The sequence below is a fragment of the Pituophis catenifer genome, unplaced genomic scaffold, assembly GCF_029215685.1.
Source record: "Pituophis catenifer annectens isolate HBS135680 unplaced genomic scaffold, rPitCat1.0.hap2 SCAF_8, whole genome shotgun sequence".
Lineage (NCBI taxonomy): Eukaryota > Metazoa > Chordata > Lepidosauria > Squamata > Colubridae > Pituophis > Pituophis catenifer.
The window spans coordinates 60,837,303-60,909,391 of NW_027256888.1; the positions used below are offsets into that span (position 1 = coordinate 60,837,303).

General features: G+C 37.0%; 1 protein-coding gene across 1 annotated transcript in view; it reads left to right on the forward strand.

Moving 5' to 3' along the window:
* Positions 1-70,971: 70,971 nt before the first annotated feature.
* GIMD1 (GIMAP family P-loop NTPase domain containing 1) overlaps positions 70,972-72,089 on the forward strand; it is a 1,958-nt gene continuing 840 nt past the window's right edge. The window contains exon 1 of the mRNA XM_070949133.1: positions 70,972-71,364. Coding sequence (XP_070805234.1) covers positions 70,972-71,364 — 393 coding nt within the window. The remainder of the gene's footprint in view (positions 71,365-72,089) is intronic.

Genomic DNA, 72,089 nt, shown 5'->3' on the forward strand with positions numbered 1-72,089 from the left:
ATTTCTGGTGAATAAAAATTTGCAACAGAAAACTTAATCATGTTAGACATGGCTTGGGGGCTCTACCATATAGATAGCACGCATGTTTGGGCTTAATCTGTATATCCAGAAAAAGATTCAATTCTTTTTCTCAAAGTTTTTTGCTTTGCCCCTTTTGCAATATCATCCCATGATAATCAGCTTTTAGGTATTCAAGCACACCTATGAAGCCAAATGTCTTCAAGTGAAATCAGGAACAGTTTAGTTGTGGTTGCATGCATATTGTAAACTATGAACAATTCAAAAGGATGGATAAATTGGTCTTAAAACAATAAAATGAAATTCACCAGTGTTAGCAGCATTCTTTTATGCAACAAATGGAAACTCTGAATATGCAAACATATCAAATGGATCAGAAACTTTGCTGTAGTATTGCTGAAGGGGAATAGAAAGTTTTAGCAGATGTTCATCTCAATAGATTTTACTCATATGTAAGACCACATTAAATTAAATGGGTTTTATTCCCTGATGCATAGATTTATAGCCAAAATACTGAACACAGTTTCAGAGTGTACGCATATTTAATCAAAAATAAAGAATATCTTCAGCTGAAATATTTAAATCAGTTTTCAATAACCTTATATCTTTAATTCTTCTCCCCCCCAAAAATTACTTTTGCATATCAATCAATGTGCTGCATATGTAGTCTTTCATCCATTTAATACATGTTGAGTGGCATAAAATGAAAAGCTTAAGAACAAACATTAAAAGTATATGACAAAGAAACTTCAAGTTAGACTTACAATAGGAGAATGTGGTACCTGTAAAACTTTTCAAGATGCCATCATAAATGTATGAGTGTTTCAAGCATTAATTATATCACAATTCATAATATTTTAAAATATATTAATTTATTAGCTTACATTAGCTTTCCTTCTGTTAAACTAAAGTTACCTGAAGCTAAAACATGAAGAAAATGCCATGGTACCATCTCTATATGTACAGTAGTCCACAAACATCTACAGAACATCTGGTTGAGGAAATTACTACTCATTGCATATTTTAACATTATTCTCAGGTTCTGCATCCAATTCAAAAGGGCAGCCATATGCTGACCTTACTTTTTCCCATCACACTTAAGCAAAATTATGTATAACTGTTTATTCCTTAGATGGTTTCCTTTAATTTTATACAGTATAACTGAATCGTGACACCTCATTGAATAGCTGCCCATCTCTAATGCACATCTTGCTAACTACTGGCAATGGAAGAAGAAAAACAAGTTAAATTTTTTTCCAAATGATTTTGGGAAACAATAAAAAGCTTGACATGAAGTTGACAATTCAGTAGCAGTTGCCTATTAATGTTAACATCTATTTCTATCATAATATTTGTAGGCATGGGTGAATAAATTGTGCTAGTGCATGCATCAGCAATTCCTTTTATTTATTTATTTTGCAGAAAACAGATAGTTAAAAGTTTGTAAGAGCTGCAGTCTTTCACAAATTGGTTCTCATGATGTCTAAGGTAAAGGTAAAGGTTCCCCTCGCACATATGTACTAGTCGTTCTTGACTCTAGGGGGAGGTGTCGAAGAGCCAGCGCTGTCCGAAGACATCTCCGTGATCATGTGGCTGGCATGACTAAATGCCAAAGGCGCACGGAATGCTGTTACCTTCCCACCAAAGGTGGTCCCTATTTTTCTACTTGCATTTTTTTTACGTGCTTTCGAACTGCTAGGTTGGCAGAAGCTGGGACAAGTAACGGGAGCTCACCCCGTTACGCGGCACTAGGGATTTGAACCGGTAAACTGCCGACCTTTCGATCGACAAGCTCAGCATCTTATCCACTGAGCCACTGCGTCCCTTGTTCATGATGTCTAGGACTCTGGAAATTAAAATCCAAAATTTAAAGAAGACATTTTATTACTTTCCTGGACTTCTCAAAGAGTTTTAGTACTGTGTTTGAGCCTTGGGCTCCAAATGTAATACGGGCCCCATTTCCTGGCTGTATTAATATGCATAATAAGGGTTTTACTTGGAGCCATATATATGTTTATTTGGTACCATTGTAATTGTTTTAATTGTTTTTAATGTTTCATGAGATATGCCACCAAGAGGCACTTGTTGAAATGGACATCTATAGAAATTAATCCAACAAAGAAAGAGAGAAAGAAATAAGGCTGGAGATGGTTGCTTTATTCCAGACAAAGAATTGCATGTGCAAAATTACACACGCGCGCACACACACACGCATCAAAGGAATGTAAATGAAGTCTTGATAGTACAGGGGTTTAGTGCACCCTGTTATTAACACAGCTGCCTGCAATTTCTGCTGGTTTGAATCTCTCCAAGGCTCAAGGTTGACTCAGCCTTCCATCCTTTCTAAGGTAGGTGAAATGAGGACCCAGTTTGTGGGGGCAATAAGCTGACTTTGTATAAAATATACAAAAAGAATGAAGGCTATTGCTTAACGCATTGTAAGCCGCCCTGAGTCTCCGGAGAAGGGCGGCATATAAATCAAAATTAAAAAAAAAAAAAGTGCTCATCCAGATTAAAGAGGATCAGATCAATTAAACAGACTGGCACAAGTTCATCAAGCAGTTCTATTAGCACAAGCCCCGTTAAAAAAATTTTAAAAGGTTATGCTAATTTCTTGTGCTAACAGATTTTTGGCCCATGGGCAAATAGCCTGATGTTTTGTATTTTCTTGGAATGCTTGTATTGATTACTACAACTTGTTCATCCGCCCCACTTCCATTTGTTGCATTTCCCCCCCCCCCCATACCACACAAAGGAAAACTTGCTTAGATGAACTTGTGTGCTGTATTTGGATGCCTCCCCTTATGTTCTTTGTATTTACTTCTGGGTATCGGAATATCAAAGTACACATAATACTCAACAATGAGAGAATGTTCTTTTCTCTAATCCATCTTTGTCCAACCTCATGCTCTCCAGATGTATTGGACTTCAACTGCCCTAATCCAAAGCCATTCAGGAAACAAGCTGAAGAAGATTGCTCTAATCTAATGATCAGAGGCTCCAACCAGTAAAACATATTTAGTTAATTAATCTGCATTCAATCAACCTTAGTCTTTCCCTTATTTAACCTCCTCAGACTATGCAAATTATTTCAGTTTTGTTAAAGTTTATTATTTTAAAAAACAAGAATTTCTCCCAGTCCTCATTTTTAGTGAACTAATCCATTCTGTACTTCTATAATTTGGACCTAAATGGATCTACCTATATACCCTTCACAGATGTATTTCTTCAAGACAAACATTCTATGAAGTCTATCTTAATATTTTCAAAATACAAATTTTAGTGTTTGGGGAAGAGAACTGGTTTTGTATTTTGTTGGAGAAATTTGTTGTGAAAACTCTTCAGATGTGTTTTATCAATTATTCTTGTTTTCTATTTAAATGAAGACAAGGTTCATTTATTTTATGCTATTTTATGTGATTTTATGCTCATGAAATAAAGGAGGTTGCCAATATAAAATTCTATTTTGAGTACTGGGCATCATAGTTATACCAGAGGTGGGTTTCAGCAGGTTCTGACCAGTTCTGGAGAACCGGTAGCAGAAATTTTGAGTAGTTCGGAGAATGTAGTAAAAATTGTGACTGACCCCGCCCCCATCTATTCTTTGTCTCCCAAGTCCCAGCTGATCGGGAGGGAATGGAGATTTTACAGTATCCTTCCCCTGGAGTGGGGTGGGAATGGAGATTTTACAGTATTCTTCCTCTGCCATGCCCACCAAGCCACACCTACAGAACCAGTAGTAAAAAATTTGAAACCCACCACTGAGTTATACCACTTCAAAATATTATTTATAGCTGATAAATAATTTGATAGTCGTTTCTGTTCATAAATCTTCAAAAGAATAATAAGAATAGAACAGAAGAAGCACAATTGTTCTCCCTATAAAGCAAAGTGTAAGAATTCTACATTGCTTATAATCAAATCTCTCTTGGTTCCAAGTTTAGTTAGAAAGGTATTTAGCCTTCATGGTTATATAGGTAGTCTTCGACTTACAACAGTTCATTTAGTGACCATTCAAAGTTACATCACTGAAAAAGTAATTTACGACCATTTTTCACACTTATAACCATTGCAGCATCCCCATGATCATGTGATCAAAATTTAGCTACTTGGCAACTGACTCATATTTATGACATTTTCAGTGTCTTGGGATCGTGTCATCATCTTTTATGGCCTTCTGACAAGCAAAGTCTATGGCTATGAAGCCAGATTCACTTAACAACTCTGCTACTAACTTAACAATTGCAGTGATTCGCTTAACAATGGTGACAAAAAAAGATTGTAACATGGGGCAAAACTCTCTTAACTAATGTCTCACTTAGTAACATAAATTTGGGGCTTGATTGTGGTAGTAAATCGAGGATTACCTGTTCCCTTTTATTCATGAACTTTGTCCAGTTCTGTGCATACAATAAGCATCCAGTTTTATGTCCCTCCAATTGATAAACTGTATCTTCCCTCCTGATTTGTTTCTGCTTTGCATAAAAAGAAAAGCAGCTAGCAGTAACATCCATCAATAGGTAAACAATGTGACTAGAATATAACATTTTAAAAAATGGCAGCTGGTTATAAAAAATTATTTAAACTATGAACAGATATAAATAAAATCAGAAATGAGACGGTGATAAGCCTCCTGGGAAAGCCAAGGGAAATCATCAAAACCATAAAAAAGCGAGAGTTAGAATATTTTGGACATATGATGCGACACCCAGAAAAATACGGCATACTTCACTTAATCCTCCAGGGAACGATGGAAGGCAAATGAGGTCCATGCAGAAGAAGAACATAATGGCTTCAAAATCTAAGGGACTGGTTTGAACAAAACTCAGCAGCACTTTTTCGTGCGGCTGCTGATAAAAATAGGATTGCCAACAATGATTGACAATGTCTGACGACGGATATGGCACAAGAAGAAGAAGAAGAAGAAGAAGAAGAAGAAGAAGAAGAAACAGATTAAAACACAGAAATGCAAAGTAAACCAACACATATTAGTCCAGTAAACCAAGCAATCAAGTTCTGGGAAAGTGATTCTGTAAGTTAGCTAAAAGCTATCAGTAAGAAAATTTCATATAAAATACTGTAAAACAGAAAAAAATAAACTGATACATCTCTTGTTTTTATTCACATTAATCATGCAAGTGATTAATGCAAGTGTAAGCCTCTTTTTGCAATGCATTTTTTCATGTTTTTATCAATGACAATCTGCACATTTGCTTGAGTAAAACAGTGAATGCAGTCCTAAGAATTTTCAAACATTAACTCACGATTTATAAAACGTTGCAAAAAACAATGAGCAACTCAGTTGGAAGACTGAAGTGTGTGTGTGTGTGTGTGTGTGTGTGTGTGTGTGTGTGTGTGAGAGAGAGAGAGAGAGAGAGAGAGAGAGAGAGAGGGAGGGAGGGAGGGAGGGAGGGAGAGAGAGAGAGAGGGAGTTCATATTGCAGAATTAATGTTATAAATGCTTCCAGAGATGCAAATACTGAAACAGAAAAACAATGAACAATATAAAAGTTCAGTTAAAGAAATCTGTCTAAATGGAGAAAAGGCATTATCAGAAGTCTAGCATTAAATAACAATAATTTTTGGGGGGTATTCATGGTATTTGAAGGTAATATTTATTTCTGGAATTATTGGCATACATTGTCCAATGCACATTGGAGACCCAGTTTAATCTAGTGGTTAAGCACCAGGCTAAAAAAACAGGAGACTGTGAGTTCTAGTCCCATTTAGACACGAAAGCTGGCAGAGGGAGTGTAGAGTGCAGAGGTGAGTGTATTACAAAAATTGTACAGAGTTTAACATGTTTACAATATTAGTGAGAAAAAGTCCCTTCCCATTCACAAGCAGTCCCAGTTAATATTTTCAAAATGTAAAGATTTACAGTTTGGATGGTAGAGAGAAAAGCGGAATGTAAGAAAATACTCTTTAATAACCCTTCCTGATTCTTCTCTCTTGTTGTGGCAGTTTCTTCTGAACCACCACAATCCTGCCATATCAGTCACACTCACAACAGGATTTGTTCATCAAGTTTTGTATTTCTATGGGGCTTCATAGGCTGTTGTGACTTATGGAGAAAGATGAAAGGAAGGACGTATTCTTAACGCAACTAAAAAATGACAAATCATTCGACGAGCATGTGAAATGTTTAAAAAACAAAGTGAAGAATAGCTTCTGGTGGTTCAAAGAATGCAATTAAAACAGATAGAAGTGAAACTGAGAAAAACATAGTTGGCTGAAATGAAAATATTTACAATTTTGTCTCCCTCCTGAGAAGGAGATTTATTTTATACTGGAATATTTTCCCAAACAGGAAGAATGCAATATTTATTTATTGGTTCGATTTATATGCTGCCCTTCTCTGGAGACTCAGGGGGGCTTACAATGCGTTAAGCAATAGCCTTCATACTTTTGTATATACCTGCTTAGTAGGGCTTTCGCCCCCCCCCCCCCCGCCCAAAGCGCTGTTTTTTTATATACAAAGTCATCTTATTGCCCCCACAAACCAGGTCCTCATTTTACCTACCTCGAAAGGATGGAAGGCTGAGTCAACCTTGAGCCTGGTGAGATTTGAACTTGCAGTAATTGCAGGTAGCTGATGCTACTAAACAGCACTTTAGTCTGCTGCGCCACCAAGGCTCAATATTTGTAACATTTGTTCCAAAAGCAGAAACTCCAGTGTGATGGACTTGTTGTATAGCCTCTGAAAATGCCTTACTTCCCACTTATTAAAACTTGTTATAGATTTGAATGAGTGGATTTCAGACTCCAAATTGTGATTAAATAACATTGGGTTATGTTTAATGGCACTTTTGCATTGACAGAATAATGCTAACTCATCAGCAGAATAATGTAGGAGATGACCAGGTTGAGGCCGAGGGAGGGGTCAACCATGTCATCAGTTTGAAGTCTTTTCGGCCCCAGAAGAGATCTAAGTCCAGCCCTCCTTGAATTCCATTTATTCTTATCTACCACCAATTTGCCTTCACTGTTAGTAGTTCAGATTCTTGTTTATAGGTAGCATGGAATAAACTTGTACTCATTTGAAAATCCTGGTTCCTGATTTCTTGCACCTGATAATTAAATGTTTAATACATACTTTCTCTCACACATCTCAAATCTGATCCGGAAGCTTGGCTTTTAGCTTTATAAGGCAAGTATTCTTCAACATAGCATGAGTAGGCAATGACCATCTGAAACTCAAGATTTGTTGAATAAAACGAAATCCACCATGTTAGCCATAATGACTTCTATTAACATACATTAGATGATCTTAATTGTCCATGCAGCTAGTGAGGTGTAGGAATTGTAGTCCAAAATGCCTGGAAGACATCAAGTTGTAAAAACATAGCATTAAAATTAGTTAGAAATATCATATTGCAGGGGACTTCTGAGGGAGATACAGAAAACTGAGAATATCAACATTGCCAGGAATATGTCTGCTTCTACTGATACACTATGGTTAAAAGATATTAATGAAGGAATGACAGATGTGGAATAAACATATCTAACAAGACAGGAAAAAATATGAAAGTAGAATTGCAAATGGCAGGCCAAGGAAATGATTGAAAAAAGCTTTACTGAATATAAAAAAAACTGACTGAAGTTTTAAAAATTAAAAGAGATACAGTATTAAAATGATAAATCAAGAAAATGTTTTCTTTTGGATCTACAAAAGAGGCTTGTTAAAACCTTGAAAATCTGTACAGTAGGATAAAGAAAAATTGAATAGAAATTAAATCCTACAACAATATTTGATTAAATTAAAGATTAATCCTGTTAGAAATAAAACAAAGGACTATAAAGTTGGTTTATTAGATCAAAGTTAAAAATAGGACATGAATAATTTAAATTATTTTTACACATCAAATTGATTATGTGCAATGCTCAGCAAACATTCAACTATGATTTTGCAATAGGACAAATATGGTAGCTGGCAGAAAAAGAGAGAAAGGAGAAAAGATCAGAAGAGAGGAAAGAAGATCAGAGGAGAGGCCATTTGATGGTTTTTGAAAGAGCTGGAGGTAGAATGAATATTTTCAACTATAACGAACAGGACAAAAAATGGCTTTATGAAAGCACGTAAAGATGAGAATCGTGCAAGCCATGGCATGCCCTGTGACATCTATGGAAGTGAAAGCTGGATTTTGATGAAGCAGGAAAGGAAATATTGGCATCTTTGAACTTTAGTGTTGGACAACACTCCTGAAAATATTCTGGACAGCCAAGAAAACAAACTGATAGATCGTTGAACAAATGAATCTAAAGCAGTCACTTAAGGAACAAATGGTCACCACATTATATAAGACCTAGCTCTCTGGAGAAGGTTCTAATGCTCATAAAAGTAGAACAAAAGAGAAGGTGACCCTCAGCAAAGTAGGTGATTCAGGTATAGTGATAATGGAGGCACCGTTGGAAGATCTGAAAGACCAGGTTAGGAAAAGGTCATCATGGAGAAAATATCTCTCATGTACTCATTACAAATTGAAAACAATTTGACTGCATACAGTCAATCAAACAGATAGAAATGGTGCTTCTATATTATCAAAGAGTAGAACAGAGGTGGTATTCAGCAGGTTCTGACCAGTTCTGGTAGCGGAAATTTTGAGTAGTTTAGAGAACCGGTAAATACCACCTCTGACTGGCCCTGCCCCCATCTATTCTCTGCCTCCTGAGTCCAAGCTGATCGGGAGGAAATGAGGATTTTGCAGTAACCTTCCCCTGGAGTGGGGAGGGAATGGAGATTTTACAGTATCCTTCCCCTGCCATGCCCACCAAGTCTCACCCACCAAGCCACACCCACAGAACCAGTAGTAAAAAAAGTTGAATCCCACCACTGGAGTAGAACCTAAATAAGATAGGAAAACATGAATGAAGCTCTTAAGTGTTACAGGGAAAATAGTTTCCAAATTTTCCCAAGCTAACACACAGAGAAACACTTCTCACTTGTGATACCAAGAAGAACAAAGAACGGCAAATTGGTCAGTTGACTAAGTGGGCAATATGATACTTGAGCTTCCTTTTTTTTGAAAATAGCATTTCCACTGTGCCAGTGATTTTAATGAAAGCATCCATAATGCATTGTTAAAATTTCTAAATGAGGCTATCAGCTGAAAAGATTGTGGAACATTAAGGTTGTTTAGGAAGCTTTGATCTTCAAAAGTCTGCATGCATTTAGGAAAAATGCCCTCTTCACACCTAGATACCTTATTTTTGTCATAATATATTATTTCTGTTGAGGTAGGGAGAGAAAATGCTGTATAGTAAATTTTAGGGGAGGGAGAGAAATAAATGTAATAACCTTAACATTATCCATCCATTTCCACCAGAGATGGAAAACATGGTGTAGATCTAATGTGGTCCACAAAACCAATTTTGAGACACTTCTTTTTTAAACATGATAGAAGAGAAAAATATTAAATACATGGTAATTATACCAATGTATCTAATTCAATTATATTTACAGATAAATGAAACCAAAGCCTGCTCAGTTTTTGCCTCTCCCTGATACTTTTTGTTAGCGTGTTTCCAACCTGCCATTCGAAGCTCAATGTGACCTTCAGCTCTTTTTTTAAAAAACTAATACTTTTGAATCATTTATGGTCACTCTCACATGCACACATACAGAAAGACACAAACTTGTCTTGATTCTTCCACATATCTAGATGCACAGTTAATTTTATGCGCTTTCCTGCTTCCCCAAGAAACTGCATATTTACTTACCTGCCTACACACACACAGATACCTCCCTACGAAACCTACCCATCTGCACCAAATTTTCATCTCTCAACCTTTTCTTGGAATAATAATGTTTAAAAACAAAACATAGGAAGAGAAGACCAGACTTACCCTTTCCATTTGTGGTCTGAAAGAAAAGTTGACCTATGAGGCAATTTCAGCTTAAACAAAAAGTTTCCATTGAGTGGAAACTTTTGTCTAACTAAACTCTTTTAATTAAGTAGGATTAGTGCAGGATTTTCCCCAGGACCACAGTAGATTAAGAGAAAAATTTGTTCTTTTCAGTATTTTTTATTAGAATTGGCCCTGGTTGTCAATGGGCACTACTTCTGTCTCCCTCTTTCTCTCTTTTTTTTTTTTTCTAAATTCAAACATCACACGGGAATGGGTTGCTCAACAACCTGTAAGTGTGGGTCATTTCGGCCTGAAAGTCAGAAATGTTATGCATAAATTCTTAGAACAATAGCAGAGCAAGGATAGAAAATTTTAGTTACAGCATGTTTCACCAGTAACACCTGGACAGCCAGAAGTTCCGGACTATTATCCACAAGACAATTGTTTTCAAAATAATTATACTATTATATTATGTTATTATAAATTCATTTTCACTTATTGTTGGCTATTTTGGCTGTCAACTAACAGGCAAAAATGGAATACATATGTGTGTGTGTGAGTGTGTGTATATTCCCTGAAAGAACAACCAGTCTCTAGTGTAAGACTGTTTTTGGTGAAAATAATTCATGGAATGCATTAACGTTGTCATAGTTTTATAACATAAACTCTGCTATTGTTCTTCCACTTTGTCTTTTTCAAACAAAACTACTGCTGGCTTGCACAGTTTGAAGGACTATATAAATGATCTGCCAATTTCTGTAAAAGGTCACCTGATTGAATTATTCATCAAAAACCTCCTCCCCACCCAACACACCCTGTGTCTTGATACCATTTGTTTGACAAACATATTTTCAATTTCTTCTTGCTCTTTATAATGACTTGATGGCACTGGGACCAGGTGGCCCTGTTTCATAAATATGTTCAGAACTATCCTCAACCTTTGTAATACAGGTTGTGAGAATAACTTTCAGGAGAAAAACTGCAGCCAAGACAACATTGAAACAAGAGCATAAAGCAGGTTATTTGAGAAAGTGTTTCAGATTTGATCCGCCATACTTCCCTAGAATAAAAACAGGGAGGCATATTCAGATTTGCAAGATTCTGTTATGGCAATAGTAAATATTTTATTTATAATTTTGTTGTTCAAGACTAGCCTACCTCAAAGGACTGATAGGTAATTCCATTTTCATCAGAATCATATATTCTGGCAACTATATATGACTAAGAAACGGAAGTGCTTCAGTAGAGTTTCCATAACTGGGCTACAAAAATTCTTTGTAACTCTTTCTACTGTCTATGAATCAGCTGAACTTTTTTTTTTTTTTTTTTTTTGCAGTATACATATGGTAGCTATGGATATGATTGAATGACATTATTTAATCTCCATTTATAGCTTTATATACAGTCTACATACACTAGAATAGACATAACCTTAATTAGGGAGAACCAAAATCCATGAACATAATTATTTCTTCACAAATTATAAACCAGCAAGCCAGTGCAAACTATTTGAAAACCACACAGGACTCTGTCCACTTTCCTTAATTTTGATACTTTAGACTGCAAAATGTGAAAATTCAAATGTTTGGCAAAGGCATAAGGAAGAATTGAGCTATTTGAGTTTTGTGAGTCACAAGAATAGTTCCTTAAACAAACAAACAAACAAAAACTTTATTTCCAAAAATGACAAAAAAAAGGTCAAATTACCATGAAAAATTGTATTTGTTCCAATATTTAGATGGGTATATTGAGACATAATTTCTTTTATTTAGAGAGAAATACAAAATGCTTTGCTGAAATAGGGAGCAGATAGGCAAACTATGGTCCAAGTGTTCATGGTTGATAAGCAACTATAAGGTAGTTCCACCTTTTCTTTCTTGTATGATGCATGGAAATTGATAAAACACAACCATAGTTACCAACTGTCTTGATTTCCCAGATTGTCACATTTTAAACATGAAACCGCAAAGCATCTAAGAACTATAGATATATTGTTCCTTTCCAAAAGTTTGTTTTTATTCATCGCCATCAACTTTACTGTACACAGTTTTAAGGTCCATTTGATCAAAAGAGGATTTAAGTTTCTCCAGTTGCTGAAAGCATGATCTTTTTGCAGTCAGTTAAAGGCAAAGGCTGCAAAATGATAACATGATAAACATGATTGTCTTTAACTCAATTGTCTCTTACCTATATTTTAAAATTGAGTCCTGTATTCCCTCTGCCTCAAAGACTGGGCTTCATTACTTGATAGGAAGAAGATTTTGCCCTTCCTAAGGTCTGATACCATGTGATTGGAAATATAAATTAGAAAACATTATAATATTCTGTTTATTATAAATCAAATGTCAGAAGGATGAAAGTCGAAATTAAGGATTTTTTAAAAATCAGAAGCTGCTGTACTATTACAAATCTTATTATGCTTGTTGTCAGGGTTCCATCCAACACCCCCAATGAAAGAAGACTCCGAGGCTTGAAGTTCCTCAAAGTTCCATTTTATTAGAGATGTCATACTGGCACATCTGGAAAAACCCAAAACTGAAAGCTTCCAGGTTTTCCCCATCCAAAAGAAAGTCCAAGTTCCTTCCCCTGCACCCACCTCTCCATCACATGGTCCAATCAATGCACTGTCTCTCCCAGTCACTCCACTCCAGGTGCAGGCCGAATGCCCTTGACTCTCAGAGAAAGGAATGTTATTATGGTTAGCTATCTCCACCATTCCATGTAATCCCCCCTCCCACTTTCCCACAGCACTAAGTATGGCAGCCTGAAGATCAAAAGAAAAAGATGGCCTCCAGGGCTGACACTTGTGCTTACAGTAATTTTATTTAAAAAAAATTAGAGTCCTTTTTAGCTCCCACCAATCCAACCTTGGAATAAGCTTCAGTGAACCAGCAGAATAGAATGTATAGGTTAACAAGGTGCCCAGAATCAAAATAGTCTATAGGAAGCAACACTGCATAGTCCATAAACAATTTTGAACTTATCTGCACAAGTATAAAAAAGGACAGGAGTTTGGAAGAATTCGAAGCTGTGTTCTTTGTGTGGTGAGTTTAGTTATGTGGAATGATGAACTGAACCTATGAGACTCCTCGAGAGACATCTTGCAAGACATAATCTGTATGCAACTAATACATTTGCTTTTTTAGCAAAATGTGGCTTTAATGGGATGAATTTTGAGCCATAAAAAATGAAATATGAACCTCAAAGCTATTTTTTTTTCAAAAATAGAAGCTCAGGAAATAATTAATTTGATTTCTTGTTTTGTTGGATCTATACAAAGTTCATTTTATTAGGACTTAGGAAATAAATCTGGGTGGCAGCAAAAGCCATTATAATGTATATTGTTCTATTTAAGGCAAATTTAAACTATCACATTCCTATTTCTGATTCTGAAATGTTAGCAGATATAGAGACGATGCCTCCCACTCTTTATGTAACTCTGGGTCACAAATTTTAAATGTGTGTTGATGTTATTTCAGGAAGCTAATTTATTAAATCTTTCTGTCCTAGAGAAAAAATCCTTTACCAGATCCCAAGCTAACAGAATATTATGTCAATTATATTTTCTGTCAATATGTTTTTCTTGGCTTCTGATGCTCTGAAAGACAAACAGGAAACAAATCATGATGGGTTCAATAATCATGATAGCCAAATTGAACCACTGAAAAATTAATTATCTCTTTGAAACACTTTTCAAATATCTTGACTACGGTGAGTTCTTTGCTGTTCGAGGCATATATTACATCTCTCTAAACATTCATCATTATTTGTTTTGATTCCTAATATAAGATTCCCTTGGTAGATATTAGTTTTACAACCACAGCTCAAAAGCTGCTCATATCTATGTGATAAAGTGTATTTTTTTATCTTCCTATCTTAAGTTTATTTATTTTTATTTATTTATTAGACTTGTTTGCTGCCTATCTCTCTTTGAGATAACCCTGGATGGCTTACAACAATTGTGGCTATCACTGAAGAACATCAAACACAAAGCATAGAATTATTCATGTTCTACTACAACTGTGATGGCGAACCTATGGCACGCATGCTGGAAGTGGCATCCAGAGCCATCTGTCCGGGCACGCGAGCTATCGACTGTTGCTCTTCCGGGTTCCGGCGCCCAGCCAGCTGGTCTTGATGTGCTCAGGAGCAACAGAAACCAGAAGACCAGCTGTCCAGTGCACATGCACACACCTGGAAGATGATCTCATGGTTTCAAGCACGCATGCACCAACTACCTGGTCTTCCAGTTTCTAGCACGCATGCACACGTGAAGACCAGCTGGCCAGTGCTCATGCACACACCAGAAATCAGAAGATCATCTTCCCGGCAAGCGCATGTGCATCGGGCAGCTGCTCTTCCAGTTTCCAGTTCTCCCGTGCACATGAAAACCAGGTGGCCGGCACACCGGAACCTGGAAGAGTAACGGGCAAAGGGTCGCTTCCCCGGAGAGATGGCTTTGCATGCCACTTCTGCCACAGGTGCCATAGGTTCTCCATCACAGGGATAAAGTATGAAAGAGCAATGGGGATGAGGGACGGTGGCGGTTCTCACGCTAGGTGACTGCTCTTCCAGTTTCTGGCAAGTGGGCACACGCACGCTTCCATTTTGGCACTTGGTGCCGAAAAGGTTCGCCAACACTGTACTACAAGCTTTGAAATATTACCTTGACTTTCCATTCACAGCACAAAGCATGTATTCCAAACATAAGATAATTATGTTCAGTTGTGCTCACGAAGTTTTTGTGCTCTTACCACCACTGAAAAATTTTCCACATCCTCTTTCTTGCAACAATCACAGCATCCTCATGGTCACATGAAAAAATTCAGGCATTTGGCAACCAGCATCTATATATTTTATGTTTGCAGATGATCATGTGATTGCCATTTGTGATCCATCTTTCTTCTGACAAGCAAAGTCAATTGGGGAAGCAGAAATTTGCTTAATAAACATATAATCGTTTAAAAACTACAGTGATTCATTTAGTAACCATACCAAAAATGGTCATAAAATCTAGTGCAATTCAATTAGTAATTGCCTTGCTTAGCAATGGAATTTTTGATCCCATTCAATGACTAGCTCTAGCCTTTTCTTATGGCAATTTTGACTTGTTCTCAGCAGGGACATGCACTTAAATGGTTCTCCTCATAGTTTAAAATGATCTTCTGAAGAACTCAAAACATGTCAGAACTTATTCCATGATGCATTCAGTACTAAATATGATGTTCATAATAAAATAGAGCCCTTGAGGCCTTTGCAATGTATCTCTTGTAAATAATTACAGAAGCTTTATTTATCCAAATTGATCATTAGGGCTTATGTTTTTAATAAAGTCCATACCCTCCTGCCATTAGCTTTTATTTAAGGGGAAACTCTGCTTGAAGTCATGACCGCCACCACAACTGAAGCTAGGAAAAAATCCTAAATCTTACGGTATATCTCTGAGCAAAATATCAAAAACCAGAGATGTTATTTGAACCTGGCAGCGTCTCTTTGAATTAATTTTTTCATGTTCCAATAACCATCTTATTTTTTGGGAAAAGATAGAAAGAAAGAAAATGTTTAAATAATCTATTTAATCAAAAAAAAAAAGTACATATGATCATATGTACATTATTGGGAACTATCTTAAGACCATATGGGGAAAAGCTGATTAAACTACTAAGCTATTTTTTTTTTAATGTGGATCATATTAAGGTCTTAAGGTTCCCTTCTGAAAATCCGTATGCACACTTCAAGCTTAAAATAAGGTATTTCCTGTCTATTTCACTTTAAATTAGAGACGAAGACCAATTTTCTTCTATTTCCTAGCCTGAAATATTCCTGCAATTACTGTATGCAACCATCAGTGAATACAATTTACAAAATACATTCTCCATGTGAGTTGAAGAGAGGCCGCTGTGAGGAGAGATGAATCAAAGCCTTCCTTTTGTTTAGTCAGAAAGGGAAGCCATTTTTAGGAAGGAAGCAACTGGATCCTTTATTTCACCAGCAAAAGGAATAATTACAACAGCAGCAGCAGCAGCATGGATTTGAGTCTCTCTTTCTATCTTAATTCTGTCTCTGCCACATGCCCTTATACATATATACAAAGATCCAAATTATAAACATTTTCAGATCATGGCCTTGCTGTCACATAAAGCAGTAGTGAGTTTCAATTTTGGTTGCTACCGGTTCACTCGCAGGTGCCCGCATGGTCACACGCACGTGTGACACTTCTGCGCATGTGTAGAGATGTCTGGGTGGGTGGGCGGAGCCTCCCGCTGCTGCCGGTACCAGTTTGCCCGATCCGGGACGAACCAGTAGCAACTTACCAGTAGTAAGATCACAATAAATGCAAGGTGTATGAAGGTGTACAAACTATGCATACTCTTTGGCCTGGAAGTCCAGATATTTTCTAGACAAGAATTGGGATGAAGGATGTCAGGGATTATATTTTAAAGTACATCAGCCAAAATGTAATTTGGACCTTCAACATATTTAAAAATAGGTTTAGAATGACCTATTATAAACACTATATTTTCAGTTGCCCCAGATTCACAAACAACTATAATTCCTCCTATACTAGAAAAAACAGCTTTGCTTCATTCAAATAAATAAATAGAGCAATTAAATTATAACACCACATAAATAGATAAAGAATGTATTTTAGACCCTTGGAGACGTAATTCATTAAATGTCTCGTTTGCTCTTCTCTGACTGGCATGGAACATTTAGTTCAGGGATGAGATGACTCGAAACCAACTAATGAGCTTAAATTAAAATTTAAGATTTTGCTTTAATCCCTAATCCAGAATACCATTAGATAATTATCTCTATTATGTTAGATTTATCATATTTTGTACTTCAACATGTTGCTTTTATTCTCATTTTGTGTGACACTTTGCATCATTTTGAGTGGGCAACTATGTAAATCAACTAAGTATTTGATGATATTGTACACTACCCAGAGCTCCTCTCTGAGGGAGATGGGCAGTTAAGAAATGTGAAATATATATATATATAAATATATATAAATGAATAAATAAATAGATATCATAGAGATCAAACTTTATTTAAAGCTTTGCAGCTTTTCTTACAACTGATATAAAAATGGCATATGTTTTAAGTTTTAGCTTCCTCTCATATATCATGAAACAGTTTTTCAGCAAGTATCTAATCATAGAAAATTTGAAAATTTTCCTGGACATTAAGTCCTATTTTTAAAATACAGTAGTACACTGTTATCTAATAGTAATGTTGTTGCTGCTAATGTTGAATCTTGCTACCACCTGATGTGGTCAAACACTTGTCATGATCCAAAACCTTCTGTGAAGCATCTCTGACCCTCTCTGCTTCTACATTTTCACTTGATCTGCTTTAAGTCCACAATTCCCTTTCATCTGATGAAGATACATCTGCTTCTTGTTTGATGTTCAAGGTTTTAGTATTCTGGAGTTCATGTGTTTTTCTATTACTTTTTAAGAGTTCTACATTTTTAAAAAACTTTTTTTTTCTCTACCTTTCCATAGATTTGACATCTGGTGTGTTGATGGCAGCCTTCCATTGAGCACACATGCCTGATCAATAAACACTTCTTGAACCTTTCTTGTAGAGATTTCCAGATGATCACTGTATCTGTTTTCAATAATTTTTTAAAAAAATTCTGTTCTGCTACTATACCTTATCTTATTTAAGGAATTCATTCATGAAGCTGTTTAATTCTTATTCATTTTCTATTATTTTATGTAGAAAACATAAAGGATAATAAGTTTCTGAAACTGGGATCAACCACAGCTTCCTGAAATTCCATTTCCATTTCTGTGTGGATTATTTATAAAACCTTCATTTCTGTAACATAAGAATCCAAATATTAATACTTTGGGCCAGTCAGAATTTGTTTCTCCAGCCCCAAAACTGGGATAACACATTAGTCTCCACTTATTCTCTTTGTATAAGCATCTTGCATTGGTATGGTCATATGGAATGATTAACAAATATATTTTTCCCCTGGAATTTTGCTCTTCTACATCAAATGTAAAGGTGTTGGTTGCCACCTTTAAAGCGCTCCATGGCATAGGATCTGGGTATTTGCGGGACCGCCTTCTGCAGCCGATAGCCTCCCACCGACCAGTACGCTCCCACAGAGAGGGACTCCTCAGGGTGCCGTCAGCCAGGCAATGTCGGCTGGCGACCCCCAGGGGGAGGGCCTTCTCTGTGGCAGGTCCTGCCCTCTGGAATGATATCGGATCTCCGGGTCTTTCACCGTGCCCTAAAAACTTTTCTTTTCCATCAAGCAGGGCTGGCGTGACCCCCCCCCCTTTTTTTAGCTTTTTTTTTAGCTTTTTAAATTGTCAATGGGTTATAGTTTGAATGTTTTAAATTCTGGGCCAAAGTCATGTAATTCTTTTAAAAATTTTAAATTTTGTATTGGTATGTGTTTTAGTTCTGGCTGTGCACCGCCCTGAGTCCACTAGGAGAAGGGTGGTATACAAATTGAATAGAATAAAAATAAAAAAATAAATAAATAATGAAAACTATTAAAATTCTTGTATATTGCAAGAAAGGTTACTTGCTTTACAATAGTTAAACATTCACAGGTGTCATTCAAAATGTATACTACAAAATGTGCACAAAAATATGTATACATACATACAGTTTAATGCACAATTGAAAAGGAAAAATAAACCAAAACTAAAATTCAAAAAGGAGGAAAAAATTGAATCTGATTTTAAAATCACTTCTACCCAATTCTAACATCTGTCCTACATTGGCCAAAAAGATTAGAGTAAGAACATAATAAGAATCTGATAAGTAAATTCTCATCCTATTTTGGGTGTCTTTAGCCTATTGAGAACATGGTGAGTTGTTGATACAAAAAAGATTTTTTCCCCAGATGTCTCATGTGCTCACTATAAATACTGCAAACATCTAAAGCTGACTAGCTGTGAGACAGATGTTTTGAGTTTGAAAAGGTGCTTGTACTAGTGTAGGGACCATAATTCAGTAGCAGAACATATGTTTCATATGGAGAAGATACGAGATCCATCCTTGGCCCTTTTTGTGAAATGCAGAATTGAAAAGTGATAACAAGGATCTGTGCATGGGACTAGAGAAATTCTGCCAAACTAAATAACCCTTGGCTTATTTACTTATTTATTAAAGAAATTTATATAGCAGCCCAGCTCACACATAGGTGACTCCGGGTGGTTTAGAACATTTATAACATTTGGCTTAATAGATAAATACTCTGACTTGATTGAAATCGTACTTAATCATGTTCAATATTCGCCAAAGGTGTTTCGATTGACACGGATACAATTTTTTCAAGTAAAACCTTAATATTGCTTCCTTTTCCTTCTCTGTATGATGTATTTTGGCTGAAATTCTTCTTTTAAAAAAAAATTAGCACAGCACCTTACAGAACATATGGTACAATAATAACAAATTAGTCAACATGATAATGCTACGTATACTTCTTGAAAATAGGTTGTTCTGGTGCACAGAACTGGTTCTATAAATGGCAATCTAGGAAGGATACCATTTTTTTTAAAGTTTTTTTAAAAGTTGCTACTATATTGTTATTTGTAAATAATAAAGAGAAAAGAAAGAAAAAGAAAGAAGTGAGCTGCTTGGAAAACGGAGATAGGTATTTAGTCTCTAATTTCTCCTTTCTCTACACTCCAATTGATTTTCAGTGTTTGTAAACTTAAACTGCCTTAAAAACCATACTCTGTATTGGTCTTGTTTGGTTAATCTTCTATGTGGATAAAAACTCTTGTTTTTGTCAGTTATGTTATTTTAGTTCTCAATCAGACATATTGTATATATTCTATCTTTCTTCCAAAGTTAGGCAAAACTAACTTCTCCTTCTCCTCTTTCTCCTTCTCCTTCTCCTTCTCCTAAAACATGGAACCAAAAGAAAAAAGAAAAAGAAAAACATCAAAAAGAAAAATAGACATATATATACAAAAAAACACCCCTCTAAAAATGTAAAATGATAACATTTTGGCAGCCGCTTTCTCTTTTTCTCTATCCCCATTATTGTTCCCTGAGCCTCTAATTGCTACTTAGATATATATTTTTAAATACATTATTTTGGACATTATTGCTTCTTTGTGTTTGTATCATTTTAATTATTAGTAATGGAATTTAAAACAAGTTTTCTTCTTTCAAAAACTATTTTTAAGTGTCTTAATTTGCCTTGCCATGTGATATATTGTATATAAGTGTAACCTAAATTTGTTTAGGCTTCTGTGAATTGCCATATAGCCTTCCATTTTAGATTCCTAATCCTGTATTTTTTTCCCACATTTTATTATTTTATTTATATAACATTCAATTTCCATCAAACAGTGTGTGATCTGGGTGCAGTTATTTTTAAACAGTCATAATCCACATATTTGTTGTACTATTCATAATATCATCTTCTTTAACAACTCTCCACATTAACATTTCCTTTTATTATGTCTCCTCCTTTCTTACTTCTGTTTCTATTGTCTATAGATTCCTAATCCTGTATTGATAGAAAGATTTCTCATTTACACTGTTGCACCACATTGATTCTTGCTGCTGTCACTATGTCTTAATAACTATAATGCTTTTCATTTATGTTTTCTGTGATCATCCTTATAAAATATTGGTTGTTTAATTCAAATTTTGTTTTCAGAATTTTCTGGATGTTTGGTGTATTTTTTTTGCAATATTTTGGGGATTTTTTTAACATCACCACATATGATAAAAGGTTAGTTCTTTGACTTGTCATTGCCAACATTTATTGTCATATGATTTATTCATCGTGGCAATTGCTGATAGAACTAAAAACCATCTGTAGAACATTTTGTCCCAGTTTCACCTCAGATTGTAGCTTGGTGTAAATTTTATTGATGTTTTTCCCATACATTTTTCATTCAATCTGCAATGCTGTTACTGCTGTGTATTTTGCTTATATTTCATAATTCTGTAATACTGTAATTAAAAAATAAAATAAAAAAGAATATGTAGATATGTGTGTAGTGTGTGTGTGTGTGTGTGTGTGTGTGTGTGAAAATTTAATCAGGTGAATTATAGTTTTTATGAATTAAGGACTGAAGGTAAGGTAAGTTCCACAATATGTATACACATACACAAATATGCTTACACATATTGTGGAACTTATCTTACCTTCAGTGTATGCCTCTGTATACATACATTTATAAATAGACTTCTATATCTATATCCACATCTACATTGATAGGGGACAGGGAGAGGGAGAGGGAGAGGGGGAAAGGGGAAGAGGGGGAGGGGGGAGAGAGGGAAATTTCTACTCATTTTTACTAAACCTATGGCAAAGAGCACTGACAAATAGCTAAATTTGTTTACCATTTTACTATGACAACCACTTGGACTAATTTTTCCTGATATTTTATACTACACGTCATTAACATCAAAAGGTAAAATTGCAATAATAAAATAGATTCTCGTGATATATATTTTGCAAGGTATTTTTGTTTAATTTTTATCAAAGATTACATCATAAAGATAAAACTAGTACAACTGACATAGAAAAGAAATAAATTAAAAGTGAAAAAATGAAAAAAGAGAAAAAGAAACCTCTCCCTTCATCCCCAGCAAGTGCAGTCAACATTAACAACTTATCACTATCTCCTAGAGTAAAACAAAAAACCTCTAGTATCCTTCTCATTTTTATAACCCTTATCTAAATACCTCATATCTCCATATTAATGAGCAATATTCCATTAAGGGTTACCAGAAATAATGACGATTACAAATTATATCTATTAAACCAATTTGAATCCTTCCTTTATATGTACATCTTCATTTCTATTTAAGCATATCCTCCCATTTCCTCTCTTCAAATAAAAAATTTCAAGACATCATCATTCAGTGCCAGTCAAAAAACTATTAAACATTACCAGAAATAGCAATCCATTTTTTTAACCTTGATCAAATAAATTAATTTTGTATTTTCTTTTCTCCCAAGAATCTTTAAAGTCTTCAAATAAAGTCCTAATGTTTACTTTCTTTTTGTCTTGTCTCTCAAAATAATATTGGCATCTTGTCAAGTCCTTTTTGTATTTCCAGTGTGGCAACCTTTATAAATCCATTGTTCTTTTTAAAAAAAGTACAAGTCACTCTTCTGGTTTATTTGTATGTTGTTTTTATTAAATTACCCTCCCATTTCATTTGTAAAACCATTAGTTCCATCTTTTTCGTGTATATTATAATTTTTTTTAAATCCACCAAGTCAATTACAAAGTTATTCAATTGTTTGTTCCTCTTCAACAATATATTCTGATTCTTCTCTAAAGGTAAATAACTTGAAAACTTCCTGTGTCCGTTCATCAAAAATCCAAATGTCTGGACTCGTTTCTAACTAGTAATCAAGCTGGGTATAGGACAGAAAAGGAATTGGTTAGTCTCATTGATTACTTCTATTAAGAAATGGATGAGGAGACTGGGAAAGAGTTAATTAACTCCCTCTTGCTCTGCATATAATCATTAGTTGGGATCCAGCAGCATCAGTGCTAATTATACTCAACTTTACATTGCTTCCCTGGGTTGTAGGGCAAAAACTCTTGACAGCTTTGTTTGATACTTGGAGATTAGCAGGGTCTTTAAGAGGCCCTTAATTGAACCCAAACAATGCAGAAATATTGTTTGCCCACTGAAGCTTTCCATCAATACCAGTGTTAACTCCAGATGGCCAAGCTACACTGGACGCTATGCTAGCTTCAGCTGCAGTAACTCATGCTCTTATTGCCATTCAGTATCAGGCTGCTTTTAAAAACTATTCAGAAGTTGCAATTAGTCCACAAATTAACTTGCCACAGGGCAACTCACTGCAGGACAATTCAATTTCATTTCCTGAAGCTTTCTCCCAGATCAACCAGGAAACATTCCAGTGAATGTTAATATAAAATTATTCTCTTTAGAGTAGAGGTCTGTAGTCTTTAGAGCTTCAACCTTGATCAGCCTCAGGAAGTATGGCCAATAGAAAAATATTTTATTTGGGAGCTGAACAAAGCATCTGGGGACTACAAGAAGGATGTCCCTACTCTAGAGTGAGACACATAATTATACTAGTAACTGACTATATCAAGATAGTTCAAATATAACTCTCCTAACAATTATGCCTATAAAATTTTCCTCACATTGATTTATTGATTTATTGATTTATTGATTTATTATTATTTTAAATCATGCTGTTTACAAGATGATTCTATTGCCTTGGTTATTTCTGGCAATTATTCCTAAGAGTGGGAGACACATTATATATACTGAAATCCATTCCAGGAAATATTAATTGGCATTATCTGAATTAAAATTACACTAAAATGATTTTATCTGGTACTTGTCATTCCTTTAACTGAAATGTACCCATAATCTTGCAGGATTAAATCACTATTTGTAAAGAAATTTATCATTTATCACTGGGCCCCTAAATGTTTTGTAACTATTATAAAGATGCACGTGCACACATATGGGTGCACATTTTTGCATGATTTTCACAGTTGGCCTCTTGCCCTGCCCATTATCTACCTGTGAGCTATGCTAAACTCTTATCTGGCTCTTCCCTTGGGAGCATGTCTACATCCTTTCCAAGGTGTTTCCCACATACCATTACATTAGGTAAGCTCTCCCTTAGAGAGTAATACCCTGTTTCCCAGAAAAAAGACATCCCCTGATAATAAGCCCAATTGGGCTTTTGAGCGCATGCACTAAAATAATACTCGTCCTGAAAATAAGCCCTCCCCGAAAATGTTTAAACACAGAGCTGGAAATCAGGTAAGACAGCAAGAGGAGACCCATCTTTCTCCACGTGCCCCAAAATAATAAGACCTCCCTGAAAATAAGGCCAAGCGCTTATTTCGGGGTTCAAAAAAATATAAGACAGGGTCTTATTTTGGGGAAAACACAGGTAGTAATATGGGCTTCCAAATTAGCCCATATTCTGAAAAGACAAATCTCCCTTGAGAAGTCCATAATGCTGAAAAAGCTGGAAGGAAATAGAAGAAGACAATGACAACCAGCAACAAGTTGATAGATTCAATTAAAATAGTGAAGAATGCCCTGCAGATAATACACCTATGTGGTCACTAAGAGTTAACACTAATTTTAGGATGCATAAGCAAGCCAGCTAGTCCTTCTGAAATTTTTTTGATAAAGAATAGCCAGGCAAACAAACCAGTCCCTTGTTATTGTTGGACCTCTTTGTTTAGGGAGCTAGAGTAGATTTACCAAATAAACAAACAAACAAACAGAAAACAAATATTGTTCTCCTAAGAAAGTTGGCACCATTTATCATAGTCACTTAGTGCTCAAGAAGAGCATTGCATATACATATATTTATTTGCATATTTTTCTATATACATGCAAAATGAAAAGCATACACAGATGTAACATTAATAGTTAGCACATGTCTCTCTTGCAGCTTGAAGATTTTGCCCTTTTCTTTATAAATGAAACGCCGAACGAACTGTTTATGGCTGCTCAGTTAAAGGAATGACAAGAAACAGATAAAATTGTGTTAGTGTAATTTTAGCTCATAGAATGGCAATTAATATTTCCTGGAATAGATTTCAGTATATATAATGTGTCTCCTACTCTTAGGAATAATCATCAGAAATAACCAAGGCAATAGATTCATCTGCTAAACAGCATGATTTAAAAAAAAACAAAAACCCACAAAATAAATAAATAAATAAGTCTATGTGAGGAAAATTTTATTTGGGATAATTGTTGGGAGAGTTATATTTGAACTATCTTGATATAGCCAGTTACTAGCATAATTATGTGTCTCCCTCTAAAGTAGGGACTTCCTCCTTGTAGTCCCCATTCCGGCATAGAATAGCCCTATTAAGGAAGTTTTTCTATATACTTGATGTACAGTTGACTACTTGGATAGCAATAGCAATAGCACTTAGACTTATATACTGCTTCATACAGCCCTCTCTAAGTGGTTTACAGAGTCAGCATATTGCCCCCAATAATCTGGATCCTTATTTTACCAACCTCGGAAGGATGGAAGGCTGAGTCAACGTTGATCCTGGTGAGATTCGATCTGACAAGCTGCTGGCAGCCGGTGATCAGCAGAAATAGCCTGCAGTACTGCACTCTAACCACTGTGCCACCACGGCTCCTATAAAAATAGGTGCTGTCAAAACAGATGACCCTTTGACATACAGTGGTCAGGGGAGATATAGCAGGAACGTTTCTTTTTGTGATTTCTTCTAAAGCAGAATGACATAACAGCTACATCAAGTATTTATTACTAATCATAAATCAAGCCTGTTATTAGGGAATTTTGTTATCTTCAGTGAATGATAGGAATGCCTGTCAATTATTAGGTTATGGAAAGAATTCATTGTGTACAACAAAAATTCATTATAAGAACAGTACTGTGTCATTCAATTGTTCTATCTTTCTGCTCTGTCTATGGAAAAATAGTTCTTTCCCGCTATATATTCCATGTCCAATGAATATAAGGTAATTTGAAGCATGCAGAGGATATACATTTGAATATCAATTTTGGTTTGTTAGGATGTATTTATTTACTTAGGAAACCATTTCAATTTCAAAACTGCAAATGACATACAAGACCTATGGTTACATGGCCAACAATATAATAAACATAGGAAAGCCTAAAACATAATTTATGTGATGATGATAATGATAATAATATTACCAATATGGATAAGGCATTTGAAAATGAATCTTCTGTATAATAAATAAAGACCAGCTATGTTTAATTTAGTGATGTCTAAGTGCCAAGATTACGGGGCTGGGATAAACAAAACCTTCCTGAAGCAAGTAAAGTGACACTTATAATTGATTCTGCAGTTTTATTGTGTTTTTAATAGTTTTACCATCCCTGTTTATTTGTCCCATTCTAATTATGCTTAATGGGAAAGCTGGCTGAATGATAAAGTTAATATTAAATATTAAATTCCCTCTTTTTCAAAGATACTCTTTATTGTTTTCTGTACAATCATGCAGAAAAAGGTATCTTCTATTTTACTTGAATTCTCCAGACATGGATACAAGTTTGCATCCCTTTTTCCTAGCTGTTTTATCTCTTAGTATAAGATAACTGGGATAACTTCCTTCAAAATTTCTAAGGGCAAAGCCCAACAATGGATGTCGGAGGCCAACAAAGAGACCATTCTCTCAGAAGGAAATAATTTTCTCATTCCCTTTGGACCATGTTACTTATACAGGTGGTCCTTGACTTACAACAATTTGTTTAGTGACCATTCAAAGTTATAATGGCAAGAAAAAAGCGACTTATGACTGTTTTTCACACTTATGATCACTGCAGTCCTCACAAACATGTTATCAACATTCAGACACTTGGAAACTGACTCATATTTATGATAGTTGCATGTGTTAACCTTTTGTTACCTTCTGAGAAGCAAAGTCAATGGGGAAGCCAGATTCACTTAACAATTGTGTCACTAATTAAACAACAGCAGTGATTCACTTAACAACTGTGGCAAGAAAGGTCGTAAACTGGGGCAAAATTTTCTTAACAAAAGTCTCACTAAGCAACAGTGGTCATAAGTCGAGCACTGCCTATATTAGCAACATTCTTAAAATAAACATATAGTCTGAAGTTTATACCAAGTTATATTATGAAAACCTAAGCAGCTGAAGCATTTTTGAATGTTACTTGCAAATTAAGAAATCTTCAGTCTTATTCAAACTGTAGTATTAAAATAAACTTGGCTTATAAATTCATGTAAAGTTGCTGCAATCTGATTGATTTTCAGGAATTGAATCATTTAAAACAAATGCTTGCAGTGGTGCAGTGGTTAGAGTGCAGTACTGCAGGCTACTTCTGCTGACTGCCGGCTGACTGCAATTTGGCAGTTCAAATTTCACCAGGTTCAAGGTTGACTCAGCCTTCCATCCTTCCGAGGTAGGTAAAATGAAGACCCAAATTGTTGGGGGCAAGATGCTGACTCTGTAAACCGCTTAGAGAGGGCTGTAAAAGCACTGTAAAGAGGTATATAAGTCTAAGTGCTATTGCTATTGCTTTTGCATTTCATACAGGATTTTTTCCCCCCAAAAAAAGTGGAAACCTAAATGATAAAAAATGGAAAGGGCTTTCAATGGAGAGAGGCATATTCTATGCCTTCAAGTTTCATGAAAATGAGATTCAGATGAAATATGTTCCATCAACATAATAGTTGGCTCACACATCACATCTATTGTATGCATTTCTCCTTGAGCATATACAGCACATAGCTATGAATAGATGTGCTAAATCTGTGTGATTAAATTGTATTGATTAAAAATGACAGAGGTCAGTAAGAACAAAATATTGGAATGTTGAGAAATGTCACTGATGTTGTTTCTCATTATGATAGTGATCAAATTCATTCCAGTATGGTTTTGGGAAGAGTGCAAGTTGATCTCTAATGCCTTACTTGTATGAACTGATGTGCTACAAATAGAGGTGGTTTTGATGGAACAGCTGTCAAGATGTTGAATGTTTGTGTCCAGAATCATTATGTTACAGCTAAACTTCACTACATTGCAATATATAATGTGGGTTTATACTGCTTTGTTAGCAAAAATGACATGCTATAGAAGGCTGCAGTACAGTGGTGGATTTCAAAATTTTTTACTACCGGTTCTGTGGGCGTGCCTTGGTGAGCATGGCAGGGGAAGGATACTGTAAACTCTCCATCTCCACCCCACTCCAGGGGAAGGTTACTGCAAAATCCTCATTTCCTCCCGATCAGCTGGGACTCGGGAGGCAGAGAATAGATGGGGGCGGGACCAGTCAGAATTTTTACTACCTGTTCTCCGAACTATTCAAAATTTCCACTACCGGTTCTCCAGAACTGGTCAGAACCTGCTGAAACCCACCTCTGCTGCAGTACCACACACCCACACAAAAGTTAAACCATAACTGAAAGCAGCTTCTTCATTCAGAGGACTCTGTAAAACCATGTACAGAGAAAGTAAATTTTTTCTTCTTCAATCTTTTCCAATCAATGCTCATTCTGAAAAATGCACCAATGGTCATTTCGTACAGGCAATTGACAGAAACTGAGTACTTACCACTATTATGCTTTTAAGATACTATTTTTTAATTTTTAAAAATGTACATTTGATTGTGGAAACATGAAGAGAAGCAGACTTCATTTTATGTTCAGGCTGGCACTATTGCAAAATGAACTCTCCTTATGGCTCCATTGCTGAGATGGCAAGTTTATCTTCGCATTGCCTAGAATTTTTTATACAGGTAGCCCTTGACTTGCAACAGTTCATTTAGTAATTGTTCGAAGGCATTGAAAAGAGTTACTTATGACTATTTTTCACATGACCGTTGCGGCATTCCCCATGGTCACATGATCAAAATTCCGGTGACTGGCAACTGATTCACAATTCACATTGTGATGACCCGGGACAAAGCACAAAGGTCACACAACCAGAGTTCAAACTCCCCTTTAATGCTCCATATTTCCCCTCAAATCTCCCATGTTCTTGGCAAGTCCCAGAGCAAAGCACGCGCACATACACATAGCAGCCCCTGGCTGTACTCAGTCCAGCAAAACAAAGGAATAGGGAAAGGAGTCCACAAAACAAGGAACAAACAATGAGTTCACAAAGTCACGAAGAAGACACTGAGTCCACAAGTGAGGAGGAAGCAAACAGGCCTACAAACTCAAACTGTCTATACTAGCACATCAAACTCTACTAGTTCAGCATTTGTTCCCGACAAATGCCCCTCCCCACAGCAACTCCTTAAATCTCAGTCCCCAGGGGTACCTTGTGAAGAGGGGGGACACTCTCCTCCCAAGTTGTCAGATCGGCCTGTGCTGTTCTCACCTTCTCCCTACTCTCCGTGCTCGGGGATCAGGAGGGGGATGGTCTTGCTTATTGCCTGAGCTCTGTCGCTCCTCGTGTCTACTGCTTGCCCTCAGTCATCCTGCCCTTGTTCCTCCTGGCTAGCAAGCCATCCCAATCCTGAAAGGCCCTGGGCTGACTTGGCCTGTTCCTCTCCACATTCCTCCGAAGCCAATGCAGCCGACCCTTCGATCTCTGTTGGCTCCAGCTCCGGCTCATCTTCCCCTGCAGGTTCAGGCTCCGATGGGAGCATGACACACATGTATGACAACTGCATTGCTCTGGGGTCATGTCATCACCTTTTGCCAGCAAAGTTCTGACAAGCAAAGTCAACGGAGAAACCAGATTCACTTAACAAATGTGTTATATTTTTTTAAGAGGTTTTAGAAATTTGATTTTTATTTCTATTTATTGTAGACATAAGAATGATGGAAGCAACACATTAAAATTAAGAGGATAGTCCAGATAGATAGTATGCAGAACCTTGAAGGATCAGGTGATTTAGATTGTTTGCAAAATTACACTCCATGTTGTGAAATCAGTAAACCTGATAAGGGTCCAGGAATTAACCAATGAATATGATTAGAAATTACAAATCACTTAGCAACAAAAATTCTGAGGTCAGTTGTGATCCTACATCGAGGACTACCTGTACATTGGTAGTTAAGGGCACTAGGCTAAAAACTGGAGGATCAAGAGTTCTAGTCCTGCTTTAGGCAATAGCCAGGTGACTTTAAGCCAGTCACACTTCTTCTGCTTTTAGAAAGGAGGTAATGGGAAACCACTTCCCAAAATTTGGCCAAGAAAACTGTAGGGACAGACCACTGATAGCAGTTTGCCTTGCTTTTTTTTTATTTCTTCTTTATTTCTTCCTATTTTATTTCTTCCCATTTTCCTATTTTAATCAATCAGAAGTAAATTCTGTTGTTCACCATTGCTAAATTCAGAGCACCTTACAGTACATCACAACAAATAAAGTTCCCAGCTAACCATCCAAAAGTGAGTATTACATGATCCCAAATCCACATAGATTAGTGAAGATTAAGTAAACAGTTAATTTTAAAAAAATCATAGTGCATGTAATGCAAATTAGCTATCTCCTCCCTCAGTTTTATTTTGTGTGTCTACCCAGGGGTGGTGGTGGCAACAATTCTTGATCTTTTTTTTATTTACTCAATGGGTACTTTAAATAATAGATGCTTAGCACAATCTAGTGGGAAAAATAATGATTTTTTTTAAAAAAACCTTACAGCCTGATAGGTTGAAATAAATGGATAAACTCTGCTGGAAGAAACACGCAATTTCTTACTTTTTCAGCTGAAATGTATTATAAGTCTCTAGAAATCAATAAGTGACATTATTATATTTACAAGTTTGGGTTGATCCGTATCTATATTTCTGCCTTCCACACCATTCAGTCTTTGAACAAAATTGACTGATGACACAGCACCACTGATGTTATCAGAGTTACACAATAAGAGGTTTGACTTTCATCCTTAAAATCTATCAAATGACATTTATTCATCAAAGCAAGAATTTCTTTTTATTTTTATTCTGAAAGTGAAGACTCTTAACTTTTTAATATATGTTTTATATCTTTTGGAATTTAAAAAAACCTTTCTGAATTCTTTCATATTCAAGAGTAAACAAAAACATTAATCAGACAAAATACAATACTTTTGCCAGGAGCCCAAATTTTAACTAAAGACAGAACATGGCATCATGATGAATTACTTTATTATTCATCCAAGGATGAATAATACAACACATAGTCTCTTTCATTCTTCATATTGGCTGCCCAACTCAAGACATTCTTCAAGGAAATGGATTATCTATACTGATTTCAATTTGGCTTCAACCCAGTTTCAAGAGTGAATCTGCCTTGGTTCATCTGTTTAATACTTTCACTGCAGGAAAAAAAGCAAGAAAAGTCTTTTTTTTTTTAAAAAAATTATCTAGCTTCTTATTCAATAGTTTTCAAAAGATAGTATTCTGTTCTAGCTGTTGGGATAGGATGTTGAGTAAACATATTCTGGTGATTGTTTTATTATTTGGGAGACCAATTCCAGCAGCTGGCATAATTGCTAATTTAAAATTAATTTTACTGTTGGCATCATGGGCACATATGACAAAACATGATTATGAAGCAATGATATAAAGTCCACCCTTATGTGCTTATGTCTCTTAATGAAAGATATAAGGATGTAAGTTTACTTTAAACTTGTACTTGATTCTTATTTTGTCATTTTACTGTCAACATAGTTAGGAATGAAGACCTGAAGGCAGTAGGTAATCTAACCATGTAATAACTTTATTTAAATAACTTTAGATTGCTGGATGCGACATAGTTACAATCTGTGTTCTTTGCTATTTAATATCTACATTTTTGGAGAGTAATAGGATCATCTTATTATCGTAACTATTCCTGTAACGTTGAATTCTATTTTTCTTTTCACATCATTTAGGTATCTGTATTATTAATATACTAACTGAGATACAATAATTAGACCTCAGTAGAGACAAGTTAGAGATTTATGATTGGTTGATGATATGTTCAGTCAGGAAGTAGATGCTTGTTATTCTAAACCAGGGGTCTGCAACTTTAAATACTCAAAGAGCCATTTGGACCCGTTTCCCACAGAAAAGAAAACACCAGGAGCCACAAAACCTGGGTGGGCATGGTCAACTCGATGTCACTCACTTCCACCAGTCACATGACCCCCCCCAGCCACGCCTACCCAGCTGGTCATTAGGGCAGAGAACCAGTTGTTAAAAAACACCAGGAACCACAAAATCCTTTTGACATCTCTCTCTCTCCCCCTTCCTCCCTCCCTCCCTTCCCCCCCTCTCCCTCCCTCTCTGTATCTCTCTATGTCTCTTTCTCTCCCCCTCTGTCTGTATCTCTCTGTCTCTGCCCTGGCCGCTTTTCCATCCCCCACTATTGCCCTTACCTTCTCAGGACAGGTGAGGAGTGACTGGGAGGGGAGGGCGAGCTGCGGGGCCAGCCAGTGGTACAGGGACCCACAGCAGAGGGCCCAAAGAGCTGCATGCGGCTCCAGAGCTGCAGGTTGCTGACCCCTGTTCTAAACTAAAACTTTAGGTAGGCAGTGCTATTAGAACTTGCAATGCAAATAAATTAATGAGCTCTGATGGCACAGTGGTTAAAGTGCAGTATTGCAGGGAAAATTTATCCATAGCCTGGAGTTTGATCCTGATGGGGTTTAAGGTTGACTGAACCTTTCATCATCTGAAGACCCAGATTGGGCAATATCAGGGATGAAATTCACTTACCTTCCCTTTGTTGTTGTTAGTTGCGAAGTCATGTCCAACACATCATGACCCCATGGACAATGTTCCTCCAGGCCTTCCTGTCCTCTACCATCCTCTGGAGTCCATTTAAGCTCACGCCTACTGCTTCAGTGACTCTATCCACCACCTCATTCTTTCCTACCGGTTCGCAAATGTGCACACTCCACATGTGCAGAGGCTTAAAATTGTCATAAAAAAGCAACGTCATGACATCCACCTGGGTGGGCGGAGCCTCCCACAGCCGCCATTACCATTCACCTGAGCCAGATAGAACCGGCTGAATTTCACCCCTGGGCAATATGCCAATGCTTACACTGAAAACCACCCAGAAAGTGCTTTAAAGAATGTATGAATGCCAGATTTGATTTGTGCTCTCAGGAAAATAATCAAGTTATCTATGCTGTGCTAAAGCTAGATTACTGCAGTGAAACTGCATATCACAATTGCCAGATATTCAACTGGTGGGGAGCTCTGTAGCAGAATTATTAACTGAACCTTCTAAAAGTAATCCTTTCTAAAAAAATACTTAACATTCTAAATCATTTGTCATTGTTCTTTGTCAGAAAATAAGCCTTTGTTTGAAACCAAAGTTCCACAAATTCCAGAGAAGAGGAATGTGGGAGATATGGAAATATTGGTCTCACACATGTTGGTAGTTTGATTGTGTCATCATTGAGTCTAATGAAACCCTCAATTGCCTCAAAAGAAATAATATTAAAAACATATAAAAATATGTCATCTCCATCTGGCAAATGGATAGCTTCTGCTTATTTACTGAATGCATTAGTTCAGCTAAGTATACATTTTAAATTTGCCTTTTTTTAAAAAAAAATGAAAAAGTAAACTTAGCAAGATAAAAATGTAGAAAGCACATTCGATGGCCATAGATTTTAGCATAGACTTTAGCACAATATTTACTTTTAGCATAATATTTACATTGATAAAGTCATCATCTTACAGTTTTACTAAAGATTAAAGTTGATCATCCTTTATTCATTATTATATGTTACTCCAATCTAGCTGCATTCTGAGTTGCTCTGCCCTAGATAAAAGGACTATTTGGGGAAAGGATTATTTGAACAAATATTGATCATCCATATAGATTCATTGTCTATTCCCACCTTGAATATATGAATTAGGAGTTCTCTTAAGAAACCACAGGAGAAGTCATAAGGTTCCCAACCAGTTTCAGAGCAGGAATAAATGACCAGATATGCAGAAACAAAATGTGATCATCTTACACCAAGGCAAACATATATGTGCAATTACTTCAAAAAGTGAAGAGTTGCCAAAGATATATTTGCGCTTCGGCAAGCCTCTTGCAAGTTCCAAGCATAAAGTTTTCCCATTTCTTCTATAAGCATTCCTTATAATTTGGCCTTCCTGTTTAGCTTTTTGCCCTTCTCATTTCTGTCTGCATAAATTATTGTGAGTTTATATAATTTACTAGCAAGTTCTTTTACCATAACTCAGAAGATCCTAGTTAATAAACTGACATTACATCATAGCTCCCCAGCTTTAGATATGACGGGAAAATTCAAGTGATATCACTTCGTTAGAATTTGGATTGCAATCTTGAGACAGATTTAAAAGGAAATAAGTCTCAGTGAACTTTGTAAACAGTTTCTTCCGAATAGCATGTATTATATGTTATTTTAAACCTGACACTTTGACAGCTATAATATCCATACCATCACTGTATTTCCAAATTGCTGGCCAGCATGAATCTATATGCATAATTCTTTTCTAAAATTAATTAATTTACTTTTTTCCCCATTCCATGGGTTTATTCTCGTTAACAGCACACAGATCTTCCTTTTTCTCTTCAATATGTTCATCAGTGTGACATTTGATGCAAATAGTACCATATCATTTGGTAGGTACAATTGGTTCCACTAATTTTTTTTTTATTTTTTTTTATTTGATTTATATGCCGCCCTTCTCCGGAGACTCAGGGCGGCTTACAATGCTTTAAGCAATAGCCTTCATTCTTTTGTATATTTTATACAAAGTCAGCTTATTGCCCCCACAAACTGGGTCCTCATTTCACCTACCTTAGAAAGGATGGAAGGCTGAGTCAACCTTGAGCCTTGGAGAGATTTGAACCAGCAGAAATTGCAGGCAGCTGTGTTAATAACAGGATGCACTAAACCCTTGTACTATCAAGGCTCTTTGGGCATACAATTGGGCATACAATTATAACAAAAATGCATTCAGCCAGCATTTCAGCTCTGCACTGCAGTGAAAATTTCTCTGCTCCATAAACTGTAACCTAAGTAATCTTGGAACTGCCAGAATATATACATATGGCTATATAAACAAATAAAATACAAGATTACAAATCAGCATAAATACAAATATTATAAATAGACAACCACATATATTGGTAACTACTCAGAGTATGAAAAACATTTCAAATATAAATTGTTTTTTATTTATTTATTTATTTTGATTTATATGCCGCCCTTCTCTGGAGACTCAGGGTGGCTTACAATGCGTTAAGCAATAGCCTTCATACTTTTGTATATTTTATACAAAGTCAGCTTATTGCCCCCACAAACCGGGTCCTCATTTTACCTACCTTAGAAAGGATGGAAGGCTGAGTCAACCTTGAGCCTGGTGAGAATTGAACTCGCAGTAATTGCAGGCAGCTGGAAGCTAAATACTACCTTTAACAGTAGCATTAGTCTGCTGTGCCACTCAGGCTCCCTTTTTGCAGTTCAAAATAGTTCTTTTCAAATTGTCAGCATTTGAAACAAAAAATGTCCTTGGGGTTTGGGGTAGAACAAAAGGCAGTATTTTTAAAAGCATTGTCAGACATTTTAGGTGATGGGAATGTCATGCCTTTTGCAATTTGACAAAGTGTGCCATTATGTTCTCTTTCATAAAGTGGTTGTAAAGAAATAGATGACACTGCTGTTAGATGGACTCACCATTGTACATTGACTGCGCTACACAAATTGTACATTTCACCTTGGAGGGAAGTATATATTTAATTCAATGCCAAGCTCTCTCCTAGATTCTTCTGCTGTTTTATCAAAGATATAGGTGAGACAATTGAGGTGACATTTTTAAACTTTTCAGATGACATAAATCTGGAAGGCATGGCTAAATTTTATTTTAAAAGACCCACTATTCAAAAGGCTCTAGATAGCAATAGGCTGAATATAATAGAATGGAATTTTACAGGAAGAAAAGGTCTGCCCATGGATAGAAAAAAATGCAAAGCACAATTTGAGCAAAAGCCAGTGGCTTAAAAAGCAAATGCTTTCTGGGGATGTGTTAGTAAGATCACAGATTCCAGATCATAGGAATTATTCCACTCTATTCTGCTTTGGATAGATCCCATAGGAAATATTATATCCAGCTCTGGGCATCGTAGTTCAGAAAGGACAAATTAGAATTCAAAGGTGCTATCAAGATGGTGGGATGGTCTGGCAAGCAAGCCTTATCTCTCTTCTTGCTTTTGAATTGGAAAATAATGCCAAGATAAACCACAAACACACACACACACACACACACACACACACACTTTTTCTCTAAATTGTTACAATCTGGACAAAGGTTAAGGAAGTCTGTACCCTCCAGTTTCCATTTTGGTTATGGTCCACAGGACTCATCCTTTGTTTCTGTTTCCCTGTGTCTTTTATGGTGGATGTTTCTTCCGTGCTCCCCCTGTTTCTTAGCGTTGGCTGATCAGAAACTCCCTGTAGGCCTGGCATCCAGAAAAATATTCTGTATGTCTATTGGACGGGCCATCCCAGAGCAGCTTTTGTAGGAAATTTCAACATATCTTAAAGCAATTTGACCATATCAAGCCAGTGTTTGCCAAATTTCCATTTCTGAATTCATCCTGTTTTAATTAAAGAAGGCAAACAAAGACAACATTGTTCAGTCCTTGAAATTTCCTGTGGTATTGACATGTCTATTTTTACAAGTGCCAAATAGATTCATTTGAACAACTATTTAGAAAAGCTGTTTGTAACTTTGCTTGAACAAATAACCATAACGGTAATCAAAGAAGCCATGACATACCAGTGATACCTGATGCTTGGGCTTAATCCCAACAATGTTCTGCCTGCACTTATTTCTACTTCATGGAAACTTTGAGATGTATTTACGGCATATTCTGTAGCATTAATGCAGTACAGGTGTATAACTTGTCTGTTCTGTAGCATCATATATCACTAGCATGTAGCTAATTTTCCTATACTGATCTACACTGGACGTAGAGAAATCAGTTTCCTACATTCTGACTAAAAATCTGGAAGGTTTTTTAAAAAATTCTTTAAAGCTCTATTCTTCTTCAACAACAACAACAAGAATCTTAGAAATGTTTCATTGTAAAATTAGAATCATAGGAGAGGCGGTTTTCGACATTGTCTCAAATCTAAGAAATGCAGGAATTCAGATTAAAATTTCCCTGCTAGATAAATGTCTGCCTAGATGTGGTTGACTCTGTCTCCATGAAGAGAAAGTTCTACTGTAAAACTGCTGTTAGTAATAGAAAGTTTCCTTCAACCATTCCTTCTACCTGAAAGATCAGCTCAACCATCTTTCAATTGAAATCTATTCTTTTATGTCCTACACTCTAGAATAATGAGAATGAATTGATCTTCTTCTTTGTGACATTCCCTATGTGACATTGAGAACTTTATTGTTGTGAAATAATAAAAACACATTAGAGGCACATTATCAAATTCTTCTAACATTTCTTTCCCAGATAAAGAGAAAAATGAAGCAGCTGCAAAGCTTGGCATAGGCATGTATCTCTCTCTCTCTCTCTCTCTCTCTCTCTCTCTCTCTCTCTCTCTCTCTCTCTCTCTCTCTGTGTGTGTGTGTGTGTGTGTGTGTGTGTGTCAATGCATGTGTGCATGTGTGCATGCATGTGTGTTCATGCAATTTAGTAAAATTTGTTTTGATGCGGTCAGGACTACCCAAAATCTTACCTGCTTGTTGATTACCACTATTGATTTCCCATTCCCTAGAAAATTTTCTTCTCCTATCAGATATTATTTTGCTCATTATTTTATCCTTTCTGGTTAATAAGACAAATAAACAGAACACAAGCTGAAATTGAAGTGTGATTCTTTCTTTTTTGCAGTGATACGTTTCAAGAAATCATTGGATCATAATAAGTGAAATATTTTATTTATGAAAAGATTCTTAAGATTTATCTTTAAATAAACGATTACCCTTATCAATTAAATTGAAGCTAAATAACAGCTGGAATACTATGAGTTTTAACAAACTAGTCCTCTGTAAGCACTGGCCTTTCTTCTCTATTGTCCAATGTATATATTAAGTAGCCATAGCGTGTCTTTAAAGAATCGGTTGCTTATTGTCTGAGTAAAAATAGTAGGCAGCAGAATTTGGGAGAGAAACATTCACTTTTGAGTTTTATGTTCATATTATTCTACAGGAATCTGATGATTTCACTTGAAATTGGGAAACGCATGACTATTTGTTAGCACTGCTTTATAAAACCTCTGGATGAAATATTGAAGAATATCACTGGGGAATGACCATTGCCTTCATTCCTTTACTGTCAATTCTCAACAGATCATTGCTGGAAATTTGGTTAGACCTTGTTATTTCTTAAAAGAAAAATTATCCAGCTAATTAGTCACACTTTCTAACTTAAAAGCCTTGTCCTTGTAGAACATTAGTTCATTATGAACGAAGGTACCTATCCAATTTTGCACTCTTCTTAATCTTAGTGTTAATGTTCATTAATTTTCCCTAACTTAGTACTATCATAAGTACCATATCTCAAATATAAGATACCATAATCTATAGGAAATATGTCCAAATTATGAGCACTAAGGGATTTGATGTCTAGCAGATTTGAAAGTTACCTATCAGGGGAAGTTTGCTTTAGTGAATTAAAAAATCAGTCTGAAATGTAAAATACCCCCGTAGGTAACTGGCAAAGTCTACACTGCAACTCTGACAAAAGTACTTCTTGTCAAATACATCTCTTAAAATTTATCCTCTGGGACAATTTTTACTCAAAAAATAGCAGTTATTTTTCTTACAGGGATTGCTTTTATTTTCAGAATGTCTTACGCTTACTAAGGTTGATTTTATTGCACAGAAAAAAAAATCAGATAAAATACAGATACTATTTTTATTTTAGATCCTCTCTTGACATAATACACATTGTTTATAGGAAGAGCAGGCAAAGACATTCAAATTAAAAGAGGAAAAACAGAGAGGATTCCCCCTCCCATAAAAAACTGTTGCTTCCTACAGATTGCCAGCATAAAGTCAGAAAATGACTAAAGCCAGGGGGAAAAAATGGACAGAATTTATTTATTTGTTAAATTTATTTTCCACCTGTCTGTCTATGGGGCTATTCAGGCGTGTTACAAAAAAAAAAGAAAGAAAATAAAAGGGAAAAATTGCAGATTCTCTAGGCTGTTTTAACTCATCACTTATTTCTGTGTTATTGTATCTTTGTATACTGTATAAAATTATCTAATTTTATAAGGTCCATCCTTAGGTCCACCGTTAATGAAGTATTCTCATGCCCTTCCTTGAGTCCAATACAGCTTGAATAGCATGAAGTTTAGAGCAGGTGTCTCCAACCCTGGCAACTTTAATCCTGGTGGACTTCAACTCCCAGAATTCCCCAGCCAGCTGGCTGGAGAATTCTGGGAGTTGAAGTCCGCCAGGGTTAAAGTTGCCAAGGTTGGAGACCCCTGGTTTAGAGGGTTCCAAATGATTCTTTCTTGAAAGCTTTTGGTGTGTTTCTCATTATTTGGCCCTCAATTATAGTTTGTTGCTTGTTCCTGCCATCAGGTTTTTGATTCCCACTTCTGGCTTTGTGTCCAATGAGCTGGTGCCAATCTTGGTTCTGATTGTCAGCTCCCCCATTTAGTTCACACCTCTGACTACCCAACATTAGGCTAAATATAATTGCAATAATAGAAGACTTTCCATGATAGACATCATGTACAAAATAGCACAATTATTTGTGTAACGTGGCCAATTTTCTGAAATAGTGAAACAGTATTGCCAGTCCCTATATGGATATGTTTGCAATTACATTTCTATGAATATGCTGAAAGCATGACATTTCATATTGCAGTACTTTCAAAAATAACAAGAACAGTTTGGTCTTTGTGACTGAACCTTGTTTGTAAATTCTATTCTATCAGGCAATCTCATAAGTTCTGTGGAATCATTTCGGAAAAGTTTCATCAACTGCAAGAAAAGGTCCTTTCTTGTTTTGCTTTGATCTAGAAGCACAGATTCTTCAGGGATTACAGTAATTTACTTTTAAGAAAGGATGCTGTTCTTGGAAGGCTTTGTTGATTGTCAACAACATTGTATGGGAAGATTTCTTCCAAAAACAACAGATTTTTTTTAAAAAAGCTGTTTGGTAAAATTGATCAAAAATTCTTAGCATTTCACAGATAGAGAAAGATGTTTTGCCAACCAGAGTTCTAGAGTTGATATGGCATTGAAATTTTAGCCAGGAGTACCATTTTTATAAAACTTTTTGTTGCTAAAAAATTAATGAAAAGGAATAACTCCAAGATAGGTTAGTGTAATATTACTTAAATTATCATTCCTGGAATTGCTTATTTATTAAAAAGAATTTGTGGACAGAACCACAAGCAAAATACTGTTGTAATTTACATTTACCTCAACAAAAGAAAACAAAACCCACCACCGACCTTTGTTTCATCTCCAATCTTGCCAACATACTTCTGAGCCGTATGTCTTAAGTCCTGTCTGTCTTTTGTTACCCTATGAGCGTGTGGCAGGCAACAAGCCAGATGGAGGCAGAGATTTTGACTACTAACTGTTACCAGCTGATTTTCTGCCTCCCAAAGTTAATGTGACTCACTGGTTCAAAGACCTCACAATTCATTTTTCAAATCCATATCAGAATGCTTTAATCAAGACGATCCCAAGTGTTTCCCTGGAAAAGACCTACCAAGAGCATTTCCTTGACGTTTGGGAAATGATTGAATTGACTAGACACGCTGGGGCCATTGCTGTGGCATAATTAATTGTGGGGTATCTCATTGGAGGAAGCAGAGGCATTCTTGCACATAAGGATGCATGGATGGATTGTTTTAATCTAATTCATCTATTTGTTTTCATTCTAAAACCATTCCTTCATGTCATCACTAATTTGTTGGAGTAGAATTCATTTGAATGAGTTTTTGCCCGGTCTTATTATTCCAATAAAATTCCAATTGTTAGGTAATACAGGTGGGTTCTGCTATGTGCAACTGTGGTATTTTCCATCCTATTAAGTTTCAGTCTTCAGGAATCTTTCAATATATTTGCCAAAGTTTAGAACACAACAAAGTTTAGAAAGCTAACAACCTTCAGAGGCCCTGATTTTCCACTGCTGCCTCTAAATGCCAGGTTTGTTTATAATAAGATCTTCCTCATTTGTGATTTAATCATCAATGAGAGGGTGGTTGACCTGACATGTATTACTGAGATCTGGCTGGACCCACACGAAAAGGTGGCCCTTTGGGAGATATGTCCAGCAGGATTTCAGATGTGCCATCAGGTTGTGTTTCAGCTGAGTTTCAGTTATGATTCAGAGCAGAGGTGAGTTTCAGTAGGTTCTGACCAGTTCTGGAGAAACGGTAGTGGAAATTTTGAGTAATTTGGAGAACCGATAGTAAAAATGCTGACTAGCCCCGCCCCCATCTATTCTGTGCCTCCCAAGTCCCAGCTGATCGGGAGGAAATGGGGATTTTGCAGTAATCTTTAATTAATTTAATTTAATTAATTAAATTTATATGCTGCCCCTCTCTGAAGATTCAGGGCGCCTGGAGAGGGGTGGGAATGGAGATTTTACAGTATCCTTCCCCTGGAGTGGGGTGGGAATATTTTACAGTATCCTTCCCCTGCCACACCCACCAAGCCATGCCACGCCCACACCCACAGAACTGGTAGTAAAAATTTTGAAACCCACCACTGATTCAGAGCCTTTCAGAATGCTAGCTTCACTACCATTTTCATTTCATAAAGAGAGAACAAAAATGCCATCATTCTCATGATTGCTCAGAACACTCCTTCTCCAAATAGCTCCCATGACAAATAACTACCTATATGACCCGGTGGCTCAGCAGACTAAAAAGCATTGTGATTAACACCAGCTGTCTGCAATTACTGTAAGTTTAAATCTCACCAGGCTCAAGGTTGACTCAGCCTTCCATCCTTTCTAAGGTAGGTAAAATGAGGACCCAGTTTGTGGGGGCAATAAGCTGACTTTGTATAAATATACAAAAGTATGAAGGCTATTGCTTAACGCATTGTAAGCTGCCCTGAGTCTCTGGAGAAGGGCGGCATATAAATCAAATTTTTTTTAAAAAAATGACAAATAAATAAAACAACAAGGCTTAGCTGACTTTTTTCCCCTTAACTTTATATATAAAGCTTTTTTCAGGCTATGACCTGTGCTTTCAGGCATAAATATCAGGCAAATGGGAACTTTTGTGAGTGTTCAATTGAGTCTTGGAGCTGTCTTCATTAATTGAAAGATTCTACAACTTACAAGCACAAATCTCTTGCCTAGTGGAGGCCTTCTGTCAAAAGTTAAGAGTTTTTCATGGGAAATTCATCAAAATGATATGGCTGTTACAGATAGAGCTAGAACCAAAATGAATATTTGTTTGTTATTTATTCATTACCGTTTTTTATTTCATCTTTACTATTTTATAAGTAACTCAAGGCAAAAAATATACATAAAACTCTTTCCTATTTTCACCACAAAAACAGGCCTGTGAGATAGATTGGCTGAGAAAGAAAGACCGGCCCAAAGTCACCCAGTTGGTTTTCATACCGAAGATAGGACTAGAACGCATGATTTCCTGGTTTCTACACCAGCATCTTTGCCATTACGCTCCTTTTTCTTTCTCTGTATTCTCTGCCTTTTTTCCTGTTGTGTTTTCTCTTCTTTCCAATGGTTGGGTTCCTTTATTTTAAACTTCTGGACCACAGGGATATTCCCTCAGATGCCATATATCTCCATTTATTTCAAGATGATCAGCTAGTTCTTCTATATTCTCGGCCTTTCTGCTTCATGTTTTCCTTGGGGCAGGTATTTCCACTGTACAGTGGAATTTCCACGGCCACTGTACATTGGCATATGCGCCAAAGAGGCCGTTACCAATTCAGAACAGTTCTGCACTAATAAATCCAAAAAGGTCATGGGATTTTCCCAATCTTCTCCTCAAAGAGGAGAGACAAAAATCAGCCTCCAAGGGAGGTTTCAGTTGTAGAATTGGGGTTTGTTTGTTTTTTAATCTTCTTTGTTCTGTAAGAAGGAAATTTCACAACCAGTGCTTTTGGAATTCCCATGTCAAAAAAAAAACTTCCTTGAAATGAATGGTGTAAGAATGAGTGGTGAGCAAGAAATCCATACAATACAATTTGGTGGATTTGTTGTATAAAATTTGCCAGTCTCTGGGAGGGCAGTAGAGAAGTTAGTTCAAAAACACAGCTTTTAAATAAAAATGACTTGGGTCATCTTTGCTTTTGTTAGTTAAAAGAGTTGAATATGGGAAGAGAATATGTACAAAATTTTAAAGGGAAGGAACAGAAAATAAGCTTGGCTGTAACTGCCGTAAAAAAAGATTGAAGGCCATATCTTTTTTTTCTAACTTCTTTTTCTTTTCTTTTTCTTTTTTTCTTTTCATCTTTTTTCTTTCCTTTCTTCATCCTATTTTATATTTTTCACGTTTCTTTTTCTTTATATGCATAAAAACTCAATAAACTTTATATATATACAAGGTGAATCCACACCTCCTCCCAATCCAAGGACATGTAAGCACAACACTGGTCAGCTAGACTACACGCGAGGAGGCAACCTCACCTCTTGCAAAGGGCTGCACCAGCGTTGCCTACTTAACCCCGTCCTGATGACTTGAGTTTTGTTGGAGCAACAAGCCCAGTTCCATGCCTTGTGTTCTTGTGCCGTGTATCCTGGCCCCTTTGACTCATGTATGTCCATCGGACTCAGTTACCCAGTGATTCTTTCTATGCTGAGCTCAGAATCCGAACCTGTGCAATGGTGGTGTTTTCTGAGGACCTGTTTTGGGGGGTTGAATAAACACCTGTAAAACTCTTGCTGTACGTGCGTGTGTGTGTATTCAGCCAGTTCACACCAGTTTGCACGAACCGGTAGCGGCGATCGTGGGTGGGCCTGTCCACCCACCCCAGCTCCAAGTCATGCTATTTAGGCACGTTTTCAAGGCCAGGCGCATGCACAGAAGATGTGCGAGCAACCAAAGCACATGTGCGCATGTGCAGAGAGCATGTGCACATGGCAAACTGGTGGTGAAGGTAAGTGAAACCCACCCCTGGTATATGTGTGTGTGTGTGAGAGAGAGAGAGAGAGGAAGGAGTGGGGAGAGCACAATGTTGGAATGTAGCAATGATGCTTTCAATCACGGTGATTAGGAGCTGATTCCTACTTCTGTTTTAAAACAGTTCTTCTGTTTTACGGATTTAATCAAATCCCTTTTTTGATTTTGCATCTTGCCACAGGCTTTTTTTTTTGCAGCGTAAATCGGAGAACCGGATCACTGCTATTAATCGGGTCTTTGAATCCTCAACCATCCCATGAAATGGAGGCCTTTTTAAGGACTTTTGATACTCCACTGGGAAGATTAAGATGGAGAATCCTTAGTCTGTAGCACAGATTTTGAAGCCTTCTACGGGAAGCTGAGCTGTTTGTATGGCTTCTGTTCTTAAGTGACATTATTCCGCTCAAACCTGGTTACCGGTTCGTTAGGGGTTAAATCAGTTGATAATATGTGGAAAGTGGTTTTCCTTTGTAAATTTTTGATCAAGTCTATCACAAATTGGGGGGGGCGGGGATTTCACAACCAATAGATGTGAAATCTGAAAGGCCACTTAAGAATGTCAAGTCAGTTAAGTATTAAGCATTTACAGAAAATAACCTTCCAGATATTAACTAATATTCTTCCTATCAAAAGTGACTATTTTTGCTCAGGTCATATGCACTAAAGGAATGTATTGTGTTGCCATACATTCTAATATAATTTAAAGGTTTTTGTTTGTTTGTTTGTGGGATCTTAGATGCTCTATGAGCTTGGTTGTTTTCTGGCAGATATTTCATTACCAAACTAAGTAACATCATTAGTGCTAATGATCAGTGCTAGTGGTCAGTACTAGCACTGAAAATATTACCTAGTTTGGTAATGAAATGCCTGCAAAAAAAATCCCAATAAAGCTCCGAGAGAACCAAGGACCCCACAGTTCAACCTTGAGCTACAAATATTCTCTTCTCTAAGTCTTCTCTTTGCTTTGCAAGGCTAGTTAGAGAAATTATACCTGTCCAGAGGCTATTTGAAAGCTTTTTAGATGATACTGATTTTCAATATTCTGACTCCAGTCCTTCAATCCCCATTTTAAAATATGCATTATAAAATTGATATTTTTTTACATAACACAGATAGACTCAGACACTTAAAAGATATGGTTTTATAAACTATCATAAAATCACACATGAATAAAAATTATCTGCAGATGAATTTGAGGGCTTGAGGGCTTTCACTTTTGGTTAAGCTCATGTGGTACTCAGAGAGATAGCATCCAGTAAGGCAATGGCAAGGTATGTGCCAGAGAACATAAATGAGAGCACAGGCAAACTTGCCAACAAGGAAACATTAGATTTCAAATGAAATTTATGGTTAACAATGGCATTGCTCACAAACCAAAATTAATCACATTCCTCCATCTGGGATGCATTCTGTTTTCTCCTGTCCACAGTCCCTTAGGTCTTCTTCCAAAAGGGCCTTTAGTGATGTGACTAACATCTGTCATGTCTGATTCATTCATTGTCTGGGAGACAGTGGTGTGCTCAACAGGAGAGGTGGCTTTGTTTAGTAGGTGTGGGGCTATTTGTTTTGGTTGGCTTTAGAAAGGAATGTGCCTGCTGTTAAGAGTTTGTTGGAGCCATGGGAGGCCAAAAACACTGCAGTGGGAGTGAAAGGTGGTGGAGCCTAGGAAAGCTTTGGGATTTGGCATGGGAGCTGTCCTTCAAAGAAAAGTTGACAGAGCAAAAAAACAGGTGTCCTCTTTTATGATGAGAGAAAAAAGCTGGGCTTCTTTCAAAAGACTGTCAGAGTGAAAAGTTCTGTTTCACTGGCTTTCCCTCGATACTCCACTAGTTGCCTTAATAATAACTGAGCTTTTCCAGAGCAGCAAAGTTCGGCTGTAAGCCACCATTGTTGCAAATGATATTAAAACCAATATGACCATCACATAACAATGCTTATTCATTTATTTATATATTGTTCCATCCTGTTGTAAATCTCTAGGTGGTTAAAAAAATATAAAAACACTGTCAAACTACACATCAAAATGACATTAGAAAAGCTATAAGGCAGCTGAGGTAAAAACCAAAGTGTGCAAGAAATTAAACCACAACCACATGAGGGTCTAATAATTCTATAGTTTCCATATGAACTTCTTTGTGTATGAAAAACTGGAAATTGTACTATAATCGCTTTGAATCTTGAACAAGATGATGGAGAGAATATGCAGGAAGAAATTATTTCTTACAGTTTTATTTCCAGTTGCCTCTCCCCATCCAAAGCAATGGAATTCAGGTTATGAATCCCCTTTCTCATGGAAGCTACAGTGCTATGAATGGAAAGAAAAAGAAATGATTGAGGGAATTTCTGTATAAATTAGAGAAATTCAGCATGCATTAGACAGACCAGCACAGATACAGTAGCTCCAACCATTTCTGCATATTCTTTTAACCAAGAGAAAAATTATGAGGAATAATCACACTAAATCATTGCCACTAATATGGATTAATTCTACTGGAGAAATAACTGTTATTTATTAAACATAAACATTAAATTGTTGATGATTTAATCAAATTGATGTCTAGGAAATGCATCTAGGAAAAGTTTGGATTGCTTCTCCATGGTACCACTCAAAGGTCACCCCCCCCCAAAAAAAAGCCCAGGTGTAAAAAAACAAAAACAAATGAAAAACAAAACAAAAATGCCCTTCCTTTCTGCGGCATTATGTTATCTGAAACAGCCAATAAGATTACTTCTGGGGGAGGGAGGAAAATCTTCCATCCCTGCTCTACAGAGTACTTGTTTTATTGGACTTCAGCTCCTAAGATTTGTTGTAAAAGTAAGGATTCTGTGAGTTGAACTCAAAACATAGGGGAATATAAGGCTGGGGAAGGCTGCCATGAGCCATTCATAAAGATTGTCTGCGCTTCTCTTTGGTTAAGACTTCTGTGAATGTAGAAGGAGGGGCATGCTAAGTTCATTTTGACTACTAAGAACTTAGGGAACAGCTTAGTCAACATATCTACATTTATCCTGAGGTGATGCTAAGTAAGAAGAAACAGCAGTAGGTCAATGCTATTCAGATAATTGATATGACCATTTGAGAACCAGGAAAAATTAAAGAGAAATCAAAGAGCTACTCTATTCAAAATCAACCTTTCTTGAAAATAGCAACTTACAATACTTTTGTATGCATGTGTGCGTGTGTGTATACACAAAGAAAGAGATTTTGAATTTTAAGCAAAAACTATGCTACTTTCACATATAGTTGTGTATTTTGATATGGCTTAGCACTTTTTCTTAGAGCAGTGTTTTTTCAGCCTTGGCCATTTTAAGATGTGTGGACTTCAATTCAGTGTTGGCTGGGGAATTCTGGTAATTAAAGTCCACATATTTTAAAATTGCCATGGCTGAAAAACACTGCCCCAGAGTATCGGGTAAGTGGCCTCATGCTGGGAAGCCCAGGTGGTCCAGAAATAATACTTGGTTTCCCAAAATTGATTTCCCATACAATCTTTTTATGTGATATCATCAATCTACCTACCATTCAACCGTAGGTCATAAAGAAGTTATGTTTGGCCACTATTTAATTTTGTAATTTGCTGTCTAGGCCTATTATATCAGAGATGGTATTATTCACTCATATTACAATGTGCATAGTACAAATATGCTCCTTTCTCTATCTAGAGATGTAGCGATATTGTTTAAAAAGGGAATTTCCCATTAAAACCTTCTTCACAAATGAAGGCAAATATATATGTCCCAAGGTAATGTTGCAGGATTCAATCTGGGTCAGTCACTGGGACCAGAAGTTTAGTCTTCCAAACTTTCAGACTCATGCTGGAGCCCATCCTCCCGGAAGTTTTCTCTATACACTCTGATATAGAGAAGTCCCCTGAGGATGGACTCCAGCATGAGTTCAAAAGCTCGGAAGACTAAACCTCTGGTCCCAGTAACCAACTCAGATTGGATCCTACAACCTTTCTCAGTTCAAGTCCAAAATGTTGTACAGTTTCCCCTCCTGTTTTTACATTTTTCATGTTCAATATTTCTGGGTTAAAGGCAAGAAGGTCCTTTTTATTTTTCCCACTGTACATCTGACTGAAGGTCAAGATCCTGGATGGAAGGGCTGTCTAAATGAGCAGTCCTCTAAATCAATCTAATTTTTATTGGCGCTCTTGAAAGAACACAACTATCACTAAGATAAAGCCACATTTAAAAAGAAAATATAAAACCACATTACCATCCCACCCACCTCTCACTTCTCATACAGTATTATTCATAATAAAAAATATAGCCATAAAGGCAGATGAACTTTTTATATTAGAACCCATAAATGCTAATTTAAACAGAATCAGCTTTTACGAAGAAGTGACTTCTTCTCTGAAATGTCATTTCATGAACATAATTGTCTCCTTTGTCATGGGAGATCAAGTTTTCAGGTAACTTACCAACCATTACATTTATTGACCCTTTCAGATGATACTACTATAATGGCAGAAAGGAACTAAAGAGCCTTCTGACACAGGTGAAGGAGGAGAGTGCAAAAGTTGGCTTGAAACCAGTGGTGAAATGCACCCGGTTCTATCCAGCAAACTGGTAGCACCGGTGGCAGGAGGCTCTGCCCACCTGCCTGGATGTCATCATGTCCCGTTTTTGATGCTCTGCGCATGCGTGATTGAAGCGAGCGAACACACACATGCTTCCATTTGTGAACCAGTAGCGAAGGTAAGTGGATTTCACCCCTGCTTGAAACTCAACATTAAGAAAACTAAGATCATGGCTCCTAGCCCTCTAAATTCCTGGCATAGATGGGGAAGAAATGGAGGTAGTGACAGATTTTATTTTCCTGGGCTCCAAGATCACAGCACATGGGGACCTCAGCCAAGAAATTAAAAGACGCTTGCTCCAGGGGTAGAAAGCTATAGCAAAGTTAGGCAGCATACTAAAAAGCAGAGACATCACCCTGCCAACAAAAAGTGCATATAGTCAAGGCTATGATTTTCCCAGTTGCAATGTATGGCTGTGAAAGTTGGACCATAAGGAAGGCTGAGTGTCAAAGAATTGAGGCTTTTGAACTATGGTGCTGGAAAAGACTCCTGCAAGTCCCTTGGACTGCAAGGCAATTAAACGAGTCAGTCCTAGAGGAGATCAACCCTGACTGCTCTTTAGAAGGCCAGATCCTGAAGATGAAACTCAAATCTTTGGCCACTTAATGAGAAGGAAGGACTCACTGGAGAAGAGCCTAATGCTGGGAACGATTGAGGGCAAAAGAAGAAGGGGATGGCAGAAAATGAGGTGGCTGGATGGAGTCACTGAAGCAGTCTGTGTGAGCTTAAATGGTCTCCAGGGGATGGTAGAGGACAGGAAGGCCTGGAGGAAAGTTGTCCATGGGGTCATGATGGATCAGACACGACGTCGCAACTAACAACAACAACATTTATTGGAAAGCCTCGAACTAGTCACTGTCTTTAAACCTAACTGATCTCACAGGGTTGTCAGGAGAAAACTATATGAATATGCTGCTTTGAGTCCTGGGAATAAGGCAGGAAAGAAAGTTACATAAATAAATATCAGCATCTTGGAATTACATTATTAGATATAAAGCCAAAGCAATTTCTCCTCCCTATATTCACAAACCAATTCATAAAAGTGGATCACTAAAGAATTCAATTTCTAAAAAAGAAACTTGTAGGCTTAATTCAGCATTAGTTTTTAAGTTCCGCATAATAAACTTATATTTTACAAGTTTTAGAATCTTGAAAAGATTTTTGGGTTTTTTAAATTATATATTCTTTATTCCAGAAACCTATGAATTATCACAATATTGTAAATTATGAGAACTGAGTTGACCTATTGTAGAAAGTTAACACCCACCCGTCTCCTAGAAGAATGAAATATTTTGAGAAATATTAAAAAGGCAGAATATTATATTTCCCTGGTTGAGAAATGGAGAAACATGCTCTTGGAAAGCAGCCCCCACCTTCCTTAATAGCCCACAGCAGATTTCAGCACTTAAGAGATAAAGAGATAGCTAGCTCTATTCATAAGCAAATGAATTCAGCAAGGTCTGAACAAAGGTAGGATTAGCCCTCAGCCACAATAGGAATTGCCCAACAAGCCCCTTCATTGCATCAGCAGACCAAACTCCAACCAAACGTAACTCAGACAAACTCCTAGGATTTGTGCATGGCATCATGGGAGTCTAACAACAACCAATACAATACATGTTCCTGCACAGGTACAGGAAGTTCAAATCAAAGCCCAAGAGAAGGCATATATACTCCCCAATCTCAACTCCATGTGGTCAGCTGAACCAGAACCTATGTAGTTCTGTTCATCATTAAACCATCTTTCCAATCAGACTCCATGTTTCCAGTGCCTTTCTCCCAGCTTGGAATTGAACCAGATGGATATTTCTTCCAACACTATCAAGCAGTTATAAGAAAGTAATATAGCTTTGATCACTCAATATTCTGTGTGTGTACATGTTAGTATACATATACATGTATATTAGAGGTGGGTTTCAGCAGGTTCTGACCAGTTCTGGAGAACTGGTCGTGGAAATTTTGAGTAGTTTGGAGAACCAGTAGTAAAAATGCTGACTGGCCCCGCCCTCATCTGTTCTCTGCCTCCCAAGTCCTAGCTGATCGGGAGGAAATGAGGATTTTGCAGTAACCTTCCTCTGGATTGGGGTGGGAATGGAGATTTTTCAGTATCCTTCCCCTGCCATGCCTACCAAGCCACGTCCACCAAGCCACACCACGCCCACCAAGCCACGCCCACAGAACCGGTAGTTAAAAAATTTGAAACCCACCACTGATGTGCATACACACATATATGGAAATACATACATACATACATACATACATACATACATACATACATACATACACACATTCATATATTAGCACTTCCTCCAGTTCATATCCAGCCTGACACGTTCTGCAGACAAGTAATTTCCTTTGGCTCCAAGGATATAGAATCTGAAATTATTTTGGAAATATCCATCAATTCTGTTAATTTTAATGGAAAGTGAAGTATGTGTGAAGGGTTGCTGTCAGAGAAAGAAGCATTGTAATAATAATTTTTTAAAAAATCCAGAAAGCACAGAAACTGCTTGATATGCAACCAGGAAAATGCCAATATTCATCATCTCTGACTATGAGGAACTTCACTAGGACAGCAAGTTTACTTTTTTTTATTTTTTTTGGTTTTTTTGCTGGTTATTGATCCGTAGAAACTTCTGAAAAAGAGGATACATGCCATGGAGAATATCCAGTTCTCCTTCAGTACTGAAGGTGGTAAACAGTTATCTTGACTCATGAATAGAGCAGAGGTGAACTGGGACAATAGGGAAAATATCTGCCTATTGTGGCTCTCTTCGGGAAGCCTGCATTTCAGATCTATTAAAAATTACCTCCTGTACAAAAATGCAGTCCACTACATATATCATTTTCATGAAAAATAACACCCAGATAACAAACATTGATGATTATATAACCAGTGTGAAACCTTTAATCTGGATTTACATCTGAAGCCTGATAATGCTTTTTTAGCTCCCCTAATAAAACAAAAAGACTGCCGTATACTAACATATAATTAATCATATTTGCTCCATAATCCAATTTGATTTGATCTAATTTTCCTCTACATATTTCTAACATCTTGCCTTTTCCCATAGCATAATGTTAGGAGCGTGGCTTTGTGAGGGAACAATCAAATTGGGGGCATTTTTTCTGCCTCCAACTTCCCACATGAATGTATGGCTCCTAGAGAAAAACTGTACACAAACATATTAACAATTAACTATTCATTATCTATTCATTAACTTATTATTAGGGAAGTGGTGGCCCAGTGGCTAAGATGCTGAGCTTGTCGATTGAAAGGTCAACAGTTCAGCGGTTCAAATCCCTAGTGCCGCATAATGGGGTGAACTCCCGTTACTTGTGTCAGCTTCTGCCAACCTAGCAGTTCGAAAGCACGTAAAAAATGCAAGTAGAAAAATAGGGACCACCATTGGTGAGAAGGAACAGTGTTCCGTGCACCTTTGGCATTTAGTCATGCCAGCCACATGACCACAAAGACATCTTCACACAGAGCTAGCTTTTCGGCTTTGAAACGGAGATGAGCACTGCCCTTTAGAGTCGGAAACGACTAGCACATATGTGCGAGGGGGAACCTTTACTTTTACCTTTTATTCATTAACTTTTCCAACAAAACATATCTAGCTTCTAAAGAACAATTGTATTCACTACAGCAGTACTAAGGCTAAGTACATTTAGCCATATATAGTGTATCACGTATCCTGGCTTTAGTCAGTAACCATAATTAAAATAAATCAGGGCTTAGCATAGCATGTAAATTCAGCCATAAATGCAATAGATATGGTGTTAGACTGATTGGTAAACTAATGGTTGAAAGAAACTTTCTGGGAGTCCAGTTATGTGTCTTACCCTAATCTACTCTATTGTATTGTTGTTTGGGGAATAAAATTGGGGGTGGAAGTACCATATATACAGCCTTGAGTTCCTGAAGGAGAAGCAAACATGAAACATAATAATGAAATAAATCTTTATAATGATTTCTGTGTACTGGAGGTGGGGGTGGAAGAAAACAACAGATGGCTCATCCTACAAATATTCTTAGTTTATTACACTAGAGTTGCATACAATGAATTATAATATTTCTCATATATTCTGCATTCACAGAGTTCTGCACAGATGAATATTCCTTGTTTCTTCAATAAGCTGACTCTTCGAGCAGGGTTGTATGGAAACGATGATGTAAGAAGGGAGCTTAAAATGCATAGCAAGTGTTCATATATACAATTCATATACAATTGCTGGTTTAGGTACTAAACTTCTATTTACTATAATTTACTAGATGTTTCTGTGTTTGTAAAAGCCATTTGAACAGTGTATAATACAGAAAAATCAATTAATAACCACTACATTTTATTAAAAATTAGAGTACATCATTTGTCCTTTTGAAAAATACCACTAGGTAGGTAGGTAGGTAGGTAGGTAGGTAGGTAGGTAGGTTATTTATTTATTTATTTATTTATTTATTTATTTATTTATTTATTTATTTATTTGCCCCCAAGCTTGCCTATAGGTGACCCTAAGCAGCTTACCATAAGTAAAAGTAACAGAGTAAAACAGAAGACCTCTGTCCTAGACTTTTGTTTAATGAGCAGGTGGCACTCATGGCTAGACCTTTGTCTGTTGTAGCAGTTGAGCCTATTCCTGGATCAGCCGGGCCCATTCATAATCACATATGCCCTAAGTGGCATAAGTAGTCACCTCCCAATTGGACTACTGCAATATGCTCTATGGGGTCTGCCCTTGATGAGTATCTGAAAGCTTTAGCTGGTACAGAATGCAGTGGTGCAAGTTGTTATATGTGCTCCTAGACTCTAAGACCTAGAGCAACGCGTGTTATACCTCTGCTCCATGAGTTCCAGTGGTTGCCAGTTTGCTTCAGGTTCAATTCAAGGTGTTAGTTTTAAACGTTAAAGCCTTCAGGGACTGGAACTGGGTTATCAGAGGGACTGAGGCTGATGCTTTTCCTGGTTACATCAGCCTGACCCATTAGATCTGGCAGAGAAGTTATGCTGTGAGTACTAGCAACAAGGTATCAATCATGTAAACATGTCCCAAGAGGCATGTCTTCTTTGCCACGTGCCTGCCTTATGAACCATTATTCTCCCCCAAAATTAGATTAGTTTCATCCCTTTTGATATTCCGGAAGTCCCTTAAGATCTGGTTAAATTTTCAGGTCTTGAGCTCCCAGGGAACCAGAAACAGGCTGAGATGGCTCCATTGCTGAGGTGGCCATTTTATCTCCTCTGTGCCTAGGATATGATATGATATGATATGATATGATATGATATGATATGATATGATGAAATGATATGATATGATATGATATGATATGATATGATATGATGATATGATATGATATGATATGATATGATATGATATGATATGATATGATATTGTAGAATATTATAGAATACTATATTATAGAATATTATAGAATACTATATTATAGAATATTATAGAAAACTATACTATAGAATATTATAGAATATTTTTGTGAAATAGGAAGCTATACAAATTTGATAAATAAATAAATAATAAAGAAAAATATTTTCCCTTGTTCCATCTGCCTTGTCAAAAACATAAAGAAAACTTGAAATTGAAAGACTACATAATCTTTTTTTTTTTTACTTTCAGTTAGCAAACCCTTTATACCAAATTTTTGGAATTCGTTGTTCGTAGCAGCAGGATTATTAAACTCTGAGCACATGTTTCCTATTTGGTGAATCTGAGGTAAAAATCCTATGATGAGAACGGGAGAATGAAAACGTGACTCTCGGGAAATGTTTCTTTAAAAATCTGTACATCTCTCTCAGCGGACTTAAAAGAGGGGCATGGATTAATGAGGATATAAAATAAAAGGCACTTAGTTCTCTAAAAACAAAATGTGGCAAAGTATGCCTCTTAAAGTTTAATAAGTCACGAACAATTGCTCAGTCAGTGAAGCTTAAGGCAATACTACCCATAACCTCACTTGCAAGGGTAGGCATTTGTGTGTGAAAGGTAATTTACTATACACAAGGGCACATTACTAAGATTTTACTCTCCTCAATGGAAAACTCAGTGATTGAAAGCTGCTTAGTGCCTTCTGTCCCTATTCAGCAGCAACTCCATGTGACATCAGACAGCAGAAATAGACTCACTGCTAGAGGGAAATCTTGCAGAGGTGAGACAGCTGGTTTGCTTGTTTTCAGTTGTAAGAGGCATGTGGCTGAAGGCTGGTTGAGAATAAATCTCCAGAAATGGAAATGTTATGCTGGAGTGGAATTGAAATTTAAAATGGGTCCCCATCAATAACAACATAATAAAATCAAATACAGCAGGGACATCTACACAGGGGTCAAAAAAGTTAAGATGGTAGCCACAAATATGTATTCACAAGTCTCACTTTTTTTTACCTGAATCACAAAAACTTCATCAAAAGTTAGTTTCGATCAGGGCTGTCAAACTCCCGGCCTGCGGGTCAGATGTGTCATGTGCTGGCCACGCCCATGCCCAGTTTAGCAAAGGGGGGAAAAGTCCCGATACATCATGTGCCACAGCCGTGACAATATGACTTTGACACCCTGGTTTAGATACAAATCTTGAGCAATCAAATGAGATTTACTGTAGAAATCAGGCCCCAAGCTTCTTATTATTTATGTGAATCAATGAACAATATATTTTTTTTTCTATTTAGGAATAAGTATGTCTTACAGGATTCTTTCAATATGCATGAAGTATTATTATCATTCTTTACAGAAGTGATTGAACTGAAAATGGAGCAGTATTTCGGCTAGCAAAAAGGATAGAAGCAATCAATTTAATTTTGTAAGACATTTCTTAAGGGAAAAAAATCTAGTTGGTTGTGGCTAGTAAATTGTCAAAAATCAACTTATCTCACTCTTTTTCTGAATAAATGCTCAGAATCTGTTACCTGGTTATTTACAGAACCTATCAAATTTATTTGATTTTCATTTCTTATGTTGGAGCCAGATTATAAAAACAGTTTTGGGACAAATGAACAAGATGATCCTTCCTTTCCAAAAATTATTATTGAAAGAGAAAAAGTCTTGTAGAAATATTCAAGACAGATTTAAAAATTAAACTTTCCAAAGAATTTACATCTTAATATTCAATGTTTGTAAGAAAACGATGGAAAAGAAGAAAAGAAGGAAAGTAATACACTGCAACACATTATATGATAGGAAATAAAAATACTTTTGGATTTCATTTTTTTGTGAACTCTGACTCATACTGATATGCAGATCAGAACATACATTTATTTATTTTGAGTTTTCTGACTTCTGGTCTGTGTAATAGTATACAGTATCTGCCGTAAACACCACCCAAATTATATTTCAGATGCCTGTATTCTGGTTCTCACACAGCTCATGATTACGTTATGCTTCCGCAATTCAGCTTTGCTTCAATTTTGCACCAGCTTTTTCCCAGGTGGTTAGATCTATACCAAGCAACATCACTGATGCCTTTAATATGTCTTTGAAATGTTTCTTCTGCATTCCAAGCAAGCATCTTCCAGCAGAGAATTCCCCCCCAAAAAGCTATATGAGTATGTGTTCATCTAGTACATCAGTGACATGACTATCAATCTGGTCTATCCTCTCATCAACAGGGTGTGGACATGCTAGATAAAACTTCAGTGTCTGGTACTTTATGTTCCATCTGATACTGACACCCTGCAAAGACAAATCATTTAGAAATGGTTGCACTATCTTCCATGCCTTCGATACCCAGTACACACTCCATAGATGTACAGAAGTATGGTAAGTTCTACAGCTCTGTAGACCACAAGGAAGAACAAAAGCAGAACTTGTCTTTGTTATTCCACAGTTATCTTCTGCATAATAGTTAATGCTTAGGAGAAGAGAGGATACTGTCAAAATAAAGAAAGTGGTTCATTACCTATAGTTTCTTCCATTTGATTGTGATTTTGGGTTCTGTATATGATGCATGAGGAGCAGGCTGGTGCATAATTTCAGTCTCTTGGTTTTTGACAGTAAGTCCAAAGTTGGCACAAGCCATGAAGTTCCACACTTCTATTTTTCCCACAGCAACATGGCGGTTGAGTTGAGGAAAGATGACGGGCCCATAGTCAACTTTTGTGCTTAAGAGAAAACTCATGATTTCATAGTTTCTTGATCTTGTAGCATCTTAACCATTCTACTGAACTACATATCATAAAGGTGTGCCATCTTTGGATCTGAAATGGGAAAGAGCCTTTTATATCTGGCAAGGACTCCTTAAAGTATTCATACTTTTCTCAGGCCTCACTTAGTCACCATACTAATACAGGAAAACATGTGCTCATGTTAAGGGACTGTTTATTAGATGGCAACATAATACAACCAGATCTCATCATGTTGTAGCCAGTTCCTTAATATTTCCTTAACGCAAATGTTTATTTTCCTGGAATTCTTGTAACTTTGGACCTCCTGGGAACTTTGAACAATACCTCCAAAATAACATATATTAACATATTGGGATTTAGTTTTAAGTACCATAACTATATTCAAAAATATATCCCAGAAACAGAAGATAAAATTACCTCCTGAATATTTTTTATCTCTAATGATTCCTTGAACTTCATGAGTAGACAGGGATTAATCCTGGCCAATGCTCTGTCATTTAGGCTAGACCAAATCAGAATCTGCTTTTAACCATGCAGAACTAAGGGGGCAATCTTGGATTTTAAACTTGTCCATAGTTACATGCAGTTAAATCCAGGAATAAAAGTTGCTTGGTCTTCTGGGAAACAGTTACCTGAACAAAAAATTTGCTGCTCAATTTATCCGCTTTCCTAAACACAGAAAAGTAGGTTGAGCTTGCTGGGATTTAGACATATGCGCTCAAGGAGTCTTGAACTGGAAGACTTGTACTTGGACCACTAATCCACTCCCTCCGATTTATATAAATTGTACGGTTTTGGTTTTTTTACATTCCAGCTATAGCAGATCTTCAACTATTACATTGCCAAAGAAATCCACATTGGTTTGCAAAGTAATTTCCATATTGCATTTTTAATATATTACATTTGCAGTGGTTTGGAACTGTATGATGCATAGGGAAAATGTACTGGGGTCATTAGAAAGCTTTAAAAATAAAAAAAAATATTTTAAACTAAATCAAGTATTATGTCCTAAATTTCTATCAAGTATTGTAAGATAGGAAAGTCAGGTTTTATAATGAATATTGGTTTATTTATTCTATTTTCCTATTTAAATTACTATAAATAAATATTCTTCCTGTCACTTTATAAAAAAATTCAATACCTACCTACCTACCTACCTACCTATTAAACTATTCATTTTTGGGGTAAGCAGCACTATACCCAGCAGGGTGGGTTCTACATTTGCAGAAGCATTTTCATGATGTCAGGGTCAGTGGGCGGAGCCTCCCACCAGTTTTATTACTAGTTCTATAGAACCGGTGCAAACCGGGGGCAACCCATCACTGATACACAGGAAAAATGATAAAAAGTAGTAAGCACAATGAATTAAAAGCATAAGAAAAATGGCAGAAACATGGCAGGATATAATTTATAGCAAGACCATTCATTCTATGCTGTATTATTCTTGCAAACCTTCCTTGCTGTCATCATGAGTATGCACAGATCAACACGTTGCCTTTCCCATTAAAATTCTCAGCTTTACTTTTTAAAGATTTCAAAAAATCCATCTAAATATACATTTCTCAGTATTTCTCTCTTTGAGACTTCCTCTCCTTAGACTTCTTCTGAACCCTTTGACGCTTCCTTTATATATTTGCTTTTAAATTTGATCCTCATTCATCTGCTTTATACATTCAAACCACCTCAATGTACTTTTTTCATATTTGTCATCCAATCAATCTTCATACATTCATAACCAATTCATTTTGACTTTACTGCTTTTGTTTTTACCTAGGCTTTTGATGTAGTAATTTCAAATCCATACACTTCATTGCTTCATATGATCTAACATTCAGCACAAATTGAATTCACTGTGACTCTCGGCCAATTACACAGCATTGTCTGCGCATCAAAGTACATAAACGATGAGGCTGTGATGTCACCAAAAGAATTCTTTATAAATAACCAAGGGACATCACATATTTATACTTTACTGTTTGCTCAGCATTACATTACTGGCTAAATGTTCCATTGTTTCTTTCTTTCTTTCTTTCTTTCTTTCTTTCTTTCTTTCTTTCTTTCTTTCTTTCTTTCTTTCTTTCTTTTTTTCTTTCGTTTTCTCTCCCTCTCTCTCTCTCTCTCTCTCTCTCTCTTTTTTTTTTCTTTCTCTCTCTCTCTCTCTCTCTTTCTTTCTCACTGTTGTCAAATTCAGCAACTTTTAACTCCATTATTCATAGTAAAACATACCATATTTCAAACCTCATTTTATCATCTGCTTTTTGTAAATCAACATACAGTAAACTTTCTCATCATTTTCATATATTCTGTGTCCTGCTGAAGAACAAAAACTTGGTTTGCACACAGTGATTTAGCTCTGTACTTTCTACATTTTGCTCATTGTCACCTTTTATATTTCTTCAGTTAAATTCTGCCAGATGCTTTGCCAGGTACACGTAACAAAATAATCCTCCTATAGTTTTGCAATCACTTTTTCTATCTTTCGCTTTACATAGAGGAACAATAGTGTCATTCGTCCAATCATTAGGCATGGGTACAGTCTTCACATTCATATGAAATAATTCATACAGCTACTCCATAAATACACCCATATTTTAACATTTCTCCAATTATACCATGTACATCTGCAGCCTTACTATTTTCAACATGATGCTAACATTTGTAGCAATTATTTGAGTTCCACTGAACATATCACATTATTCCCATACAAATCTCTAAACAGTCCTTTCACATCTTCTTGCACTATACCAACTTTCCATTTATTCTTTTGGGACATTAATATCTTCTAATACATTTACATACAGGACTCTACTTGCAATCATCCTGTTTTCCACCTTGTTTCCTTAACTTGTTTCCTTTTCTTCCATGTTCATTTCTTCCCTAGATCCACTTTTAAGATTGATTCAAACATATTCTATCTCACATTTAGAACCCCTCATCACCCTTGTATCCTTCATTAATCAAAAAACATTAAAACAATAATTAATTTATACTCATCCCTTTGCCTTGTATACATGTTAATAGACTTATGCTCAAACCAAACAAATCATTTTCAAAGCAGATGCTTACCATATACTTCCATTCTCATTCATTTTTCAGTTCTCCAAATGTCCCAATCACTTTTTCTGTATTCTCTCGCTATCAGAATAATATTTTCCCTGGGATTTCATTGATTTAGAGTGTTTCATAATATAGCTCAAAATCATATATGGTTCTTCCATTATCACCATTCACTGGAGTATAACACTTAATTGTCATCTATGACACCAATTTATATTCTCTGACATACACTGTAGTCCTTTCATTTATAATTAAACCTACACCTTCATTTCCTTGCATGTATTTATCAGTTCCAGGAGACATATTACTTCCTTCCCCTTTTCATAATTTTGCAGACAACAGATCCTTTGTTTTATTTATCCCTTTGTTAACATTTACTCTTCTTATATTCATATGCCATGTTCCCTGTCATACATCATAGTTTTGAGCAGTCAAAGTTTTCACATATTTTAATAAGATAGAAAACATGATAACCATACCATATGCAACATTCCTTGCTTATATAGTAGGGACAATATTGAACACTTGTGGTACATTTTGCCCAATCTGCCCAACATATGTAATCAAATCCCAGTTTTACCGAATCATGTTTTTTCTACACGTAATCCTTGATTTAGGACCATTTGGAAAAAGAGAATTATGACCCATCTTCACAGTTAAAACCACTGTACCACCCCTGTGATCACATGACTGCAATTTGTGCCCTTGGCAACCAGCTTATATTTAGAACTGGTTGTGGCATCCTGCAGTTGGGTCTGGGAGAACTTGCCACAGCCAACTCGCTGTGGCTAATTCACCACAACCAACTCTCCATGGCCAACTTGCCATGGCCAACTCACCAGAGGCCAACTCACCACGGGACAATTCAACTCTGTATTAATCATTTCATTCAGTTACTTTCATTATTGGTAACCATATTTGTATAGAAATTATTGTAATTCTTGTACTTCTGGATTGACTTTTATTTTATTATTATTGGCCATGGCTCTATTGAAATTAATTTAACTTTTGTACTTGTTGAATTGTCCTGTGATGACCCAGGGCATGGCACAGAGATAACACAAGCAGCTGGCAGTTCAAACTGCTCCTTTATTGCTCCAAATTTCCCCAAATGTTTCCATGTTTCTGGCATGTCCCAGAGCAAAGTGATGGCAAACACACACACACACCTCAAGCAGCCTCTGGCTGCAAATAGTCCAGCCCAGTGCTGTGTAGACCATGAATGCACAGCAATAAATCCAGCAGGGCAAATAAAGGAGTTCAGGAAGCAAAGCATCCAGGTAATTAGTCCAGAAAACCAGAAAGAATGCAAGGAATCCAGGAAAGTTCAAACGTCAGCCCTCAACACTTCAGGAATTAAGAGTTTGTTCCCATGATCACGATTTACAATCTTCCTAGCAAATTTCTAACAAAAAGTCAATTGGGGGAAGCTTGATTCATTGAATGACTGCAGTAAAAATAGTCATTAAATTGGGCCTGTGATGACTCACTTTATCATCATAATAACTTGCAATGGAAATTCTGGACCCAATTGTGTCATAAGTCAAGGACTACCCACACTGTATGACAGCTAGGAATTCTGATCAAGAGACTCTCAATTCTCTTCCCTGGTCTCACAACTAGGGAGTACATGAAATATACTTAGACACATACACGATTTACACAACAATTTAATATAAACCTGAAAGGCAACCCTACAGGTTTAACAAATTATTTAGTAAATTATGCAAATTATCATCATGATTAGCAAACAATGCTTTTTTTCTAGATTGCAAAGACACTATAATAGTATATTTTAGCAAGGTTGTCAATGAAAAAACAGCAGGAAATAAAGAATGATCGAAAGCTGAAGGCTGTGAGAAGGAAAGGCCCCTGAGGTTTAATAAAATGGCAAAAGGTTCAGCCAAAAGAATCTGGCCATTTTTTAAAAGATAGAAAATGGTAATTTGGAGAAAGGCCAAAGAGGTCACTAGAGCTTGAAGTCATTGCCTAACTCTTTTGGAGTCATATATTCCTTTAGACTGTGCCAAAATCTGTTACCCAATTTCCCCCAAAAAAGTTTCCTTCCCTGCAAAAAGATCTTTTTCTATCTTATTATTGGTATGATAATTCTAAAAGAATTCCTTTTGGTATTATTTATCTTAAACCAGGAGCTGGGCTTTTATTCGCAGTCCCTCAAGTCCTCCGCAACCTTGCTGCCAAACGTCCTGCAGTTTCCTGCAGTTTTGAGGGGGGGAAATGTAACAGTTTGTAAGGTCCTAAAGTAACTTCCTTTTCAAAAACAATAAAGAAAAGAAGATCTCCCCAAAGGGAGAAAAACAGGTCCTGCATCTGTGCTGAAGAAACTGGCATGGCTTCACTTCCCACCATTGCTTTGCACTTTGTTCCCCCTCATTCCACACAAATATTAAGTATGATTACCATGCACCACTATCTTAAATCAAAATGATTAAATTGAACTTAGTTATATATACCAAGTTTGGATACTGTAAAAGATAGTCCTAAGTATGTTTTTATGGCTTTTGACTGTTCTTGCCAACATTCAATGATAGGCTACCATGCTGTCTCACAGAGTTCTTTAGAACCGGTGTCACCAAACTTTCAGACCTCAGGGACCACTAAATTCATAATTTTAAATCCCGCGGACCACTAATATGATCTGCCTAATGACCAGCTGGGTGGGCGTGGCTGGGTGGGCATGGCCAACTCCTTGCCTCCCCACCCGGGCTCCTTAGTGCCTCAACAGGAAGCAGCTGTTGGAGCTAAGCAGCCACCACGTGAAAGACTTGGCAAAACAGCTCAGTTCAGATTGGATTTACCGAGGCGGCGGCTCAGCAGAAACACCTCACTGAGAACTATGAGCATAGGCTTTCCAAGCAGAGGGAAGACCTGTGGGAGTGCAAGGCCAGGTGACTGGTGTCTGGAAGGCTGAGATAGTCAGCAAGTTCCAGGCCATGAGGCAGTCCCCACAAGGTCCTCCGGCTCTTCACCACCAGCGGCAGTTCCCTCCAGCCTTCGCCATAGCCCCGCATCAGGAGGCTGAAGCAGACCCCAAGTCAGAATTTCTGTCCCCCTCCAACCCACACAAAAAGACCCCAAAGGGAGAGAATCTCTGCAGCAACACAAACATTCATTGCACATATCTGTCCCAGGGGCTGTAGTTTGAGGACCCCTGATTTAGTGCAATATAAAAAATGCAAATAATTTTTTGTGGACCACCAAAATTTTCTCACAGACCACCAATGGCCCATGGACCACCCGTTGGTGCCCGCTGCTTTAGAAAGTACCGTTGGATTTCCCATAAGGGGAACTGCTGTGAAGTGTTCTGTGAAAGCAGGAGTTGCATGCTTTTTTCAAGGCCAATTAATATATTATATTTCTTCTCAGAAGGCATCCATTTCCTCTTGTGGAACAACATTGAAACTTTGATTTCAAAGGATTGAACACACACACACTATATTCTGTTTCCAATATAGGTTGCTATCAGTATTTCACAACAATAAAATGGAGTACCATCTGCAAGTGCTAGTTCATCCATTCTTGTCTCTTTATTTCCCATCAGACAGTGTGGAGCTTTCAAGAGCACATCTTAAATTGTTTACTGTGGCATTATCACACGGCTAAATCAGGCTGCTTGTCTGCAGTGAGGGAGCTGGAATGTATGGGAACCAAGAATTCAAAAGAATAAAACTATGGGTGGCAATAACATGAGTTATAAATAAGATGTTTATATATATTGAAAACATTCTGGTTTTCTGGATCAGCCATTTGCTTTCAGGTGCCTTTTAGGTAACCTGGATTACAACTTCTAGGTTGGAGTGATGGAAGTTATATCTGTCCTATCTGGAGAGTAGTAAATATATGCAACCATAAAACAATATAAGTATAGGAAAATGCTTTTTAGCTGAACTTTATTATTGAATGAGATGAGCAATTGTATCTAAGAAATTTAAGAAATATTTTAAAGAAAGAAAAAGTGCAGGATATTTAAGCCATTTCTTTTGCAAAATAGGTACTAAAATCATACATGAGATGAAAGCAATAACATATCAATAATCAAGAAGGTAACCTGACCAGTGATGGGTTGCCCCTGGCTTGGACCGGTTCACAAGAACCGGTAGTAAAACCAGCGGGAGGCTCTGCCCACTGACCTGGATGTCATCATAGATGATCTGCCATGTGCAGAAGAGTGCATGCAGGCACGATGCGAACCGGTAGTAAAGGTAAGTAGAACCCACCCCGGAACTTCACCAATGTCAAAACTGTCAATCTGGAAGAAATAGATTAAGTTCTATAGATGTGATCTCCTTTACTATGAATAAGTAGAGCCAAATTTCACAAATGTATTAATTTTTGAAAATTTACATGTAAATAAAATAAAGATGTACAACTTACATTTGATAAAGAATTTTTTCCGGTACTGTGCTCTCAAGTTCTTTTGAAAAAATCTTTTTCCAGAAATCATTTTATGTGTTAAGGTACAATTTTTAATAGTGCAAAACTTAACTATAAACGGAACAAAAGAAATTTCAATCTAGTTGCACTGATACCTGTGATACAGGCATATGCTGCCACCTTGGGGAAGACTCCTTTCCTGAAGAAGGCATCTTGAGTATAGTAACATAAATCAACTTCATGTTTGGCCTGTCATATCCCCACAGGAAGAAAAGTTTCTTAAATCCTTCTACTCATGCGGTCATAAGATCTTCCAGATGTCTCTGAGCATCTTTCATGTTATGATACTCATTGTGGAGAATTGCCATTGTTCTGAGTTGGAGCAGCATAGTTTAACATGTAATTTCACAATGCCTGTCTTAAATTAATGTAACCTGGAATAGCAAACTAGTACAATGAATATTTCTAACAGTTACACCCGTCTTCCCAACGGAATGGCTGAGTCCACACAACACTGTGAATGAGCAATTAAACCAATTAAATTTTGACTGTGCATAAAAACTAACTTGATCAAAAAAAAAATCACTATTTTTGGCTTACAGAATCCACATTCATTTTTCATAGGAAGCAGATTCCTAGGAGCCTTTGACCTGGGAGATTATTGATTAGGTTTCATGACATCAGGGGCCTCTGTGCCAATGGCTAGGATGGAAGCAATTGGTTTTGAGTTGGATGTTATCGCCAATTCATATTTAAGAGATATGTTCTGTCCTACTAGGCTCAGCAGTAGACTTTGAAATGGAGAAACTTGTTTGTATAGCTACTCTTGGTAAGAAAAATCCCAATCTCGTTTTAAAAAAATTTAAACATGTTCTTATTCACAATGTGTTTCGATGGTAGGTACTGAGCTAATGGTGCTGTGGTTGCTTCAGATTGTGAATCATTTGTATGGTATATTATACAAACCAACTTCAGTTCCTTGAGAAATGAGCAGCCTATATATAGCAATACCACTTAGACTTATATACCGCTTCACAGTGCTTTACAGCCCTCTCTAAGTGGTTTGCAGAGTCAGCATATTGACCCCAACAATCTGGGTCCTCATTTTACCAACCTTGGAAGGATGGAAAGCCTCAACTTGAGCCTCAACCAACTCAACCTTGAATCAGTGAGAATCGAACTGCCGAACTGCTGGCAACCAGCAGTCAGCAGGAGTAGCCTGCAGTACTTCATTCTAACCACTGTGCCACCACAGCTCTTATAAATATAAATGCACAGAAATTCAAACAAATATTCACTGTTCGTTAATGTACTAGCATGCTCATTTTTATGTCAAATAGAATGACTGGAACAATGCAAGCCTGTGCAACAGTGGTTGCCAGACTTTCAGATTTGGGGAATGTCATCTATTTTTATAAACTAACATAGTTTGTATAATTATTTATATTGTTATATTGTTATCCTCCCAGTATTTGTTCACTGAAATAACAACATAATAAAAAGAGACCATGAATTAAGAAATGATTGAAAGTGCTTTTAAACAATTTTGTATTTTATTTATCACAACTACATCTACACACAGTTTATTTATTTATTTATTTATTTTAAATTTATATACCGCCCTTCTCCCTGAGGACTCAGGGCGGTGTACAGCCAGAATTAAAAAACATAAAATACAAATATTAAAAAACAATTAAAATATATATAAATTTGGCCCAAAATTAAAAATACAAACCAATTAAAACATTTAAAATTTCTTCTTAAGCCAGCCCGGCTTGCTGGAAAAAGTGGGTTTTAAGGGCACGGCGGAAGGCACTAAGGTCTTGGATTCTCCTTATCTCTGGGGTTAACTGATTCCAGAGGGTAGGTGCCCCCACAGAGAAGGCCCTCCCCCTGGGGGTCACCAGCCTACATTGATTGGCTGATGGCACCCTGAGGAGGCCCTCTCTGTGGGAGCGCACGGGACGATGGGAGGTCGTCGGTAGCAGCAGGCAGTCTCAAAGATAGCTAGGCCCGATGCCATGGAGCGCTTTAAAGTTAAAAAATAATATTATATATGCATGCAAGATCTTCACAGAAGAGGAAACTTTCTGGCGCCTGCTAAAAAAATCCTAAGGACAGAGTCACTTCATTCTTTTAATTTACTGTTCTCCCACACTTGTTCCAAAATGTAAATAAAAGAAACTTTAAAAATCCAGAAATGGGTATTTTTATGTGCCCCACTTATTTTCTTGTTTGCTGTTTGTACTTGCTTAAAAAAGCATCCACTTTGTGCTTAGAGAAACAACTACACTATTTGCTGCTAGAGCTTTGCATATCATAGCAGGAAGACTGATTTAAGCCAAACTGAGGCTCCTAGACATGTGACTACATGTCACATGTGGTAGCCCAGCCTATATGTGCAATGATAGCAGCCAGGAGTTCAAAGGAAACCTCAGCTGCAAAGATTGGGTGGTATGGCTAAGGAAGGTCATATAAGGGGATCTGGAGAGGTCTTCACCCCCCTGCATTATGCCCTCTTCTTCTCAGCTTCACTTTTGAAGACACAGTTGGGAAAACTCTGTGAGTTGAAGCTAGGAAGTGAGGCGTGTGGAGACTTGTGGGATAGATGAGTCGATATGGAGAATGGGAGAACAGCAGTGGTGGGTTGCTCCCAGTTCAGTCCGGTTCTATAGAACTGGTAGTAAAACCGGCGGGAAGCTCCACCCACCCACCACAACATCATCATGGGTGATCTGCGCATGCGCAGGAGCTTCTACTCATGCTCAGAAGCACATGCGCTCCCGCTGCGAACCAGTAGTAAGTAGAACCAGGGGTGAAATGCTCCCGGTTTGGACCGGATCGCCCAATCCAATAGCGATGGCGGTGGGTGGTTCGGAGAACCGGTAGCAAAAATCCCTGCGCCCCCCCCCCATGCCCAGCTGAGCCGTGCGATCATCAGACTGTTTTTTTTACTTTTAAAAGAATTTTTTCTACAACCTCTTCAGCTGAAAAAAATGCTTTTAAAAATAAAAAAAAAGCCTCTGATGATTGTGCAGCTCAGCTGGGATTGTCAGAGGCTTTTCAAAGCATTTTTTTCTGCAACACCTTCAGCTGAAGAGGTTGTAGGGAAAAAAATGCCTTTAAAAGCCTCTGGCGATCCCAGCTGACTTGCCTGATCATCAGAGGCTTCTAAAAGCATTTTTTTCTGCAACCTCTTAAAGTTGTAGAAAAAATGCTTTTAAAAGTTAAAAAAAAAAGTTGGCCACGCCCACCCAGTCACATTACACCCCCCCACCAAGCCACGCCCACAGAACCGGTAGTAACAAATTTTAGATTTCACCCCTGAGTAGAACCAGCAATATGGTGCAACAATGTGGTTGTTGCTGCCCTGGAGAACAGCAATATGGTGCAACAATGTGGTTATAGGATAAGAATATTAATGGGTAGCCCAAATCAGCTGGTAGTGTTTTTTTCCACTATTGCTTCTAGACGAGCCTACTGTATATTTTCCCCTCATATCACCTCAAACACTGAAATATGGTTTGGTCAGTGTCTGTGCTTTGATGTAGAGGAGTATAGAGAAGACCATAGAGAAATTATATAATTATCATTAGTAAAATATAGGGCTTTCTGAGGCTCATGTGGTTAGAATACTGAGACAGAAGAACATTCAGAGGTCAACACTTGACAGTTCAAAACCCAAAGAGCGCAAGCCACATCACAGAATGAGTTCCCGTCAATTTATCCCAGCTCCTGCCCTCCTAGCACTTTGAAAGCATGCAAATGCAAGTAGGTAAATAGGTACCATTACTTGGTGGGAAAATAACAGAAACCTGAAAGGCACCCTGCCCCCCCCCACCAACCGGGGTATCCCCTGGGCAATGCTGATGTCACCAGCTTATCCTTTCAACTTGGAAGCACCTTGGTAGGTTCTTCCGACATAAATGTAGTAATAGTAAAATATGACTTTATCTGGGAGAACAGGAAAGCATGAGAATGAAACACAAAATGGAGGAAAGGTCAAAATTTCTGTCAAACTTTCAAGATTCTGTTAGTATATAGACTATATATCAACAAAGTAGACTTCTAATATTTTGTGGCATTTGTTTCCTAAGTAAGCCAAGTCAACTGAAGCTTTTGTTTTGTTTTGTTTTGTTTTGTTTTAAGAACCATTTTAATCTTTATTAAATTCTGTTTATAATGTGAATCATTTTGGTTCTTTATTTCTTATATTTGCAGTCGTTAGTCTAATTTTATATATTGTAAGTTACTACTCTGCTTTGGGGGGAAATTAATAGACATTATTACTCAGGTAAAATATATATTAAAAAAACATAACTAAAAATAGTAGAAAGAAGAAGGAAAAGAGGAAAAAAAGCTCCCTTCTTTAAGGTTAACAGCTCTGACGAACCATTGAAGTATTGAAAATGCTGGTTGAAAAATTATTTTCAGGTAAGTTCATGCTAACAATTTACGGACAAGAAGTTATAAATGACAGATTGGGCACTCATATCATTTCTAAATAACTATCATTCTGTAACTCATTAACTTTGATAAAGACTCCGTGTCTGTCTCACAGTGGTACATTATCAAGATCTGCTTCAAAGTACAGGTTGACAAGACTGAAGCAGAGCACAACCTCATGGCAAAATAGACAAAGTAAGCTTTGGACAGTACCTGAGGATCAGATTGCTGCTTGATCCTATTACTAACTGAATATTGATATTTTTCCCTAAATGCAGTGCTTTAAACATGAGTTTTGTTTAAGATTTACTGAGAATATGTTCAGGAGGCAGGTTTTCTTGTGTGATTATTAATTAAGGGCTAGCTTCTTTCAGAATTGCGTGTGTGCCTGCAATTACTGCAAATTCAAATCTCACCAGGCTCAAGGCCTTCCATCCTTTCTAAGGTAGGTAAAATCAGGACCCAGACTGTGGGGGCAATAAGCTGACTTTGTATAAATATACAAAAGTATGAAGGCTATTGCTTAACACATTGTAAGCCGCCCTGAGTCTCCGGAGAAGGGCGGCATATATATCAAACAAAACACAAAAAAATGAGTGTGTGTGTAGAATGCATATGTGAATATATGACTATGTGTGTATAATTTATAGTACACTTTCTTAATCATCAGCCCAGTAAGCCCTGAATAAGCAATACATATGACTAATTTAAATTAAAATAATCTCTATTTTCAGTGGAAGAACTCTAGGATACTTAAATTGAGAAGTGGAAGCTTCCAATGTATTCCTCATTGCTCTTCAAGAGTAAAAGACAAAAGACTAGATCAGGTTTTACTGAGCATTTTTGTGATGTTGAATGATCCCCTAGAATATCTAATGTGTCTGCCACATTTATTTTGGTAGTTTGCCTTCTGCTGCTTAATGATGCTGCACATATTTTTTTTTAAGGACTACACAGACTTCACATTGATTTTGGCAATCCAGTATTCTGAACACTTTTGCCTAGAATAATATAAATATAGATGTAGGGTAAAAAGGAGGAGGCGATAAGAGAAAGGAATGGTTGCACTCAGTGAGTTAATCCTTTTCTACAAAAATGAATATTGTTCCTGATTTAATTTCTGTTCCTAGAGGTATTCCTATGTTAATACTAAGGAAATACATGATCTCTTTCAGATCAATAGGTGACTTAGGAATAGTAGACCACCAAAGTTTTCTTTAGCTATTTAAGATTGCCATTTGAGGAAGGTGGGTTTAATTATCTCATTTGCAAAAATATCATTTGACATATATTTCATGAGCTATTAGTACATGGAATGAAAATATAGTAGAATGTTATTCTTTGATGCTCTGCTGGAAAGTTATCTATTTCTCTTGCAGTCTTGGCAAGTTCTTGGAACAACATATAGTAAGAAAGGTATTTTATTTCCAGAAGCATGGGCAGTGAAAATATATTGGAATCATATTGTGGCAAATGGAGCCAAGGTGGCGCAGTGGTTAGAGTGCAGTATTGCAGGCTACTGCAGCTGACTGCTAGCTGCAGTTCAGCAGTTCAAATCTCACCAGCTCAAGGTTGGCTCAGCCTTCCATCCTTCCAAGGTGGGTAAAATGAGGACCCAGATTGTTGGGGGGGGAAAGCTGACTTTGTAAACTGCTTAGAGAGGACTGTAAAAGAACTATGAAGTGATATATAAGTCTAAGTGCTAAGTGCTAAATATTGGGTTTAAATAGTAAGATTCACAAATTTTTAACTATTTGGAAAAATTCTATTCTAAAAATAAATGACGAAATATTTCATTAGAAAGTCTTATAGAAAAGGATTATCTCTTTAAACCAATTAAAGTTGGGATTTTTCCCAACTTCAATATGGTCTTCCCAGTTCACAACACTGGCAATATTTTCATTTATGAGATGCTCCCTTATTTGATGAAATCTATGACATAAGTAAAACCCATAACATATCTCTATGAAATTAGACAATATTTATTTTTAGAGTAGGCATTGTTGGGGACTTCAGTCCTTTATTATTTTATTTATTTATTGAATTTGTATACCGCCCTAGTCCCGAAGGACTCAGGGCGGTGAACAGCCATGAAATAAAACATATAAATACAAATTTAAAATAGATTAAAATGAATTAAATAATTTGGCTGAACAAATTTAAAACCCCAATAATTTAAAACCAGATTTAAAATTTCCATTTAAAAAGGGGAAAGACTTAGGTCAGGCTGGCTTGGTTAAATAGGAAGGTCTTAAGCGCGCGACGGAAAGTACGCAGATCCGGGATCCTCCGTATATCCAGGGGGAGCTCGTTCCAGATAGTAGGTGCCCCCACAGAGAAGGCTCTGCCCCTGGGGGCTGTCAGTCGACATTGTTTGGCCGATGGCACCCGGAGGAGCCCCTCTCTATGGGAGCGTACTGGTCGGTGGGAGGCTATTGGTGGTAGCAGGCGGTCCCGTAAATAACCAGGTCCTTTAGCTCATGTTTGGAACAGCCCGGTCCACTTTAAAGGTATTCTTCATGTTTTAAAAAATGATAAACTGGTATTATGGATTTGAGATTAAGATTGATTCATTAAAAATACTGGACTCCCTAAAAATGTACTTGGAAAACTAGACATCAGATTTTCTTTGTTGTAGGTATAAAAAAAAATGAAGATTTTATTGATCCAGATATGGTCCTGTAATCATTTGGTATTTTTTTCAGAATGTTATTTTAATGTAGGTAAGTAACTTTATAGGCAAGCAGTTAAATATTTTAAAAAAAACTAATGTTGAAAAAAGAGAGCCACACATCCGCTCAAAGATTGTGGAACAACGTCTAGTGCTATTGTTTTAATTCCTACGAATGGCAATTCAATCGCTTCCTTCTTCAAGTGGTCTTCCTAACCAATTAAGCTTAGCTCCAATATGTAGTAGCAATGTCTGTATAGTGTTGCTACTTTTGCTAAATGATGTTACTATTCACTTTTCATCTCGTAGGAATTTCAAGAGGGAAATACAATGTCTGACAATAGCAAGATGAGGATCAATCTCCTCCTGCTTGGAAGAACACAAAGTGGGAAAAGTGCAGCAGGAAACACTCTTCTGGGCAGCACAGACTTTGCAAGCTTTCTTTCTCCATGCTCTGTGACTACATCCTGCCACCTAGGCCGCAGCTGTAACATTTCAGATTTTGGGCGTCAGCAAGGAAGAGCACTAACCGTGCAAGTCCGTGTGCTAGACACTCCTGGATATCCTCACAGCAGCCTCAGCAAAGAGCAGATCCAGAAAGATGTCAAAGATGCTGTAGCTCAGCACTTTGGAGAAGAAGGCCTGCACTTGGCACTTTTGGTTCTGAGAGCTGATGTTGTACTGTGTAAAGAAGAGGAAACTCCCACCATACAACTGATTGAGGTAATGTCCATGAGAAATAAGAGTTATATACTGTATTTTTCAGACTATAGGATGCGCTGGTGTATAAGACGCAGCAAGATTTCAAAGAGGAAAACAAGGAAAGAAATAGTTTTTGGCCTCCGCATGTCTGATTTTTGCCCTCCCCAGCCCCCAGGAGCACTCTGCAGGCCTCCCAAACCCTCTGTGCATCCCATTTTTGTGAAAAATGGGGCCGTTATTGCAAAAAAGGCCCATTTTTGGCCTCCCAAACCCCCCACATGTCCAATTTTTGCCCTCCTTGACCCCCAGGAGCATTCTGCAGGTCTCCCAAATCCTCTGTGTGTCCCATTTTTGGCAAAAATGGGATGCGCAGGGCGGGGTTTCGGGAGGCCAAAAATGGCCATATTTGGTGTATAAGACACATCGACATTTCCACTCTCTTTTGGAAGGGGGGAAGTGTGTCTTATACTCTGAAAAGTACTGTATATATTGCCCCATCACCAGATGGTGATGCTCAGAAAACTTAACTTCAAACTACAATAGAAATTGCACTGGGCTGGGAATTAAACTAAAATGTTATGAATTTAAAAACTGAGATGTGCATATGTGAATTCATCCAAATCCAGTTCTTGCACTGAACTAAAATGTTCTGCCCATGTATGGTGATAGATTTGAACAAATACAGATTTTAATAAAGGCAGTTTACAATTGGATTCCAAGGACTAAAATTCTAACATAGAACATGG